The sequence below is a fragment of the Panthera tigris genome, chromosome E1, assembly GCF_018350195.1.
Source record: "Panthera tigris isolate Pti1 chromosome E1, P.tigris_Pti1_mat1.1, whole genome shotgun sequence".
In the NCBI taxonomy this organism is placed as follows: Eukaryota; Metazoa; Chordata; class Mammalia; order Carnivora; family Felidae; genus Panthera; species Panthera tigris.
In genome coordinates this window covers 13,076,181-13,146,497 of record NC_056673.1, presented here as the reverse complement: position 1 = coordinate 13,146,497, position 70,317 = coordinate 13,076,181, and the positions used below count along the sequence as shown (strand labels likewise).

Below are 70,317 nucleotides of genomic sequence, written 5' to 3'. Positions count from 1 at the left end.
GTCTCATACTATACACAAGTATCCTTTTTGCAGACTATTAAGTGTCATGTTTTTCATATTTTTGAGGCTTTTGTTGGTGATTTCACTGTTGAAAAGGGCTTCCAAGTGTAGTTCCAAAGCTGTCTAGTGTTTCTAAGCTCAAGAAAGCTGTGATATGCCTTATAGAGAAAATACGTGTTAAATAAGCTTTGTTCAAGCATGAGTTAAAGTGCTGTTGGCCGTGAGCCCAATGTTAATGAATCAATAATATGTATTAAATGTCTTTAAACAGAAACACACATCAGACAAGGTTATATATTGATCAGCTGATGGAAATGGTGTGACCAGAGTCTCTGAATGGTTTAGTATTCACTATATCAATTGTCACAGTGACTTTATAGCACATAACCACTGTGAACAATGAAAATGAATTCTAACTTCAAAGTTCATGAGAAGATGCTCACAAGTGGAGGACTATAAAATATATGTTCGTAGCGATTATATTTATTATGAAGAGACAAATAGGAAAAATGTAAAATTAAATCAGTTGTTATATTAGAGTGCTAGAATTATGGGCAATTTGCTTTTTAATTTCTTTAGTAATATATACATAAAGATTATAAAAATATCTTAGAGTAACTGAAATTAGAAGCCTATAACTGTGTAATAGAAAAGTATGTGCATTTTTAAGATGCAGATTTCAAATATACAATTTTGGATATACACATAAAATAAAAACGATAGACTTCACCTCTCCTTGTCCCTGTCACAATGATAAACATGTATGCATGTTATCCCATGTTTGTATGCTAACTTAGTTCTCAAAGCATGTAGAAGATTTCACATCTTTAGATTCAAAATAAAAACAAATCTTTATAAAACATAATGAAAATGGTTCTTCTATAATAAGCACCAAAGAAAGAAAGGAAGGAACAAACGAACAAACGAAATGAAACCCAGGTCATGATATCTCATTTAGCTGAGGCATTCGTGTGCATGAGCCAATAAGCATAAAACACCAGACACAGCAGCCTATTTTCATCATCAGACAAAATAAAATCAAGTCATCTGATAAATTTTTTTCATTCAGCTTTTGATATTAATAGAAAAATTAGATTCTTACAAAAAATTTTCACTTTTTCCTATGTCACATTTGGCCTTTTTTTGTTAGAACAGCTTTCATAAAATCATTTGACCTCTTTTGTATGGGCAATTTAAAATTAATTGTGACTTGACTTACTTTCCTATATGTTGGCAGAGGGTGAGGGCAAGGAAGAGAGGATGATAAAGTTTGGAACCTTAAAAGACTGTATTAAGAATAAGAATATGATTTCGGGAGCCAAACATGTGTCTACCCAAGAGCTGAGCAGGCAACTACCGGAATGTCGGTGTTTATAGGACGTCAAGCCAACGTCATCCCCAATCAGGGCTCTCTTCTTGATCACATCCCGCTGAATGCGACGGGAATGATACCTTCGCTTCCTGCAACGTTCCAAAATAAGCACATGATCAAAAACCAACAAGAAGGACTCTGAAATCCACTAACTGAATTCAACTATACACTGATGAAATGTTAGGTACTGAAACAGAGACATTTTACATGAAACTGTAACTCAGCCTTTCATACCATTTACCACAGTTAAGAATCCTGACTCCTTCTTGTCTTCCTTCAAGTCCACACATGGCACTGACACTGCACTGCAGAAGACCAACTGAAGGATTAAGGAAACCTTAAGTACTATTTAAACTACTGTATTTTAAAGTTTTGGACTCACCAAGAATTACTAAGAATTCCTTTCATGCCTCCGTAATTTGGATTCCCGTATTTCATGTAATACTGACTTCTTCTGGCTGCTCCAAGTTCCTTTTTGTCATCTAAAAATTAATTACAACAGTTACCCAGGATTTCCCACTGGTGTGAAGACAATGTTGAATGGTTTAAAAAAATGTCTGCCGGGGAGCCTGGGTGGCTCAGTTGGTTGAGCGTCTGACTTCGGCTCAGGTCATGATCTCACGGTTTGTGAGTTCGGGCTCCACGTCTGGCTCTATGCTAACAGCTCAGAGCCTGGAGCCTGCTTTGGATTCTGTGTCTCCCTCTTCCACCCCTTCCCCCGCTCGCTCGCACTTGCTCTCTCTCTCTCAAAAATAAATAAAGGTAAAAAAAATGTTTTCTGTAGCTGGGATCACATCAGCACAATTTGCCAATAAAAGGGAAAGATGCACTACAAACATTCACTCTCAGTGCCTATAAAAGCACTGCAGTGTTCAGGGGGTGGGGCAAAAAACAGAGATGAATGAGGTTAAGCTGTTGTTAAGGAGCTGAATGACCTCACAGAGAAAATACTATTAAAAACGACAACACAGCATACAAGGTTCCAAGAAGCATAGGAGAACTTCAGTCATTAGAGCTGTTCAAAAACTAAAAGGCTTTCTAGATGAGGTAGCTTTTTTACTGGTCCCCTGAAAGGTATTTGTTTCTGAATGACAACACCATAACACAGAATCTAAGTATTAAAGAAACAGATTATACATAATTCCATCTATTTGGTAAACCAGTTTTTCCAATTTATTGTTATGTTCCTCAAAATGGCTTAAAGAAAATAGCCTAGCACCATTTATCTAGAATGCACTCCAATAAGCCACTCAAATGAACACAGAAAAGATCACTTCTGTCAAGTTAAAATGCCAGTTAACAGAAAGAAAAAGTGGGCAGTGATCTTTCATAACATAAACATCTCTGATGGCTTTCATAACATAAACATCTCTGATGTTTTCATCATAAACATAACATAACATAACTTTCATAACATAAACATCTCTGATGGCTCCTAGGGCACTCACTGACTGCAAAGGATGAAAACCAGTGCGAATGTATCCATCCAGTACTACAAGTAAACAGTGGCACAAGCTAGTATGTACACCCTTCAGAAAGACATGCCCACCAGCTCCTTGGAGAAATGGCTGATTCCAGATCTGGGACAGGAAAAGTACAAGTTGAGTCTGGGAAAACAACATGTTTCACTGGGCCACAAAGTAAGAAATTGCTCAAAGAATCATGGAGGCATGTCAAAATAACGTAACTTGAAGGAACTCCTCTGGCCCAATTCAAGAACATTTGTAAATCAAACAAATGATACGAATGAATGATAAACCACTGAATAAGACTCATGAGTCTAAACTGATGTAAGTAAATAAACAAATGGGTACAAAAAGAAAGTTCTTCCTTGTAGCAGAATGCCAACTCATAAAGAAATGTAGAATTAAAAAGTCCTCAATGGGTGATAACTGGAAGTATGATGAGCAGAAAGCAGTTCACATAATCTCAAAGTACCTCCCTACAAATTTTAGATTTACAAATGGAAAAACAGGAGAAACCTGACAATCATTACTTTAACCAAGTGAGAAAAGTTAACACCTCCAGAAATGGGACAAATAAATATCATGTGCCTCCTGACACGATGCACTGAAAATGATAACAGCAGCACTTCTGTGGTACTCTTGCGAACACGCACAACCTGATTTAATCATGAGGAGGTAACAGACAAACCAACACTGAGGCAGAGTCGATAAAATAATGAGCCAATACTTTTTTTTTTAATTTTTTTGTTTTTACATTTATTTTTTTTTTCAGAGACAGACAGAGACAGCATGAGCAGGGGAGGGGCAGAGAGAGAGGGAGACACAGAATCAGAAGCAGGCTCCAGGCTCTGAGCTGTCAGCACAGAGCCCGATGCGGGGCTCAAACCCACAAACCGTGAGATCATGACCTGAGCCGAAGTCGGATGCTTAACCAACTGAGCCACCCAGGTGCCCCATTTTTTTTTTTTTTTTTAAACTAGGCTCCATGTCCAGTGCAGAGCCCAACATGGGGCTTGAACTCACGACCCTGAGATCAAGACCTGAGGTGAGATCAAGAGTCGGATTCTTAACTGACTGAGCCACCCAGGCACTCCAAGCCTATACTCTTAAAATATGTCTCAGTCAAGAAAAACAAACCAGAGTACTCCATATTCAAAATTCTTACATATTTTAATGTACACCAAAATCACTGTGCATAAAGAGACTTGCAAACTTAAAAGGCTTGGCGTGACTGAGTGGCTTAGTTGGTTAAGCACCTAACTTCGGCTGAGGTCATGATCTTGCAGTTCGTGAGTTTGAGTCCCACATCAGGTTCTCGGCTGTCCACGCAGAGCCCGCTTTGGATCCTCCATCTTCCTCTCTCTACCCCTCGCCCCCACATGCTCACATGCACACTCTCTTTCTCTCTCTCAAAAATAAATAAAAACATTAAAAAATTTAAGAGGCTTTTAATTGGACTCCTTAGAGAATTAGAGCTGAATGGCACTATTAGCAATGTCCAGGAGGACACTGCTGTGATAAATTTAAAAGTATAATTTAAAAATGTTTTCAGGGGGGCGCCTGGGTGGCTCAGTTGGTTAAACCTCCAACTCCATCTCAGGTCATGATCTCACAGTTCATGAGTTCCAGCCCCACATCGGGCTCTGTGCTGACAGCTCGGAGCCTGGAGCCGGCTTCAGATTCTGTGTCTCCCTCTCTCTCTGCCCCTCACTCACTCACGCCCTGTCTCTGTCTCTGAGAAATGAATAAACCTTAAAAAATAAATAGATAGATAGATAGATAGATAGATAGATAGATAGATAGATAGATAATGTTTTCAGGGACGCCTGGGTGGCTCAGTCAGTTAAGCATCCGACTCTTCATTTTGGCTCAGGTCATGCATGATCTCATGGTTCATGAGTTCAAGCCCTACATTGGGCTCTGCACTGACAGCATGGAGCCTGCTTGGGATTCTCTTTCCCTCTCTTTCTGCCTCTCCCCTGCTCACTCTCTTTCTCTCTCAAAAATAAATAGAAATTTAAAAAAAATGTTTTCATAGTTCAGATGATAATTTGGCTGAAAAACACAGAGGGCAAAGTAGCTTTAACAGAAAATAACTTCCTTTAGGCAAAAATCACAAAAGTATACAAATAGCTAACATTCACTTTCAAAGTCTGAAATTTAACTTAGGCAGCAAGCCATCATTTTACAAGTACAGAATATTATACAGTTTGAATGGACTTTGAGATTACTTGACCGAACTTCCTATTCAAAAGAGAAGGATGTCACTGAAAAATAAATGACTTTGATTAAAACTAAAAATCAATGCCAAGAATCACATTTACCTTTTGTAGCAAATCTCATGAATAACCTATTTCCTTTAGCAAGTTTGTTAGCTGGACGAAGATCGTTTCTTAGCAGAGACTCTTCTTCTACTTGAGACAATGTGTCCAACTTAAGAAAAAAGAGCATTTTCAATATAAACATTAAAGCTTCTTTAATATTTATTCAACAGCAAAGTCACCATTGATTGAGAAAGCATTCTTCAACAATTCTCAAAGCATGACAGCACTGTTCCTCTGAAGCATTGCTAAGTCAGATGTTCTCCCTGAACATTCTAAGAGTCTCCATCATTCTCTATCTGCTTACCCTTCTTTACTTTCCTCCATAGCACTCCTCACTTCCTGACATTATATTACATATCTGTGTATCTGTGCATTCTCTGTCTTCTCCACTAGAATGTATGTTCCAACAGGGGAAGGACTTTGGCTTGATCTATATCCATAGCACCTAGAATTTGGTATATAGCAGGTACTCAATAAATGTTCTTTAAATGAATACACTTTGATATTTCTAACAAAATACATGCTCCATCAGGAAGTAGTCCATCACTTGCTTCTTCTTAATTTTACGGATTAGACAAGTAACACTTCAAAGTATTTCTCAATAAAACCATTTTCTTTTATACAGAAGTATGAGTACAATTCTATGATCTCAAGAAGAATCACTCATTACAGCCACATGAACTGAAAGGCCAGGCACCTGGTGCACCCTCCAAAGGTCTAAAAGTGAAAGCCAGAGGAAGAATGCAACGCACTAAGTCTTTAAGACTTATATAAAAAGACAGCTTTTGCTGTCATATAAAAAGACAGCCTTTTGCACTCAAACCTTTAATATATCTTTGCCCTATTACTAACCTCTATATCACTGGAGTTCTCATCTTCAACTTCTCCTTCTTCGGCCTCATCATCATCTGAACTGTCTTCCTGCTTGTCTAAAACATAATGCAAGCGACAAGATGAACCTTAATAACTCCATCTCATGTAATTTAAAAGTTCAAGATTTTCTCCCTCTTTGGATTATCATAGCTTATTTTAGAAACAACTGACAATGAAATGCTATATAATGCTCTGCACAGAAACCCAAACTAACTGTGTAAATAACAGGACTTTTAGCCCAAAAGTCCCTCCTTTGTGTTACCTTTTTTACTTTTCTCAGATGACCTGTCCTCATTGGCATCCCTGCTTCTTATCTTATCCAGGGCTGGCAAAGAGCTCATATTGATAAGGGCTCGTGTGGCTGTCATTTCATCCAGCCAGACAACATTACCTGAAACAAAATGTAAAATAAAACCTGACATCGCATCTAAATGTAAGTTTTTTAAAAACAAAGACTGCAACATGTTCCTTGCTATGGCCTCATCTAGCTACAGATCAGCATCAGTAAATGTACAAACCAACTAATGAAAGAAGTACAGAAAGTGGTAGTAAAATCTCCTTGATAAAATCAGCCTAGAGCTGCATTCCCAAATGGGGTTCCACAAAATAACTGTCAAGTATTCGATGAAAATGGGTTCTGTGTATTAAACGTGCCTGGCTCAGCGAGTGTTACGTAGTGTTAGCAGTTCTGATGATGATGATGATGATGATGATGACGACGACGACGACAAGATGATAACATCAAAACAAATTTGGATTATCCTTCATACTACTGTCCCCTACAGGGAAGCCATCTGCTGTTCCTTATCACTCAAATGTGCTGAATGACTGTTTCCCACTGTAAAGTATGAGTGATGATGGCATCCACAGAATATACAATGGAGGCATGACAGTCACTTGGCTTTGTAGCAACTACTTTAATCTGCTTCTTTAAGCAAGAGAATTTAGCAAGAAAAAGGTGTTGAAAAGTCTTGTAGAAAAGAAATCTGTTTAATTTTGTTTAAAACAGCATTTCTCAAACTAAAGTTACCCTTACATCTTACTTACATCTCAGTTTGGGAAATGAAAGGCTACAGATTCTTTCTCACTTTTGTTATAAATATGCCATGTGGCCTTGGGTAAACAATTTCCCTTCTCTGTTTTTCAGTTCTGATGTACAACATGAGTTAGCAAAACTGTGTAAATCTAATAAGGGTCCCTCCAACTCTAATATCCCTTAGCTATAGTTTTAGTGACTTAGATCAGGAGTTAGCAAACTACAACCTGTAGGCCAAATCCAGTCCACCACCCGTTCATTTATTTATTTGTATTAGTACCAGCTTTATATAGGTATAATTAATGTAAAATAAAGTATACATCCCCCATGTTTTTGTAAAAAAAAATTTCTATGGAAAACAGCCAGGCTCGTTCAATAACATATTGTCTATGGCTGCTTTCATGCTACAATAGCAGAGCTGAACCAACACAACAAAACAAAGACTGTATGGCCTACAAAACCTAAAATATTTACTGTCTAGCCCTTTATAAAAAAAGGTGTGTCAACCTTTTATTTAGATGGTGTAAGTTAAGCAAACGGAAAAATGGAGAAAACTCTTCAATCATGTTTCTTCTTTCAATGAAAACACTGAATCAACATCTTTAAAAGCTTTTTTTTTTTTTTTTTTAATGTTTTATTTATTTTGGAGTGAGAGAGAGGGGCACAGAGGATCCGAAGCAGACTCTGTGCTGATAGCGGTGAGCTCAATGTGGGGTTTGATCCCAAAACTGGGAGACATGACCTGAGCCAAAGTCAGACACTCAACCAACTGAGCCACCCAGGTGCCCCTGAATCAACATCTTCTAAAGAAAGCAGCTGGGAAACCCAGGCAGCTATCCAGGGTACAACCTAGCAGATCAGCAAGCTGATAGTTAAGTAAAGCCAGACTAGAAGTGAGTTAAGACAAGAAGCTGGCAGAGTGGTTACCACAGGTCCTGCCAGGCTTGGAGTGGGCAAGCAAGTAAAAATTACAGCTAGTTCACAAGTTAGAGCAAGCAGGTGAAGTTCCAAAGCAAGTAGGGGTGAGAGGTCTGATACAGTGTCAGAAGGTTCTGGTTCAGTTCTAGCTCAGATACTAAGGCAGAACCAGACATGTGAGTAGCTACATGGGAAGGTGCACTGACAAAAGCTAAAGCCCTGAACACACAGCCCCAAGTCTATACAGTTGGATCCACCCTTTTATTGGGAAATTGTGGGAGTTAAGGAGGCCTCGGTCATGTACATATGACTTAGATGCCAGCATGTAGTCTGAACCATAATCATTCACCATCTGACATGGCAAGAACTCCTAAAATCATAAACAAAAGCATATTCAAAAAAAAACTTGCATGTACTTACAGGAGGTATCATCCAACCATTCAATGTGAGCTGGAGGATATTCTTTAAAATAGGAAAAGATATCCTGGGTACTCATCTCATCTACTCCGCAAATGTAGATTGTCTCCAATCTCACTTTGGGGATTGCTAGAAAAACAAGACACAAAAGAGATGATAGAATTTTCCCACCCACTATTGTACATCCCACAAGTAGTCATTTATGACAGTTCAGATAACATATATTTAGAAAAGAAATATGTTAAAAGAGATGACAATTATTTCAAAAGAAAGGAAATATGACAGAAAGGTAAACTATTTTAATTTTTATCACAAAGCAAGAGCATTAAACAAATGATCTAATTCAGAACAGGCATATTAGGCTGAAAAAGATGAAACAAATGGTGTTGGTAAAATACATGATACCGCTCCCCAGATTAACCTGTAATAATTAAAGCAATACCAAATTCAGCAGGATTACTCCTTGAACTTGACAAGCTGATTCTATAATTTTTAAATGCTTGTCAAAGAGAGATGTGCAATAATAAAGACAATTCCAAAGAGATGTTGCCTCTGAATATAAAGCAAAGTATCAAACTAGAGTAAAGAAATCTTACAAACAATAATAAAATGACAGCCCAAGATAAACATGGACATGAACAGACATTTCACACAAAAGGAAATATAAGTGGTCAATAAACATATAAAAAGGTTGATCTCACTAATGATCAGGAAAATGCACATTAAAACAATACACCAGCTTTCATGGCCCATCTATTGTTTGGTGTAGTCACCTTCATTAATTATCTTAGCTAGATCTTCTGGATTATCTGCTGCAGCTTCTACATGCTTGCTGCTTCACTTTGTGCTTTTACATTACAGAATTGGATGGCTTCTTTCCTTAAACCTCATGACCCAACCGCTGCTGCCTTCGAACTTTTCTTCTGCAGTTTCCTCACCTCTCTCAGCTTCACAGAATAGAAGAGAGTCAGGGCCTTCCTTGCTCTGGATTAGGCCTTGGCTTAAGGGAATAGGCTGGTTTGATCTTCTATGCAGACCACAAAACTCTCTCCATATCAGCAATAAGGCTGTTTCACTTATCATTTGTGTGTTCCCTGGAGTAGTACTTTTAATTTCTTTGAGAACTTTTCCTTTGCATTCACAACCTGGCTGTTTGGCACAAGAGCTCCAGTTTTGGCCTGTCTTGGCTTCGGACATGCCTTCCTCACTAAGCTTAATCACATCTAGCTTTTGACTGAAAGTGAGGGAAGTGGATCCTCCTTTCACTTAGACACTTAGAGGCCATTGTAAGGGTCATTAATTGGCCTAATTTCAATACTGTTGTGTCTCAGGGAATGGGGACTCAAGGACAGGGAGAGAAACAAGAGACCAGCCAGTTGGTGGAGCAGTCAGAATACACACAACACTTACCAAAGTTCTCCATCTTATAAGGGAGTGGTTCGTGGCATCCCCAAACAATTACGACAGTAACATCAAGATCACTGATCAGGGATCACCAAAACAAATACAATAATAATGAAAAAGTTTGAAATATTGCAAGAATTATCAAAATGTGACACAGAGATACAAAGTGAGAAAACACTATTGGAAAAATGGCACCAACAGACTTGCTCAACACAGGGTTGCTACAAACCTTTAATTTGTTTAAAAAAAAAAAAAAAAGAGCAACATCTGCAAAGTGCAATAAAGTGAAGTGCGATGAAACGAGGTGTGCCTTGCAATGTGACGACATGAAAAAATTAAAATATAAACACCATCATACACTTTCTAAGGGTATGTATTTGTGAACACAAAGACCTAGAAAAAGGCTGGTATAATTCACACTGATAACAGCTGTTACTGCTGGGGAAGAAGAAAGGCTGACTGCTATAGTCAAGAAGGAACCTAAAGACCTGTATTCTGAAAACTGTAAAACACTAAGGAAAGAAATTCAAGATGGCACAAAGAAATGGAAAGACATCCCATGCTCATGAGTTGGAAGAACAAATACTGTTAAAATGTCTATTAGCCAAAGCAATCTACAAATTTAAAGCAATTCCTATCAAAATAACAACATAATTTTTCACAGAACTAGAACAAACAATCCTAAAATTTGTATGGAACCACAAAAGACCTCAAATACCCAGAGCAATCTTGAAAAGCTAAAAAACAAGAAGTATCACAATTCCAGATTCATTTACATTACAAAGCAGTAGTAATTAAAACAGTATAGTACCAGGCACCTGGGTGGCTCAGGCTCTTGATTTCCACTCAGGTCATGATTTCATGGTCGTGAGATCGAGCCCCACGTTGGGCTCCATGCTCATTGGGGATTCTCTCTCTCCTTCTCTCTGCCCTTCCCCTGCTAGTGTGTGCACGCTCTCTCTCTCTCTCAAATAAACAAACATTTAAAAAAAAAAAAAAAAGAGGGGTGCCTGGGTGGCTCAGTTGGTTAAACATTCAACTCTTGATTTTAGCTCAGGTCATGATCTCACAGTTCATGAGTCTGAGCTCTGCATCCAGCTCTGCACAGGCAGGGCAGAGCCTGCTTGGGATTCTTTCTCTCTTTCCCTCTCTCTCTGCCCCTCCCCTGCTCATGCGCTCTCTCTTCTCTCTCTCAAAATAAATAAACATTATAAAAAAAAAAAAGAGTACACGTATCATGATGAGATAAAATAAAACAAAAGCCAGAACCCCCTCCCCCCCGCAAAAAGGAATCTCAGCTTTACCAGGATCATGTTAATTTTTTACTAAATACTTTAAACACTTAATCTTCATAGTTGTGAAATACACAAACATATCAGTAAAAATTTTTTTAAATACCTGTACATCTACCACCTAACCTTATGCTTAATTTCCTAAAAAGATGAGGCACATAAAACATTACATATAAAATTGGGGCCTGTGTAACTCCTCACCCTTCTCTCCCTCCCATCTTTGAAGTAATTCGTCAAGAATTCAATGTCCATTACTCCCAAGTACGTTTTCATGTCAATTTATTTATTTATTTTTTTTTTTGAGAAAGAGAGGATGCGAGGGAGAGTGGCAGCGAGTGGGGGAGAGAATCCCAAGCAGGCTCCATGCTGCCAGCACAGGGCTGGATCTCATGAATCATGAGATCATGACCTGAGCAGAAATCAAAAGTAGGATACTTAATTGACTGAGCCACCAAGACCCCCCCCATATGTCTGTTTAAAACAAATGAACTTAGGGGCACCTGGGTGGCTCAGTTGGTTAAGCGTCTGACTTCGGCTCAGGTCATGATCTCGCGGTCCGTGAGTTCAAGCCCCGCGTCGGGCTCTGTGCTGACAGCTCAGAGCCTGGAGCCTGTTTCAGATTCTGTGTCTCCCTCTCTCTCTGACCCTCCCCCGTTCATGCTCTGTCTCTCTCTGTCTCAAAAGTAAATAAACGTTAAAAAAACAAAACAAAAAAACAAAAACAAAAAACAAAAAAAAACCAAATGAACTTAAATACTTAGAAGTAGGTGAACACTTTCAGATTAAAAAATAAAATGTTTAAATACTTGTTGTTCTGTCATTTTGGTCTTGTTTGTTTTTTAAATGTTTATTGATTTTTGAGAAAGAGAGACAGACAGAACATAAGCATGGAAGGGGTAGAGAGAGGAGACACAGAATCCGAAGCAGGCTCCAGGCTCTAAGCTGTCAGCATAGTGTCCGACGTGGGGCTCAAACTCACGAACCATGAGATCACGACCTGAGCGGAAGTCAGACACTTAACCGACTGAGCCACCCAGGCGCTCCTATTGTTCTGTCCATTTGAAGAGTACAAGCCAGGTTTAACTAGAAATCATGTAGATATGGCCAAACTAAATCAGGTGAGTGCTTTGCTGCCAGCCAGATTCAGGAAGACAGAGATATCAAGACTTATAAACTCTGGCAAGTCCTTATTAGTGACCAGCAGTTCAATAGTAAACAGAGGCGCCAGGATTACCTTGATTCCAAAACCAAAGACCCCACAAAAAGGAGAATTACAGACCAATCTCCCTGATGAACATGGATGCAAAAATTCTCAACAAGATACCAGCAAACCAAATCCAACAATACATTAAAAGAATTATTCACCATGATCAAGTGGAATTTATTCCTGGGCTGCAGGGCTGGTTCAACATCCGCAAATCAATCAATGTGATATATCACATTAATAAAAGAAAGGGTAAGAACCACATGATCCTCTCAGTAGATGACAGAAAAAGCATTTGACAAAATACAGCATCCTTTCTTGATAAAAACCCTCAATAATGTAGGAACAGAAGGAACATACCTCAGGATCATAAACGTCATATACGAAAGATCCACAGCTAATATCCTCAATGGGGAATAACTGAGAGCTTTCTCCCTAAGGTCAGGAACATGACAGGGATGTCTACACTCTCACCACTGTTGTTCAATGCTGTGTTGAAGTCCTAGCCTCCGCAATCAGACAACAAAAAGAAATAAAAGGTATCCAAATCGCCAAGGAAGAAGTCAAACTTTCACTCTTCACAGACCACATGATAGTCTATGAGGAATACCTAAAATACTACACCAAAAAACTGCTAAAACTGATATATGAATTCGCCAGAGTTGCAGGATATAAAATCAATGTACAGAAATCATTTCATTTCTATACACCAATAATGAAGTAGCAGAAGGAGAAATCAAGGAATCAATCCCATTTATAACTGCATCAAAAACCATAAAATACCTAGGAATAAATTTTAGCAAAGAGGCCAAAGATCTGTATGCTGAAAACTACAGAAAGTTTATGAAAGAAATTGAAGAAGATACAAAGAAATGGAAAAACGTTCCATGCTCATGGATTGGAAAAACAAATATTGACTTTTTTTTTAAGTTTACTTATTTTGAGAGAGAGAAAATGCATGAGCAGGGGAGGGGCAGAGAGAGAGAGAGAGAGAGAGACAGAATCCGGAGCAGGTTCCGCACTGTCAGCACAGAGTCCGATGCAGGGCTCTAACTCACAAAACACGAGATCATGACCTGAGCTGAAGTCAGACGCTTACCTGACTAAGCCACCCAGGCACCCCAGAACAAATACTGTTCAGTGTTGATACGACTCAAAGCAATCTATACATTCAATGTCAATCCCTATCAAAATAACACCAGCATTCTTCACAGAGCTAAACAACTCTAAAATGTGTATGAATCCAGAAAAGACCCTGAACAGCCAAAGCAATCCTGAAAAAGAAAACCAAAGCTGGAGGCATTACAATTCCAGACTTCAAGCTGCATTACAAAGCTGTAATCATCAAAACAGTACTGGCACAAAAACAGACCCACAGATCAATGGAACAGAATAAAGGACCCAGAAATGGACCCACAAACATATGGCCAACTAATCTTTGACAAAGCAGGAAAGAATATCCAATGGAAAAACGACAGTCTCCTTAACAAATGGTGTTGGGAAAACTGGACAGCAACATGCAGAAGAATGGAACAAGTCCACTTTCTTACACCATACACAAAAATAAATTCAAAATGGATGAAAGACCTAAACATAAGACAGAAAACCATCAAAATCCTACAGAAGAAAACAGGCAGCAACCTCTTTGACCTTGGCCAGAGCAACTTCTTACTAAACAAGTCTCCAGAGACAAGGAAAATAAAAACAAAAATGAACTATTGGGACCTCATCAAGATAAAAAGCTTCTGCACAGCAAAGGAAACAAACCCCAAACTAAAAGGCAACTGACAGGATGGGAGAAGATATTTGCAAATGATATATCAAATAAAGGGTTATATCCAAAATCTGTAAAGAACTTATCAAACTCAACATCCAAAACACAAATAATCCAGTGAAGAAATGGGCAACAGACATGAAAAAACGCTTTTACAAAGAAGACATCCACATGACTAACAGACATGAAAAGATGCTCAACATCACTCACCATCAGGGAAATACAAATCAAAACCACAACGAGATACCACTTCACACCTGTCAGAATGGCTAAAATGAACAACTTGGAAAACAACAGATGTTGCCGAGGATGCAGAGATAGGGGAACACTTTTGCACTGCTGGTGGGAAGGCAAACTGGTGCAGCCACTCTGGAAAACAGTATGGAGGTTCCTCAAAAAGTTAAAAATGCCCTACGACCCAGAATTGCACTACTAGATATTTATCCAAAGGATACAAAAATGCTGATTTTAAGGGGCACATGCACCCCAGTGTTTATAGTGGCTCTAGCAACAATAGCCAAATTATGGAAAAAGCCCAAATGTCCATTGACTGATGAATGGAGTAAGAACATGTGGTATATATACACAATGGAATACTATTCAGTGACCAAAAAGAATGAAATCTTGCCATTTGCAATATGGATGGAACTAGAATGTATTAGGATAAGAGAAATAAGTCATTCAGAGAAAGATAAATACCTTATGATTTCACTCCTATGTGGAATTTAAGAAACAAAACAGATGAACATAGGGAAAGGGAAAAAAATATGATAAAGACAGAGAGGGAGACAAATCATAAGAGACTCAATACAAAGAACAAATACGGTTGCTGGAGGGGTGTTGTGTAGGGGGATGGGCTAAATGGATGATGGGTATTAAGGAGGGCACTTGTTGGGATGAGCACTGGTTTTATATGTAAGTGATGAATCACTAAATTCTACTTCTGAAACCATTATTACACTATATGTTAACTTTGATTTAAATAAAACATTTTTTTAATTAAAAAAATTAGTGAACAGCAGCCAAATGCAAATGAGATGGATGTGCACATTGGACAGGAGCCTTCTCAGTTCTTTAAGCTAAATCATGACTTTGAAGAAACAATCCTGAGAAACACAGACATGGTTCTGAAGAAGGTAATGAACAACCAGGAGAGCTCCTGGTGATGACAGAGGGAAAAGAATTAAGATCAGGGAGAAAATACCTTGTAGGAGACTTGTTGATCTGGTAATAAGGATTTAATCACAAATGAGACAATCGGAAAAAATAAAGACCAAAAAAATGACAAAAATAAACATCAAGAGTATCACAGCACTGTTCTATCAAAACCTTAACATTAAAAAAAAAACAAAAAACCCTACATGTGAGGAGAAAATAGCTTAAAAATGAAAGGAAAAGAACGTAAAGAACAAAGCTTCTAGCCTCAGATGTTTGTATTTTAAAAAAATTTTTTAACACTTTTTATTTATTATTTTTGAGAGACAGAGAGACAGAGCATGAGTGGGGGAGGGGCAGAGAGAGAAGGAGACACAGTATCTGAGGCAGGCTCCAGTATCTGAAGCACGCTCCAGGCTCTGAGCCGTCCGCACAGATGCTACATGGGGCTCAAACCCACCAACTGTGAGATCATGACCTCAGCCAAAGTTGGACACTTAACCGAATGAACCCCCCAGGCACCCCCAGATATTTTAAAATAGAGAGAATGATATACAAATCTAGAAATGGATAGTGGACAATCTTGCTCAAAAGAAGCAGGTAAAGATGCAAAAAAAAAAAAAAAGATGCAAAGTCGTATCATTGCAGAGAAAAACTACTCTTAGTCATCTGGAGGATAAGAAAGGTTCATTCTCAAAAGAGAACCAAACTGACTGACAGTGGGAAGACCCACTGGAAATGGAAACCTTAAGCTCAAGAGTTGACGGAAGACTGCCAAAGGAGAATGCTCAATATTCCCTCACCTTGCTGACAAGGTCACTGCTTAAAATAAAACAACAAAAAGGCGCCTAGATTTATGCCCAACCTATGAGAAAGGGCTAACTGCTGAAGTGGCAGTGAACAGATGCACTGGGGAATGAGGACTGGACACGTGAGTGCTAACTATAAGCAAGGTGGCGAGGGGCATCACCTTGGATTTTCTAACAGGAAATAAGACAATGAATGACAGACAGTAGGACACAAAACTCAAGGAAAATCCAGAGAAAAAGTATCCAATTCTAAGACCTCAGATAAAAATGATTAAAAACTCTGGAAGACACTAAATACAGTAACTTGGGAGTATGAGAGAGGCAATCTCCAAAAAACAAAAGGCAGTGGAGCTTAGGTGAGCACAAGTTGCCAAACAACAAACATGGAAAACAGATAAAGAGTAAATTACTAATGATTAATGTAAGAGAATGAACATCAAAAATATAAAAATCTAGAAGACTAATATCAGGCATGGAAAATGTTGATGACCAGCTATCAAGCAAAAAGGAAAAAATCAATATGACTACAAAGGGAATAACAAAAATAAAGTCCCTACCCAGAAAGGATTAGAAGAAAATATACAAAATGTCAAAAATGACTGAGTTTAGGTGGTAGACTGTGGGCAACCTCTTTTCTTACTCTACTTTGCTAATTTTCTTTGGTGAATATAAATTGTATAAAATCTAATGAAGGAAAGGTTAAAGTCCAGAGTAAACGGGCTTATCAAAAATGCTAATGGCTTTGTTTTTAAGTGTTTGGAGCAACACTGCTTTGGGAAGAGAAGCAAGAAAAAGGACAGAACTGTTGCTCCTTTGTGCTATTCTAATAACTGACAGTAGAGCAGCTATTATTACATAAGAACTAAAACCCAAGAGGGCACCTGGGTGGCTCAGTCAGTTGACAGCTCAGAGCCTGGAGCCTGATTCAGATTCTGTGTCTCCCTGGCTCCCTGCCCCTCCCCCACTCACACTGTCTCTCTCAGTCTCTCAAAAATAAATACACATTAAAAAAAATTAAAAAAAACAAAAACAAAAACCTAAAACCTAAAACCCAAGATAGATGACAACAGCGAGAATCAGTTTTAATAGACTTAAATCTTCTAGTCCAAAATTACACCTGGTTGCACTGGACTCATACTCAGCTATGAGTTCACACTTAAACAATAATCTCTAAATCAGGTAAGCTCTAGAAAATTGCAGGGGAGTAAAGTTCCTTAAAGTCTTGAGAGGGACTAATCCTGTGCTGATTTTATAAGAGGAAAAGAGAATTTCCAAACCACAGATTAAAAAGATCAATATTGGGGTGCCTGGGTGGTTCAGTCGTTAAGTGTCCAACTCTCGATTTCAGCTCAGGTCATGATCTCACAGTTCAATTCGTGAGATTGAGCCCTGCATCAGGCTCTGCACTGACAGCACAGAGCCTGCTTGGGATTCTCTCTCTCCTGCTCTCTCTGCCTCTTCCCAGCTTGCATGCACATGCTCTTTCTCTCTCTCTCAAAATATAAATAAACTAAAAAAAAAAAAAAAAAAAAAAAAGGAAAGAAAGAGGAAAAGATGATCAATGTCATTCTCTGAAATTAAAAACAAAAACCAAAAAACTTCTCAGAATCTATGATCTTTTAAGAAACTAAGTCTTTCCCATAAGAAATGACAAGAGCTTACACTAATCTCTTTTTTAATAGGGTCACCAGACCAAGAAATTCAAAGAATACCACAGACGGTGTTCTACCTCAAGTTTATTTATTAAAGCATATAATCTAGTTTCTCATGACAACAAAATTAAATGTGGACCTGAAAACAGAATAAGACTAATAATTCATGGATTTTAAGATTTACCAACAAGATAAGGATGCAGAAGCCATGCATACCGAAGTGAGGAGTATAGCTAAAATGTTTAAAGGCAGAGTTAAGATAAAATCTACTCAACAGGCTGAAATAGTCTTGAAACCAACAGGATGTAAACTGATAGGGACAAATAAAAAGGTAACTTCTTTAAAGTGCCTCAAGTACAAGATGAGAAAGATTGTTTTGACGGGTGCAGTTCGTAGGAAAAAGCCCCGGATGGTTAGGTTGACTAGAAGAGTAATACAATACTATGAAATAGCTAGAACAGAGACTAGAGTAACAGTCCTGCCATACTCTCCATCTGGAATCTACACCTCACCTTATGTAGGGCATTTTGAGACTGGAAAGAATCTAGAGGACGAAGACCAGAAAGTCATGACACATAAAGAAAGTGGGCATAGGCTGCCCATCCCTTCACCAGAAGGTTCACTGTGTGAATAAGGAAAGGACTTAATGTTGTTCTAAGAGGTACACAGTAACCAACAGAAATTACTAGAAAGCACTTTCTGCTCAACATGAGGAAATATTCAAACACAAGACCGACCACTTCATAAATAGTTCTTGTGCCATCACTAGGAAATGTTCAGGCAGAGCCAAATGACCATTGGAAACTTTGCCAAAAGGCCTGCAGCACTGGGCAGGAGGTTGGTCTAGATAACCTCTAAGGTCCTCCTTCCAACCACAAGAGCTTTGAACTTGGGAATAAGGAGACTGAAGCTGCTTACGCTGAATCACTCAAGAATAGCAAGAATTCTTACTGAAGAATGGTCTAGTACAGCATATCCCAAACTATGTTCTTGAATGCTGGCAGAGGGATTAGGAACACAGGCCTCAGTTAGACTGGCCTTCAAATCCCAGCCTTGCTGCTTACCTAGCTGTGGGACCCTGGGCAAGCTTCTCAACCTCTCAGCACCTTAGTTTCCTCATCAGTAAAACAAACGATGAATATTCTTCCCTCACAGCATTGTTCAAAGGGTAAACTGACTACCTAACAGAATGACCAGCACATAATAAGCATTTATCAAGTGATATCTTTTATTACTGTTGGTATTAAGAAGAAATAACTTGACACCTGGTATAGCTCCAGGAGTTAAGATGCTTATTACGATGTGCCCATTCTCCCAAGAGGCTAGGCCACTTAGATGACTACCTGGAATATGGAGAACACCAGATAATGATAACAACACATTTATTGGGCACTTAACTATATGTCAGTCACACCACTCTAAGAACTGTAACATTTTAATAAAGCTTCTCAATAACCCTATAAGAAGTACTGTTATATGCCTTTCCAGAAGACGAAACGGAGGGTTAGAGGCTAAATAACTTGCCCAAGGTCACGCTTCAGAAAGTAACAGGTCAGGCTTCAGAACCCATGCTCTTAACCATGACTATAACAGCTCTCAATCCTGACTGTACATGTTTAGAATTACCTGCAGAGACACAAAAGAAAGAATGATCTCTGGGACCTTTATAACCCCCCCTCCCATTCCGACTTCAATTGATCTGGGATAGGCAGCAGGGTTCTCCAGAGTTCAGCAACACTATCCTAGGGCATGCCACCTCCTAGAGGAAAAACAAGTTGTAATGAACAACTTGCTCCGGCTGACAGCCCAAGCAGATCGACTGCATTTTAGAAATATCTTTAGAACCAAGAGATCAGGACTGCTTTTCCAAAAACAAACAAACAAACAAACAAACAAACAAGACAAACAAAAAACAAAAAACAAAAACCACCCACGGGGCACCTGGGTGGCTTAGTCAGTTAAGTGTCCGACTTCAGCTCAGGTCATGATTTCACGTTCATGGTTCGAGCCCCACATCAGGCTCCGTGCTGACAGCTCAGAGCCTGGAGCCTGCTTCAGGCTCTCTCTCTCTCTCTCTCTGCTCCTCCCTCTCTCTCTGCTCCTCCCCCACTCATGTTCTGTCCCCCTCTCTCTCTCTCTCTCTCTCTCAAAAATAAACATTAAAAAAATTAAAAAAAAAAAAAAAACTACCTACAACTTTTTATTTATTTATTTAAAACTTAACCCTGAAAGTGATCCTTTTCAGGTAGGTGTCATTTTCCTACTTTATAGACAAGGAGACAGACATAAAAAGATTCAGTAACTTGACCACATTCACAAGGAAATGAATACTGAATTCTAGGAGGGCTTAGGACCCTAAAGAGCTCCAACAGAGTTGGGAGAGAAATTTGAGTGGATGATTAGGGCTGCTTTACAGAGGAAGTGACATCTGAGCTGGACAAAGCATGGCATAAGAAAGGGTTAATCAGCAGAGTGAAAAGCATGAATAAGAGACAAGATATCACAAGAAATGTTCACAGGACTATAAGTAAACAGGTGGTGAAACTATGGTGCTTAAAGGTGGAATTGTGAGAGCAGCCGCAGGGCTCTACTTCAGCCCAGACTGTACATGCACATGAATTCCAGGCTGCACAGCTGTCCTTGGCCTTCAAAGGAGTTTTCCTAAAACAGAAATCCACTCAAGCGGATGCCTGGAAACCCAGTCGACAAGGGAAGCAAGGTCATATTTCCAACTTGAACTCATGATGCAGAAAAAGAGTAAAGCAGTATCCAAAGTTGAGCTCTGCATCCAAGCTACGGTGTCCACTGGGATGGACTCAGGAGGTTTGAGTTTATGGCATCATACATATTATAAGGCAACAGAGCAGAGTAATTAAGAGCAAGGCTTTAGAGTCAGAGAAACCTGGGTTCATACCCTGATTCCACTTATCACTAGCTGCGTAAGCCTGGGAATTTATTAAATTTCTTTGAGCCTGTTACCTTCTTTGTAAAATAGGGATAAAAATATATTCCTTAGAAGGTTGTTGTGAGAAACAAGTAAGAAAGGAGTATGTAATATGCTAATTAACATAGTGCCTGGTAAGAGAGCAAGCTCCCAAAAAATAGTAGCTATTCTTTCATTCATTCAACATGCTTTTATTAACCAAGTAAGCCTAGAGAAACTCTCAGCAAAGTCGTGAACTTTAAAATGCATCCAGAGGGATGTCTATTAAGCCCTTCACAAATACCCAAATTTGCAAATACAAGAGAGGGAAACTTTCTGCATTGAGTGGAATAATACAGGTTGCGAACTAAAAAAGTAGTACTTTTTCCTGTTATTCATAAATTGCTTTGGAAGACTGGGGCAGATTACTATATATAATTCATGGTGAGTTTTAGGAAGCAAAATATTTACCCTAACAAAACATAAAAATAGAATTACAAGCCTGTATCAACAGATGTATTAATGGCTTTCCCTACCAATCCCAGTATCCTTCTGACTCCCCTAAAAAAAAAGTGGCACTGTGATACACTTCCACTACATTTACAGGCAAGGAGAAGTTAACACTTCCAGGATAAAAGCAGAAAATCAGTAAGAGTCTGTAGAAGTGTAGGTTCTAATCTCAGCTCTGCCATTAACTGGGTGACCTTCACTGGGCTTTCTCAAACAAGATCATCTTTTTTTTCCAGCTACAACATCTGAGACATAGCTAACAGCAACTCAACTTTAAACAGGTCACTTCAGACACGGAGCTTTCACAAGTCCCTTCCTTTGGGAGTGTTTGGATGAGGACTGGGCATGCAAGGCAAGGCCAGAAGCACAAGGCCATGACAGGGAAAGGTCATTCTCTGGGGAAATGCAGAAAAATGCCCCCCAAACACCGTGTACCTTTCTTCATCATGTCTCGGTCCAAGGCTACATTTCTTTGGGCAAGATTTACTTCTGATCGAAAATGGAAGCGCTTGGCTCGCTGTTCTTTCTTTTCAATTGCTTCCTACAAGGTACAGAAAAGGCCAAAGAAGTGACACGTGGAGAAGGAAAGTTAAATCACAAATGCAACATAACGATTCAGTGACAACCCTGAAGTAAATCAGAAGAAATAAGCAACATCATGCCTTTAATAATTTTTGCAGAGAACTGGCTATTGACAATGACTGGGAGAGTGTACGCTACCACTGCTATAATTTGCAATCACCTCCATGATTCAGTGCCTATCACTATGTCTGGGGCATAGTAGGAATTCAGTGAATATTTGACTCAATGAGTAATGAATGTTTTAGTTCTCTGACATTTTATTTATTATTTGGAATCATGCAAACAAATTACAACTGAACAATCTCCCTCCAATCTTCCAGGTGCAGAAACTGAGGTATAAAAAAGTCAAAAGGTTTGTTGGAGATACTTTGGCTAGTGGGGGGAATAGATCTGATGTTGGTTCTATTTCTAGAGGCCCCACAACCACCACCCCCATTTCACATCATCTGTGAGCATGGTAATCACACCTATCACATTATGTCTGCCTGAGCAGTGCACTCCCTAAAGCATTTTCCCTGTTTAAAAATAACACCAAAGCAAAGAAACTCTCTCCTCTATTCTAGGCTTGTGTCCATGGAATTGCCAGTTTTCATCTGTAAGTGACAAGCAGCACTGATACTTCACTGAAAAGCAAAATAATCAGCTTCATAAATTTTTCTCCAAGAGCTAAAATAAATCCAGATCCAGGAACTCTTCACTCATTGTATATTGACTTTGCCACCCTGGCTGAAGGTCTGACTACAAGAAAGCTTGTGGGGATTGGTGAAGCAGCAACACTTTGTTACTCCCCAATAGTTATGCTAATTTTCTTCAAGGGCTGCAAACAACTAACCTATCTTCCCTTAGTAACCTTAAGTACCAATTCTGGGGCTACCATCTTTTCCCCCACACGTTTCACATAATGGCAAACTGTACAGGAGCAAGAAGAGCACAGTCTACCGCTTTTTCAATTACAGTAAGAAAACACTTTAGTCTATTTTCTTGCCTGTCTAAAAGATGATCAGTTCCTTCTTTTGGCCTTTAAGCAATCTGAAACAGATTGAGACCCAGATAAAATATAAAAAGGTGAGCATGACATATTTATTTTTATTTTTTGTTTTTATACAGCAAATACAGGTAAATAGTACTATGATTTAGAATTACAATTCAAAATTCTATTCTAAACTTAATTGCACACATTAAAATCAGAAAGAATGTCTAAGTTGGACGTCACTAATTAAAGTGACAGATGTGTACTGTTTATAATAAGGAAAATAATAGGTTTGGCTCGGTGAGGAGTTATAGGAAAGCTGGTAATCTAGTAATAGTAATCACCAGATAAAAGGCAATACTCCCAGGTACTGAGTAATTCGGCTGACTTGGCCTTCAAAATTTAGACAGCCACATAATCAGGAAATCCTATTTTTCTAAGCCTGCAACCAGTGAAAGAATAAAGACATTTACTAATGGCCTACTATATGCCAGGTACTTTTCATGTTTGTTTCATATAAAGTGGAATCAGTATACACATTTTTAAAGAGTGGACAAAACACAAAAAAAGCATTCCCAGAGCAGAACTTTTTCCAGACATGGTTAAGCATGGGCAACTAGGTACATGGATTTTATCTTGTCATAAATGCCAGAACACAAATGCTACCTGGATGTTTTCAGGAGGCATGAAGGCATCATTGTGCAACACAAAATTTAAGTTAAAGAAATGTTTTAATCCACCAACAAAAGAAAAAAGGAGGTAAAGAATAACTGCTATTCTACAAGTCCTGGGGACCAAGCTCATGGAGTTCACTTGCTTAGCAAAATGAATAAATTATGGTCTGTCTTACCTTGGAGGTGACATCAATTCCAGTGATGAAGCTGCCAGCCTTGTTTTCGTATCTTCTGCTTGTGTCCTAACACGAGGGGGAAGGGTGAGAAATGCTAACAGCAATTGAGGAAAAACTCATGATAAAAGATAGTTCCGTGGGGTGCCTGGGTGGCTCAGTTGGTTGAATGTCTGACTTCGGCTCAGGTCACGATCTCGCGGTTCGTGAGTTCGAGCCCCACGTCAGGCTCTGTGCTGACAGCTCAGAGCCTGGAACCTGCTTCGGATTCTGTGTCTCCCTCTCTCTCTGCTCCTCCCCAGCTCACACTCTCTCTCAAAAATAAATAAAGATTTAAAAAAAATTTTTTTTAATTAAAAATTTTTTAAAAACACCAGTTCCGCAACAGATTCCTTTGGGATAGTCATTCCTTTCAGCAATCCTTCCTCACCCTGACAACCCTTTATTATGAGGAAGCCTGTCTCAGCGACTCTGGGTAGTAAGCAATCAACCCCTCTAACAAGAAGTCTTTTCTAGACCAGATCCTGTCCCAAACCTTAACTAAGTCTATCAGCTGAAGGTATTTAGGTTAAAAAAAAAAAAAAAAATCTACAGGCTTCCATGAAAAATGTCCAAGATAAGTTAAGGCATACTCATTCATCTCCCCAACCCACACAGAACAAATTCATCATGTCATGCCACCAGGTGGAGCACAACTCCTCACCAAAATGCAGAAAGTCCAGACTCCCCTAGATCTCCTGGGAAAACAGTACAGTGCAATGAAAAGAGGATGGGACATCAAAGCCAAAGACTCAAGTCACAGCTCTGACATTCACTGATTACATGACACTGTACAACTCCTTTGGTCTCTCTGGGCTGGGTTTCCTCCATGGTATCTGCCAACCTTCCTGAACTCTTTAACTGCTCTCCCATTTGCTCTACAGAACTTAACGTTTCTCCAACAAAACAATCTTGTTCCCATCTCAGAGCCTTTGCACCTACTGTTGCCCCTGCTGGGAACACTTTCTTCCAAATCTGCACACGGTTGGTTCCTTTTTTGTCATTTAGGCTTCAGCTTAAATATCACTATCTCAGAGGAATTCCCTGACCATCCTATCCCGTTGGCTTCCCACACTGCACACCCTCCCTGTCTTCTGTATACTCTGTCCCATTAATATGTTTTACTCTCTTCATAGCACTTACCACTGCTAGAAATTCTTTGTGTCCTCCAACTGAAACATAAACTCCAGTAGAGAGTTTAATAGGGACACAAGAATTTCATGTTGCACTGAATGAGTAAAGGGATGATACCTACTTCACAACTGCAGTAATATTTAAACAATACGATATAGTAAATGGTAAAATGCCACTACGTTGTTACTAGAGTCATTATCATTTGCTGTCTTTAGTGATTTCTATCTTCACCTTTTTCCATAATTTCAGTTTAAAAGCCAGACTTGCTGACATGTGGTAAAAAGTAGTTCATGTTAGATGAGAAATTAAGTACAAGAGCCATGCAGGACTGAGACCAGCCCTAAGAACCAGACCCACCAAATCAAAAGCAAAACGCCTCTCACCAACCCCTTTGTGATAAAAGACGGACCACTGCTGGTTCGTTTACGTTTTGGTCTCACTAAGGGTCACTTGCTGGGGCCACGGTGAAGGTGTTATACAGAGCAGATGGAATGAGGACAAGATGCCTCTGAAGTCACAAAAGAAACACTGAGTTTCTGCTGCTGACAAGTCCAACCCTCCAAGAGAAACCGCGAGTGCTATGTTTAACAAATATCAGCTCCACCGGAGCTGAACTCAAGGGAGACCTGGACACCGGCGTCACTCGACAGTTCCTTCTGTTCCCGCCTGCCCCCCCCTCCTTTATCTCAAGCCCTCAGACAACCCCAGCCCCTCCTCACTCACCCCTTTGCACAGCCTGCCTCAGAGAAGCAGCAAAGGGGGTGTCCTCAACTACCCCCCTCCGCTCCCCCATCTTCTCCAGCCCCCTCAACACCCATTTCCGGGCGCCCTGGGGTCCCTTCTCCCGCTGCCCGTCTCTCCTCGAGCTTGGCGCCTCCGTCCCCTGAGCGCTCGCTCCCGGTGACTCCCCCAGCCCAGGCGCCGGCCGCCTCCCCCGCGGGACACTAGCTTGGCGACCTCCTCCTCACCCCCGCCCCCCGCCCGTACCGGGATCAGTTCTTTCAGTGAGCGCCGCACCGGCACAATCTCCAGCTCGCCCTCTTCCACCTCCATGGGCTCCGGCTCGCCACGCTCCAAACTAGAGTCCGTCTCAGGCGACGGGAGGCCCAGGGCCGGCCCCGCTGGGGCCTCTGCTTTCACCGACACTCGCAGGCCCCGTACGGCCGCCATAGCCGCCCGCCGGCCGCACCACCGAGAGCCCGCCTCGCACACCCGCCGGCTAGAGCGCCGCCGCCACTGGCCATAGAGCAGCCGCCGCTGCTCCCTAGAGTGTCACCTGCTTCGGCTAGAAGCCCCCCCACTCAGCGCTGCCGCCCCCTGGTGGCGGGAGAAACCCAGGACAGATGGAGCGGGACCTGGTGAAGAGAAGGCGGGCTCGAGTGAAGACGTGGGCGGGGCCTGCTGGAGGGGGCGGGGCCTGAAGGAGATTGGTGTAGTCCGCTCTGAGAGAATAGCTATGCCTTGAGCAGTAAACCTGTTAGAAAAGGCAATTTTACCGAGAGAGCATTACATGTCAGTGTTCCAAGTGCTTGAAATCATACAACTCTGTTGAATAGGTGCTATTATTACCATTTCACATATGAGGAAAGTGAGGCATAGAAATTTACCCAAGGGTTTATTTAAGGAATAAAACCTGAACCTGAGCCTACCGAGTCTGGGTCCAGAGCCCAGAGTGAGCCTTGGTCTATCACTTCTGGGCAATATGTAGGTTTACAACATACTTGTCTTGAGAACTTTTGTCTCTTTCAAGTCTCCCAATAATTGGTCCATTTTACATGCATAAAAATTGAGACTCCAAGAGGGCAGTGAACTGCCCAAAGCCCAGAGCTTGACCCCCAATTTCTTGACTCCCCAGGGCTCAGTCCACTGTAAATTCCTGAGCATGGTTTCTTGCAACATTTCTAACAGCCTGGTCGGGAGACAGGGAGAGTCCTCTAGGCTTCCAGAGGGCACCACTGGTCAGTTTTTGCTTTGAGTCCTGATTTTTCACCTTTCTCCCTGTGTTACCTTGGTCTAGTTCTGGCCCCTAACTGGGCCCTATCTTCCCATCTGAAGAGGGCGTAGGTGGACTCCTACGTCTCCCAGGCCCTACCAGTTCTGACGGTGGAGGAACAAATAATTATAAACCAAGGGAGAATATGATCAGCATCAGACACACCTGGGTTCCAAACTGACTGGCTCTGCCCCTTGCACCATGTGTGACTTTGGCCAAGCCACTTAACCCTTCAAAAATCTTCAGTAAAATGGGACAATATTTCTTACCTCCCCTCAAAGGAGATTGTGAGGGTTAAATGATGTATGTAGATGCAGGACCCAACGGAAGGGGTACACACATCAAAGTTTTTCTTAAATGTGGGCTGTATCGCAGCACGAACACAAGGTGGGGCTCTTTAGAGGGCTAGTTTTGCTTGGTGACAATAGTTACAACATTGGATTGAATGCATGGAATGCATATGCATGCATTTTTAAGAACATTTCAAAGACATTTTTTGCTTGGAGTGGCCAGCTTTGGATGACAGTTACAGACCCCACCGTTACACTTATTTTTAGGCCTGAAGGGGAGAGGGATGGGGAGAGGAGAAAGCAATCCTTCCTCAACTTTGGCCTCAGGAGGCCAGCACATAAAGCTGGGTAGGCCCTCCCCCCTCAGCATAGGAGTCTTCTTGCTTGAGGATCCAGGCATTGCAGTTCAGCACAGTTCAGAGGAAAACCAGTCCCCTGGCGGAGCTCTAGCTGGCAGGAGAATTAGGAATCCAGAGCAAGCCAGGACATCAGGTAAACATCAAGTTCCTAGACTCCTACCAGGAAAGCCCTTTGTGCCTATCCTTTTTGGGTTCACATAATTTATCCCCACCTCACCACCTTCACTTCTGTCTTCAGTGTTAGCCTGCTGTGGTGGAGCCACAGAATTAGGAGGGGTAAAGAATAATTTTCAAAAAAGTCAAAAAACATGACTTACGTATAAAATGAACACATGTCAAAGTTTTTATTCACTGGTTAATGAATGAGGACATCAATAAGATATTAAAACTAGTTCAAAAGAGAATTTGAGAATGAATACAGAGTTGGTCAAAGGAATACTGAAATGAACTTAACAAGACAGGTTAATGCCCCACAAGGCAAGAAAGTGCAACCTTTGGGGTTCCATTTTCTACCAGGCAGAAAATATCTACATTGCTATTGGACAAGAATTATTTACTCATTATAAGTCTCCTATAAATTAGCCTCTACACTTACAGAGTTGTAAAATACCCTAATCAAAAGTAAGTCAGAAGTCAAGCAAAGATACACATCCCTAGAAAATCAGATGCTCGCCAGCTGGAACTGGCAGGTTGGACAACACCTGACACTACACTGAGAGGACATCAGTGTAGTTCTTTTTCCTATTCCTTTTTCCTATGTCCAAGTCTGGATGATTTTTTATTGACAGAGGAAACCAGGGAAGTGGGACATTGGGACAGACAGGATAGGGAGTTCCACGAAGGAAGTGATCAAGTGGCAAATGTGGTGGAACTTGGCTTGGGTCTAGAGGTTTGTTGACTGTTGGTGACCTTGAGGAGACCAATGTCCATGAAGGGGAAGGTAGATTAATGGCGCAATGTGAGAAGTTATGGACGACTCTTTTGAAAAGTTTGTGAAGATGGAGGCTAGGAGACAAGGGAGGATATTAACAGGGTCTTCTATGGAATTCACTTTCTTTTTTTTCTTTGACTGAAGTTGGCCACACCCTTTCCTTTCTTTCTCTCCCATTCAGGGATGAGGGGAATAAAAATAATAGAAGCATACCTCTCCTAGGGTAACAAAAGGAAGAGCCATTAAAAGGCAATATAAGCTTCTAAGGTGAAATCAAATGCTACCCGAGAACTGGTAACATGGCCCACTGACCTGATGTGATGCCTATTCAGAGATGTTCTTTAATGCTGTTTTAAATTGGGCAAACATAACCTCATGCTCCACACCCCCAAGTTCATGTCTATCCTTGGAACATGTACAGGTCATTAGTTAAGGAAAAATTTCCACGGTTAAAAGAAAGGTCATGAGGCAGCTGACCCTGGTGATGGGGTTGTATCCATGTCCCCCAACCTGCTACACAGCTAAAGTCTTGAAAGGACTATCATCCCTCATTTTCTCCATCTGACTTGACCATTCAGCCTCATGGACACTGATGGCAACTCCCTAGTTCTTGAAACTGCACACACTCTTCCATTATAAAGCCACACTTGGTTTTTCTTTTTCACCTTCCCTGCCCCTCCTGCTCCAATGCCTTTTTGGGTTCTTCCTCTGTATCCAGTTCTCCATGGGTCAATCCTAGACCCTCTTTCTTCTCACCCCATGCTCACACTCTAGGCCATCTTATCACATCCATGGCTTCCAATTCCACTGCCAACCATACTCCAAGGACACCCACATCTCCATCTCTGGTTCTCCCCTCTCCTCCAAGCTCCAGATCCACATGTCTAACTACCTACCGCACATCTTCCCTTGAATATCTTAAGGCACCTCTGCTTCCTACGTCTCCCTCGTGTCCGTCTGCTTCTTTGCATCCTCTTGGCTACTGCTCCTCAGCTTATTTCCATCTCAGCTATCATTGTATCCTATCTTGTCTGGACACTGCAGTGGCCTTCCCCCCTCCTCCCCCCTCGATTTCTCCGTTTTTCTGATTTCTTCACCCTCATGCCTCCTCTACACTGTAGCCAGACTGATCCTTTCAATACACATTATCTAGGTCTGCCTCCCCTCCAGCTTCACTTTGCACTGTTCTCCTCACTCCTAACATCTCCGCTTCAGTTGGTAAGCACCATGCTCCCTCTTACCACAGGATTCTTGCACAACCGGATCTCTGTTTGGAGCTTTCTTTCCTCCCCCTTGGCCTAGTTAGTTCTTCCTCAACTTCAGATCTCAGCTGGAACCTCCTTTTCTCTTGGAAACCTCCCTAACTACTCTTAGAAAGCCACCACCACAAGCCTTTCCTATACAGCACTCATGTCAGTTCAAAATCATCCACACACATGCGTGGCAACTTGATTAATGTCTGTTGCCTGCAACAGACTGTGAGAGCCATGAGAGCAGGAATAGTGTTGATTTAGCTGAGTGTCTAAGTCAGTGTCTAGTTATAGAAGGCCCTGGACATATACTGAAACGATGGATGGATTGATGGATGGATGGATGGGTGAATGGATGGACATACCTAAAGAAAATGAGACTTTTGTCCACATTATATTTAGAAGCATGGAGCAACAGATCTACTACCCATCTTTACCAAATTCTAGACCAGGGCTATCCATGTGAACCATCACTGTTTGTTAAAATCACCTAGGTAAGGATAGATACTTGCAACTGGTAGATAAATAAGTTTTGGAGATGTAATACACGGTACAGTGATTATAGAAAACAAAACTATTATAAATATTAAACTTTCAAAGAGACTAGATCTTAATTGTTCCCACCACTAGAAGAAATGATAAGTATGTGAAGAGACAGAGGTGTCAGCTAATGCTACAATGGCAATCGTATTGTAGTACAAATGTATCAAATCAATACGTTGTACACCTTAAACATACTATATTAAATGGCAATTACATCTCAATTAAAACTGATGAAGAAACTTAAAAATCAACTGAAAAGATTGGAAGCTAGGAAGCTGAAAAGATTACATACTGTATGATTCCAACTCTCTGACATTCTGGAAAAAGCAAAAGTATGGATACAGTAAAAAGACAGTGGTTGCCAGGGGTTGGGGATTTGTAAGGGGTGAGGGTGGGGGGAGGGAGGGATAGACAGGTGGAACATGGGGGATTCTTAGGGCAGTGAAACTATTCTGTACCAAACTGTAAGGATGGAGACATGATATTATATATTTGTCAAAACTCATACAATGTACAACACAAAGAGTAAACTCTCAACTGTGGTCTTTAGTTAATGATGATGTGTCCGTACTGCCTCACCATTTGTAACAAATGTACCACACTAAAGCAAGATGTTACTAACAGGGGAAACTGGGAGGCCAGAGAGGAGGTTGAGAGGGTATAACAGGGTACTCTGTACTTTCCTTTCAAAGTTTCTGTAAGCCTAAAACTGTTCCAAAAAATAGTCTATTCATTAAAAAAAAAAAAATCGTGACTCCCAGACCAGTTAAATCAGATCTCTGAGGGTTGAGCCCAGGCATCAGGGTGTTTTCAAAGCTCCCTAGGAGATCCTGGCATGTAGGCATGTTGATAACTACTATCTAGACTGAATTGGGAATGGGAGGGGGAGACGGCAGCTGGGAGCCCTCTCTCAGCTCTGAGGCAGGTTTCCCAGGAAGGTGGGTGGATATTGGCACGCCTTGCCTAAAAGGAGATGGGAGCGGGGAGGGGATCCTCTTTTGTGAAGGCCCCAGAGCCTTAGGGATGGTCCCTGGACTCTGGGGGAGACCAAGTGTACAGGTTTAACCAGCTTCTTCCTGTGTTGCAGCTCCCCATTGTTCCCTTTCTGTTCCTTCAGCATAGAGCCCTGTCCAGGCCATGGGGGGTGGGGGGGGGGGTGGGGGTGGCTCTTGAGGAGACCAAAGGTCTGCGGGCGGGGGGGGGGGGGCAGGGAGGGGAATGTCACAAGATCCTCAATGCAGACAGCAGCAGCCAATTGCAAGGACCACGGCTAGGAAAGTGACTGATCTTGCAGGGGATGGGGCAGAGTGAGCCAGTCAGTAACAGGAAAGAAAGAGCCACAGCAGAGGGCATCTGAGAGAGAAAGCAGGAGGGGCTTCCTCCCACATGTCCTGGAGAGTGGGGCAGTAGCCTTTGGAAAGCCAAAGGGGTGGAAATCTGGGTTATAGCTACAGGGGAGTCCTGAGCTAGTTTGCTAGGCTGAGGAGCAGGAACAGGGAACTGGAAAAAGCCAGAGATACACAGGCCAGAGAAAGGCCTCATTACAGATCAGGTGGAGAGAATGGGGCTCCCAGAGGGAAGGCCCCATCTTGTGATTCAGCTGAGAGATGCTTTTTGAACGATCTTCATCATGGTGAAACAGTCAATGGGCAGATATAAGTTGAGAAAGTGACTCAGCCAGTGGGTGAGGTTGCAATTCCTGGGCCCCGATTCCAGTCTTGTGGGAGAAGGACTGGACACCAGACCACATACCAAGGGTGTCTCAGGGGCTATGGACCAGGGATGGATTCCTAGAGGAGGTGACTTGGAGATGGTGGGGGCCCAGGCAGTGGGGAGGGCAGGGAGGCTGACCACAAAGCTGGGATGGGCTAATGACAAACTGGTCAGCTTAACCTGGGAGGGGATTGGCAGCTGCCCTGGAGAATGAGAGGATACGGACTTTGTTGCCTGGGTTGTCCTAGCTGGAGAAATAAATGGGTCTGAGATCCCAGAGGGCAAAGCCAGGTCTGTGTATGTATGGGGGAGGGGACCTGGGAAGAAGATGGTCATTTAAGCCATGGCCACCCAGTCCACCAGGGGGCTGGAGTGGTGCAGGGAGTCCTTGCAGACCAGGGCTCTGTACTGCCGGTGAGATGGAGAACAAGCCTTTCTCCAGACCCTTCTGGGCCTCAGTTGATCCCCAGAGTCCAGTGCCACCCACTGCATGGCTCCCCTGGCCACTCTCGGCAGGGTCCCAATGGCCCAGGAAGCAGGCCTGCTTGTTTGCCCAAGGGGTGTGCAGGCATGTGTGTGTTTGTGTGTAAGAGACTCCATTATCTGTGGGGTGTTTATATGGGTCCCAGTATATGTCTGGGTGTCCCCCTGGGAAAATTGGAACCCGCAGTAGCCTTGAGCACCCCTCCCTCTTCTACCTTAGACTGAGACCACTTAGGATAATAAGTATTGGGGAGATCAGATACCAAACAAAGTGCCCATGGGTTCCAGAGCCCAAAGAGATTCTCTGCAAGTAATCAGGGCACTCCAAGGGCAAACCCCAGACTGGCCCCGAGCCTTCAGTTGGACACCACTGGCCTCAGCTCAGCTCCCCTGTGTTTAGGCTTGGAAGTACAGCCTCTGTCTCTGGTTTTCCTAGATGTCCTTACCCTGTGCAGCGTTCTCCATTTTCCTGGCAGCTGATGTGGGAAGACCTGGGTGGGGTAGGTGGGCTGGGGACCTGGGCTCTAGTCTGGCTCTTCCCTAGCTTGCCATGTGACGGAGCGAGACACTATTTCCTGAGCCTCAGTTTCCCTACCACGGTGTGCCTCCTAGAGTGGTTGTCCTTGTGGGGAAATGGTGTCATGCAACCTGTGGTCCTATTCAAAGCTCTTATGCATGATTTGGCCTGTCATACCCAGGCCCAGGGCTCGGTGACCAATGCCAGGGATGAACCAACCCCTTGAAGGTGGGACTGACTTTGACAAGCAAAGGCAGGGATGAGGGAAGGCAGTGTTCTAGAGGAGTGGGTGGGTCTGGAGAGCTGTGGGGAGTAAGGACTCAATGGAGTGTGGGGCATGGTTAGGAAACCATCCAGAGAGGGTAGCAGGGTTGATGGCAGGGGCCTCAAACTGGAGGAGCATGGTAGGGTTCTGAGAGGGAGGAGTATGGCCAGGTTGGGGCCTGAAGATTGCTCTGGCAGGCAGCGAGAGGATGGATTGGAGTCCTAAGGACCAAGGCCAGATCAGTGAGGAAGTGAGAGATGGTGGGGAAGAACTGGGAACAGATCTACTTACTGGTCTCGGCATTTGGGAAACTTCTGCCTGGCTACCAGTGTCCCTCTTGTAGAGGGCTTGGTACAGTCAGTCCCTCATGGGACCTTCACAGGATGACCAGGAAACATGCAGGAGAAACTTTGGTATCCATTTCTCAGACGGAAAAACTGATCCCCAGGCTGGGTAGCCTTTGGCTTGGTCTCCTGGTGGGGCTCCAGTTTCACCCAGCTGGGAACTCCACAGACGGGTAAATACCAATCATGCAGGATATGCTGAGCCCATAGTCATTAAGGCTGGTTCTGGGCAGCTCCAGAGACAGAAAGTTCTTTTTAAGACCCTCCCTTGCTGAGTCCTTACTAGATACACAGCACTGTATCAGATGCTTGGCACCAGGACTTCATTTAATGTCACAAGAACCCCCCGAGGAGGTGCAGCTGTTATCCACATTCTACCAATAAGACAACCGAGACTCCTCTCCTCCGATGGCTTGCCAAAGGTCACACAGAGCTATTAAAACAAAAGCTTGGATTCAAGCTCAAGGCTGTCTGGCCTCAATGATGACTGTTCATGATGGCCATGGGGGGCCTACTATGAGCAGGGGGCTGCAGGGTCCAGAGAGCCCATAGCAGTGCTCAAGGCCAAGGGGCCACAGTAAAGACACTAGGCTCATGTCACAGAGACTCCGTGATGCTCCACTGGGACTTTTGCCCTATGAGGAGTGGGATGGCTCCCAAGGACCCGACCTTGGGCTCCCTGGGCCCCTGTGAAACATGGGCAGCCCATTGGCTCCTAAACATCGTGTTCTTCCCAAGGAGGGGCCGCAGAACCTGCTCCAGAGCCTGAGCCACATCCTGGACTGTAGCTCCTCACCCTCCAGAGCCAGTCTTTCTCCCTCCCTCTCCCTCCTTTCCTCTTTCTCGCCTCCCTCCAGAGCTCCTCTCACCACTGTCCTGTTCAGACCCTTGCAGAAAAACTAGAAAGCCAGCGATCCAGCTGGTGAGAAAGAGCACACATCCCGATGTTGAAAATGTACACACAGTTTGTTGTTGTTGTTGTTGTTTAACTCAAGAAAGGGCTTTTATTGTTTTTAACTCACTTCCTGGGAAGTTAATTTTTTAAACACTCTTATGGAGTTTGTTCATCATTTGTGCTACATTCAAAAGCAGTAATGCCAACCCAAACCTTCAGTGATGCGGTAAGCACCCCATCCAGGCTCACGTGGGCAATGAAGCCAGGCCCACCTTTGAGGTCTGCGAGGGCAGGTCCAATCGATGTAGGCCCCTGAAACTCCCACCCTCCGGGCCCCAGTGTAGAGATGCTCAAGGAAACTTGTGGATCTGTGATTAGCCTCCCATGAACTCTGAAAAAGTGTTCTTAAAAACAGTATCGAATTATTGTTTAAGCCCTGGGTTACAATGCCTTAGTGCAGAGGGGCCAGGGAGAAATGTGGGCCCATTGACAATGGGCCACATTCTGCTCATAGCCTTAAAGACACATAGAAACTATATTACAGATGCACGTGCCAGTGCAAGACATGCAGGTGTGCTGTGTGCAGCAGATGGGCACGCACATGCGTGTGTGCGTGGAGGCGCGACACATACCCACAGGCACAAAGATGAACAGGACACAGACACTCCTCCAGCCCAGCCTCCCTTTCCTTCTCAGTGCCCGCCTTCCTGCAGTAGGAACCCCACAGAGGCAACTGAAATCCCGTGTTTAGCCCATGTTTTCAGGGGAGGTATCTGAGTCCTGCTTTATTTTCCTTTGGGGTCAATCTCTTGAGCCATTTGGTCAGTAAGTGCCAAGCCAACCAGGCACAGATCCCAGGGAGAAGATAAAGTCTGCCCCAGCATGGCCAGGTCCACACACATGCTCCAGCGCACCAGCTCTGAGCAGGCCGAATGTCAACCGTCTTTGGGGTGAGGCAGTGGCAGGAGGCCCACCTCTCTGTGGCCACTTGCCAGCATGCACACCCCACCAGGGTCCCGCTTCCAGTGCTGCCTCCAACCTGGGCAGTTTGTCCTTCATTGTAGGAACGTGAGGGCAGCTTCTGGGGCCAGATGGGTAGGCCAGTGTAGGGTCGGAGATTGGATTCCAGTTACATCAGCATCTGCAAGGCCACAGCCCTGTGAGTCCAGGGCCTTTGGTCGGCCAGCCCCTGGTGTCTCTCCTACAGGGGAGCCACACGGGGAGGGAGTAAAGTGGGCAGGGAAGGTGGGTGCTCCTGGCTCAGGCCCCTGCCGGAAGCTTTCATTTAACCCATTCTCCCGGTGGCGCTGAGTGTGACAAAATCAAGGAAGGTCAGTCCATCCCACCTGGCTGCCAAATAATGAGGAGTGTGCCGGGAACCACCCAAAGCTGTAGGAGAGCTTTCTAGGTGTTCCCAAGCAGGCCTTTACACCACTCCACTCCTGACATTAAAAACAAAAGTAAAAGACAGCAAAAAAGGAATCTGAATTCTCCAATGCTGGCCCCTGCCTCCCTGAGGCCTAGGAATACCCACTGAGGGCTCAGAGCCTCCATGTCAGCATTCTCAGTAGACAAGAGCTCCGGCAGGACCCCCTCTGAGGTGGGCAAGGTACAGCTCTCCATGCGCATGAGGCAGTGAGCCAGGCCCGCCTGGCTCCCCGTGGGCGGTCTCTGCTATGGTGGTAAGCCAGGACTCCACCTGCTACCTTGGTTTCCTACCTCCTGCCTTGCCAAGCAGCCAGGTGGCGTTTCTAAGGCACCATGGGTACCTCTCTTTCCCATAGGATGGATCCCATCAGGGAGAGCCAGGACAAGGAGAAAGGCCTTATGGGAGCCCTGCCCCCCAAACCCCAGATGACAAACATTCCAGTCCTGTCCCTGGACTTGCGCGCTGAGGTCATGCAGCATGATAGAAGGAGGAGGGCCGGAAGAGGGGCCACAGTCCTCAGCCCCCTGCCCGCAGGGGCGACTGTCGGCATGAGGGCAGTGGGCCTTTGGAGGCGTGGGATGAGCGTGCTGCCGGCGGCCCTGGGCGCATGCAGGGGCTCAGGATGCAGCCTCATCTTCTTGAACGCCGGGGAGCTCCAGGCTCTTGCCCCCTTCGCCACACCTGTCTTTCCTGTTCAGGGGACACCACGGGCAGAGGGACCTCAGGGGTCAGAACACGCACTCAGGAAGACACTCTCACACATACTCACACAGCCATTCCTTTTCACAATTTCTCAGCCACGTCCCCCTACCCATTTCCCCAAGCTCACCTCAGCCTCACCCCCCCCCCCCCGCCACCGCACTGTGGCCCCTTGCTAGTCTCCCTACCCCTAGCGTCGGCCCACAACCTTCCACCATTCCTTGTCGCCTGGAGATGAAGTCCACACTTCCCAGCCCGGCTTTCAGAGCTTCTCACAACCTGACCCGGCTGGCTCACAACCTGACCCAGGTCACAGGCTCTCCATGTTGACCTAGCTCAGCCCCCATGGTCCTGGGTAGAGGAGCTTTGGTTTTGAATTTCCTTTGCTTTGTTCACAGGGAAGAGTCTACCTACCAGTTTTGGAATTTTGTCATGTAGCGAATAGGTTCCTGTATCTGATTATTCCCCTAAGATCTTTCTTTTTAAACCACCAATGAATAGGTTCTGATATTAAAAAACAAAAAACAAAAAAAAACAATCCCATTTAACTCTACTATGGAGTTTCACCAGTTATCCCAAAGCATAAAAAACAGAGTCTGTCGGGGTGCCTGGGTGGTTCAGTTAGTTAAGCGTCTGACTTTGGCTCAGGTCATGATCTCACGGTTCAAGGTAAATTTAAGTCCTGCGTCGGGCTCTATGCTGACAGCTCAGAGCCTGGAGCCTGCTTTGGATTCTATATCTGCCTCTCTCTCTTAAAAATAAAAATAAAATAGGGGCACCTGGGTGGCTCAGTTGGTTGAGCGTCCAACTTCAGCTCAGGTCATGATCTCACAGTCCGTGGGTTAGAGCCCCGCATTGGGCTCTGTGCTGACAGCTCAGAGCCTGGAGCCTGCTTTGGATTCTGTGTCTCTATCTCTCTCTGCCCCTGCCCCGCTCATACTCGTGTCTCTCTCTCTGCCTCTCAAAAGGAATAAATGTTAAAAACATTTTTTTACATAAAATAAAACATTAAAAACAAAAACAAAAAAAACACAGAGTCGGGGCACCTGGGTGGCTCAGTCGGTTAAGCGTGCAACTCTTGATTTCGGCTCAGGTCATGATCTCACTCACAATTAATGAGTTCGAGCCCCACATTGGGCTCTGCACTGACAGAGCCTGCTTGGGATTCAATCTCTCCCCTCTCTCTGACCCTACCCCACTTGCTCTCTCTCAAGATAAACTTAAAAATAAAAAAATAATAAACTTAAAAATTAAAAAAAAAACAAAAACCAGAGTCTGTCAAGGATAAATGTTGGGACTCTATGATGAAGTAAAACCTACTTTTCAAAATTCAACTTGGGTCACAGAATTATAGAATTTTATAGCTGAAAAGGATTAAGCCCAATCCTCTCACAGTCCAGATGAGGAAACGGGCCTTTCTCCCCATTAACGTGTCCATAAAAGGACAATGATTAGTACAACGTTGCTCGGTTGTATTCCTGGGTCCCAGTTCTGTGCCAGATATAGACTAGATGTCTTTAGCCTGTGACTGCCTTTTCACACCCCTAGGGGGCACTGAATCACAGGCACTGAGCTAGAGTTACCAGACGTCCAGGTTTGTTCATTATGGTCGTACTTATGCCTTTTGTCCTGCCATAATTAGTAACAGATTCCTCTTTCACTCTCAAAAGTGGCTCCATTTAGATGTTAAATATGTGATCCCCTACACTAAACCCAATTCCAGCCTCGAGGCCTGCAGACTTAGAGGAACCCAGGGAACCCCTTCTTCCAGTCCTGCCCACCTCACTGAAGAGACAGGGAACTGAAAATAAGCTCAGTACCGTCAAGTCCTCTCCAAAGCCCCCCCAACCTCAACTTCCATTGGCCAGGAAATTTGTCAGCTGGAGGGCAGGAAGTTGGTATATGGACATTACTGAGTGCAAGCAACCCCTGGCTGGAGCAGACCCCAGCTCACCCACTGTGATGGGACTTGACACTTCTGAAGAGCCCACTTACAAAAGGGTGGCCTCACACGAAGCCAGGGTGTGGGCCCCTGCACAGCACAAGTGGTGCTACTCTTTCCGGACAGGCTGAGGTACGTAGACAACATCTGGCACTCACCTCTCTAGGGAGCACGCCTTTTCCACACAGCAGGTGGAAGGGGCGGAAGATGGGGGTGGGGGTGCACAACGTCTCCTCCCTGCAGCATCCTTCATGGGCCAGAGGAAAGCAACCAATGTCCCAGGACCACCTTCTGGTCTAGGACCCCTCAGGGTTTTCTCTGTGCAGGTCTGCGCACAAACTCCAGCAGGCCTTGTTGGCATCCCAAACTGACTTTTATTTTAATGGAAGAAGGCGGAAAAGCTGAGGACGAGGCTCACAGAGGTTTGGGGAATTGCTTCTCTGACCTCTCCTAGGAGGTGGTGAATGCACATGCCTGGGTCACAGTAGGGAGCCTTCAACAAACGGGAATCTCTTCCCTGGCCCTATCAGCCAACCCATCCATACTTGCGGGACAAGCATTTACAAAGTGATGACTGAGCACATGGCCTCAGCAATGGCTGGAGGTAGCATGAGCCACTCAGGAAGGCAGCTAACAATCCCCCCGGGCCAGGAAGAGTCAGCAGAAGTGCCCCTCCTTCCACAGACAGGCAACCTTCTACAAGGAGCAGATACGAGGCCTATCCGCAAACCTCTACCAGGCTGCCATGGGCTGAGGACAGAGGTGTAAACAGGGCCTTCCTCTGGGACCTGGCGAGTCCCCAGGCTCCAGGCTCAGCCTGCACAGCCCAGTGACAGTGAGAGTCTCGGGGATATAACACAGCCCCCACCCTACCCCAGGGAGCACCCTGCAGGCCTCAGCCCACAGATACTTACGACAGTAAGTTTCCTGGAGCAGACATAGATCGCTCTTCCCTCCGAGCTTGGGGCTCAAATGGGTTCCCAAAGGAACGCTTTCTCAGCATGGACTTAACCAGGATCTGGGGAGGACACACATGTCAGAGTGAGGAACACAGAAACCCAGGCTCCCAGACACATTGGCAGCCTCTACTCTGATTCCCTAAGGGCACAGCTTCCAGGTGGCCCTGCCGAGGCTCCCTTTCAGTCAGCAGAGAAAGGAAGAGAATTCCAAGCAGAGGAAATGGCAAGAGCATGAGCGGTGATGTTGAAAGGTGAATTCTGGGAATGGTGAGGAGCTTGGCACAACTGGTGGGGGTGCCCAGAGGCCAGGAACAGACTACGAAGGGTCTGGAATGCCAGGCTGAAAGGGGGCTTTATCTTGAAGACATGGGGCGTGCAATCAGGAAATGCTTTACAGCTAAGGTGGGGAGCATGGAGTGAAGGAGAGGTTGTGCCAGGCAGAGCAGAGAGGAGGCGCACAGCAGCCTGGGGGAGATGCCTGGACAGGTAGAGGCTGCTGCACCCCAGCTCTCTGACTTTGTCCCTCCTCCTGCAGCAAGGACAGTTCTAGGCTGCTGCCTACACACACACACACACACACACACACACACACACACACTCACAAACACATGCCTGGCATGGGGGTGCATTCGTTTACTTCATTCATTCATTCATTCATTCATTCAATCAACAACTATTTATCAAGTGCCTAGCATATTCCAGACACTATTCTAGGTGCAGGGGCCACACTGAGGCAAAAATTCTTGCCCTTTATGGAGCTTATGTTCTAGTTAGGGGGACAAGTAGTAAATAAGACAAATCAGTAAAATACGTGAGTTAGTGATACGGGCTAAGGAGAAAACGGTAAAACAAGGCAGGAGGATATGGAAGGACAAAGAGGAGATGGGAACTTTTGATAAGGGGCCAGGGAAGGCCCACTTCTCACTGAGGTGACTTTGGAGTAAAGGTCTGAAGGGAGTGAGGAAGCGAGCCCTGCAGATTTCTGGGCAGGAGCACCCCCCAGGAGGAAAGGGAAGTGCAAAGGTTCTGGAGCAGCAGCTTATGCAGCACATGGTTGGAGCTGAGCAAATGGAGAGAGGAGAGGAGAGACGAGGTCCACAGGGAGATGGGGGCGGAAGGTACGCGGACTGTGCAGGCAGTCAAGGTTGTGGCTCCTACTCCGAGTGACATGGGAGCCTACGTGAGCAGGGTAGACATGAAAAGTGACATGAACAGTCACTGGGACCCACCCTGGCTGCTGAGCTGAGCACTAACTGTCATGCGGGTGACGGTGGAAGCAGGGGACAACTTGGGAGGCTATTCCAGTGGTTAATGGTGGCTAAGACAAAGGAAGAAGCAGAGACCCTATGGGAGCTGACTGGTTCCAGAGACCACAGAGCCCTGGAGCTCTATGGAGCACAGGAATAAGCAGGACTCTGGCCACCTGTCCCTAGCCGGGCCTGGACCAAGCAGGGAGGGCTAATGCACACAGGCCTGATGTACCCACAGCACAGGTACCAGCTCTCTCTTTGCCTCGTGCTTACTCTGACTCGCTGTGATATCTCAGTGCAGGGAAGGTCATGGTTCTCAGTGTCCTCCACAAAACCCCATGTGGCCACGAGGGGCTACATGAATAACTTCCAACAGTTAACATGGAAGATGTCCAGAGAAAGATGAGAAAAAGTAAAATGTGAGAGGAGAGTGGAGGGAGCACATGGGTGCGGTCCAAAGAGCTCAGGGCCACCTCTCCAATTCAAACGCTTCCTATGCCTTCTTAGCGTCATGTCCTTGACACAAAGTACAGTGCTTGGAAGCAAGGAGGGAGGGAGGGAGGGAGGGAGGGAGAGAGAGAGGGAGGAAAGGAAGGAAGGAAGGAAGGAAGGAAGGAAGGAAGGAAGGAAGGAAGGAAGGAAGAGGGAAGGAAGAAAATATTTCTTCTAGTCATGGTGAAAGATACTTGGTGAGGGCAGTATATTTCTTTAAATCAGTCACTCTCCTCACCAAGTCTCCTGTTCTCCCTACTGCGAGGCTGAATAACATGGCCTCTTTCCCCACTGCCTTCCAGCAGCGCCCCAGTAGATCAGCATTGGGGATGACTGACCAGATGGCCCTCTGTCCCCTGACAGGGCCCGCATAGAGCAAGTCTCAGGCAATGACCATGCCCTCCTCAGGCCCTCCCAGGATAAGGGAGTCTTTGGCCCATCACCCTCTTACCACCGTGGTCCAGCTGGGGATGAGCTTGACCGAGTTCTTCACTTCCTCCTCGGTCACCTCCACCACACTGCAGTGTTCCTCCTCTGAGGGAAGGGGCTCCTCCCCACTCTTGGTCACCCAGGGGTGCAACTGTGGAGTGGGAGGACAGAGAGAGTTCAGACAGACACCCAGTCAGCAAAGAATACCACGGGCATTCTATCAGCGATCGCCTTGAGGGGACCCAACGCCCATAAACCCCCAATCCAAACCCAATATATATATGACTTGGTGTAGGGCTCTCTAGAAGGAGATACTGAGGCCTGTTTGCTGTGTCCAAGGCCAGCCCAGCTCAAGACCTCTGGTTCCCCAACCTTGATGTCTGGCACCCCAATCCTTGTTTCAGGATTCTTGTCTAGCATCTTCAGAATTAGGTCCTTGAGCTCCTCACTGATGTTTGGCCTAAAAGTGGGGAAGGAAGGAGATGAGGGAGAGACAGTCAGTGAGGATTCTTTCTTGCCCACCTCTCCATCCCCACCTGCTCTGGGATTCCCTGAATACTACATGCCAGGTCAGAGACACACCCAACCCTCACTTCTCAGAGAGCAGGAAGGTATTGAGGCAGAAGGAAGGAGTTTCAGAACAAGTAGATGGATATCCTTCTTTCCTGAATAGGAAGTAAAGCCATCTCCTCCAGAGGCAGGGGCCACAAATACAAATGCGGTCCAGGGGTCCACTGAGACCCTCTCAGTGCAGAGATGGTGAGGATAGTGAGAAAAGTCATTTTATGGGACACCAGGGGCCTTCACCCCGCTCACCATCTTATCCTCTCCTCTGCCTGGGAGGTAGCCAGGAAATACTCTCATTTGACAGAGGAGGAAACTTAGGCCCAGAGAGGTTACCGGGTTGGCACATTGCTACCCACAAGAGTGAGGGCAGGGATGAGAGATTCAGGGGAAGGGGGAGCAGGACACTCAGCCCCACATTAGCCTGACTGTTTCTGCCCAAACTCCAGGCTTCTTTGCTACCAACATTTTTGGGGAGCCCATCCATCCAAGCCTGCAGAGAAGGAACTCACTCTTGGGACTGTTGACCTTGGTTCCCTCTGCTGTCCTAGATATTTAATCCCATTTACAACTCTTGGGATGGGAAGAAAGAGACCTCCGGCAGGGGGTACAGCAGGAGGAAAGGTACAGAGACAGACAAAAAGGGGTGGAGTCTAGTTGGCTAGTGCTGTGGGGGAACAGGTGGCGGAACCCAGATGTCCTTGAATGCCAGGGTCAGGGAATGGCCTCTTCATGCAGGCTTTTGGGAAGCCTTGGAAAAACTTTAAGCAGGAGATATGGTGAGATTTGTTGTGCTTCATCAGGGTCACCCTGGCCTGACTGGCGGCTGGACTGGAGGGAGGCTGGCAGCAGGGAGACCAAAGAGAAGGTAGCTAGATAAATCCAAGGACAGAACCAGTCAGGGGCGCAGGTGGCAATGGAGTCAAGAGATACAGAAGAGGTGGACTCAACAGGGCTCGGGGACCAGACAGGGAGTGGGAACGAGGGAGCAGGAATCATTGAGGACGATGCCCAGTTTGGTTTCTGACCTTCCCAGGGCACTTTGATCAGATGGCAGAAGGGCCTGATAAATAAGGAGCCATGGTAGCCAATATCATAACCAGAAGAACCACAGATGAGCAGGGAGACCTCTCCAAATAGTCCCTCTCGGCTCAGAGACCCTAGTTACAAATGAATGGATGGGGAGGAGGGAGTGGCTTCAAATCCCAGACCCACTGATAACTCTCCTCTGGAGCCTCCACTTTTCCATCTATGAAATGGGGAAGCAAACTGGGATCTTGAAGGCCTCCTACCCCATGTGGGGAAGATAGGGGTTCCCCATGATTCCAGGGTCCGTGTAAAGTTGATGCCCATTGACCCCACACAGGCTTTTAGTGAAGGAGTAGTGTGAATGTGTGACCTGGGGTCATTCTTGCCCAATTCCCAGCCTCAGAGTTCCATTTGTACAGTGGAATCCGATTAGATGTCTCTGAGACCTTGCTCTACAGTCCCACCCCTCCATCTGCTCAGGAGCCCCTCCCAGGGAACAGCACCCCCAGAAAGTTGGGGTGGGGCCTTCAAAAGGCAAATGCTCTGCTACAATTCAGACATGCCTCCCTGGGGGGTGGGCAGGAGCCCCCTTTCATGGGCAACTCACTCCTCGGGAAACACCACGGCCTCATTCTTGATCTTCCTATGCAGGGCCAGGATGTAATCATCGATGAACGGGCACTGTGGGGTGTAAAAACAGACAAAGGATGCAGGCCCAGGGCCTCAACTTGCCTTGGGGGACTGACCCCATTTCTTGGTGTGGCCAGAAGTGGGGGGCAGCTCTGGGCTCCTTAGTAGAAGGGAAGAACCCTGTCTAACTTGTTCAGGGCTCAGCATACAGTAGGTGCTCAAGAAACACTAACTGAACAAATGAGTCATTGAGGGAACTATGAGGCTGGGTGTACCCACTGGCCATAGAGCCACCTGCAGAAAGGCTTCCACCCCCAGGGCTTGGAGTTTGCGAACATGTTCACTGAGATTCCCTCCTGGCTCTCAGTGCAGTCACTAGAGTAGGAGCACCTGTGGACAGGGATTTTGGCTAAGTCAATGTTGAGTGTTCCCAAGGCCCATCCTGACCCAGAGCAAGAGTCAAGGACAATTTGCAGAATGAATGAATGAATGAATGAATGAGTGAACATGTGAATGAACAAAAGAATGAATGGCATCAGGACCAGAAGGACAGGGAGCACTCTGGTGGGAAGATGGCAATACCGCCATCTACACCTCCCATTGGGACGTCTGCTGTCCGGGACTCCTTCATATGGATCTCCTTCCAAGGGTCAGGAGAAAAAAGAAAAAAGGCCTCTATTCCCTCAGTCTTCTCTGGGTCAGGTGGCTCCTTTCAAAAGTCACTTTACTTTAGGACACAAAGGAAATGACAGCCTGCAGCTATCATTCATCCTGGTTCAGCTTGGCCCCGCCCATGGCGCCAAGGGGCTGGGCCCACCCAGCTCTGCCAGCCCACCCAACACTCACCTTGCCATAGACAAAGCAGTATAATGTGACCCCAGTGGCCCACACGTCCAAGGCCTAGGAAGAAACAGCTCGCATCAGTTCCCCAAAAGGAACCAACACCCCTTGCTCACCTAGCTCCCATGGGCTATGGGAGAGGGCATGCTGGGAACCTCCTTCCTCAGTCATACATTCACTCAACAAACACTCCCAGGCACTCGTTCCATGCCTGACCTGTGCTGAGCACTAGGGACACAGGGCTGACAAGAACAAGGTCCCAGCCTCTCAGGGTTTCCATGTCCCCTTGTCACAGACCCAAACCAGATACAGTTCCAACTCAATAGGTGCAAAACTTCCTTCACCTACAGGGTCACATTGCTATACCTGTGACACAGATGCACCCCAGAAACCATGCTATGTATTGACCTTATACTCACTAAATTAGCTCGTCATCCCTTTTCCCGATATTCCATTGGAGAAGCCACCATCCACCTTCCTTCTGACACCAGAAACAGCCCCTGCCCACCCCAAGGCCCTGGCCCTTGGCCACCTCCACAGCTCCTCACGGCTCCCCCATATCCTGGGTTCTAACATGTGCTCTCTCTACATCTTCCCCCTCTGGAACCCCACCTCCTCTCCTGGTTTCCACTTTCTCTCCTATGTGAATGATTCTCAAATGTCTACCTACATATTCCTGCCACAGATGATTCAATCTGAATCCAACCAGGGAACGCCAGACGAATGCAAACTGATATCATTCTGCAAAGTAACAGGACTGTTCTCTTCAAAAATGTCAAGGTCAGAATAGACAAAGAAAGGCTGAGGAACTCTTCCAGATGAAGGGACCCCAAAGAGATGTGACAAGTGAACGCAGTGACTAACTTTGAATCAGATCTTAGACCAGAAAAAAAAAAAAAAGGCATTAAAGAACAGTATCCAGACAACTGATGAAATCTGAATAAGGTCGATTAGATAACAGTCTTTTATCAATGATTAGTTTCCTAATTTTAATAATTGTACTGAGGTTATGTAAGAGAATGTCCTTGTTCTTAGAAAATACCTGCCAAACTATACTGTGATAAAGGAGGGTAAGGTCTCCAACTTAACTCTCGTGCAGTTCAGAAAAATGCAATACGTGTATAACAAATATAGGGAGAGACGGTGAAAAGGTAAATGGGATAAAATGTCAATAATTGGTGACATAGGTAAAAAGATACATGGGAGGGTTTTTTTTTTGTATTATTGTTGTAATTTTTTGTAAATTTGGAATTACATCAAAATTAGAAATTCTTGAAAACAATCTCTATCTACATCCCTGACCTCTCTTGAGCTCCACACCCACACACATGTCCAAATGCCTCCTGACCATCGGCTCCCTGGCAGAGGCACAGTGAGGCAGCCAGCACTCCACAGGTGGGAACAGGCATGTGGCCAGGGGAACAGACGGAACCGCAGCCCTCTGCTCAGAAAGCTTTGCCCACCGCCTCTGTCAGTTAGGAGGAAGCACAAACTTCAAGGCCTTCTAAACTCTGCCCAAGACCCATCATGCCCCCTTCCCAATGCTCCTCAGTGCTCTTGTACATTCTGTGGTCTCCATCTCATGCTCAAATCCTCCCCATTCTTCAAGGCCTAGTTCAAACCCTGCCGTCTCCAAAAAGTCTGAGAGGAAGCTCCAACTTCTTCCCAAACATGAGCTCTCCTGTTCTTTTCACCATCTCCAGAAGGACAGAGAACTGGGCCATCTGGGCTCTGTCTGTTCCACAGCCCAGCCCGGTGCTCCGTACAGAGAAGCTGGCAGGAAATATCTGCAGTGGAGACCCGGGGCCATCCTGCTGGAAAATGACAGGAAGCCAAAGATGGGGAGTTTCTCAGACTTCAGGAGGCAAACAGGAAGGAGAGGACTGTGTTCAGTGTTCGCGCCTGAGACATAAGGACTCTGATACCCTCAGGTTGGAAATGAGGCTCCACTGCAAACCATTCCACCCCTCCACCTGAATGCCAACTCAGCCTAGGTCCTAGAAGCCACCTTCCCACTGAAGCTCTGGCCGGAATCAGAAATGGCTTCGGGGGCCATGAACGCTGGAGTCCCAGCAGTGCTGGACAGCTGAGCGTCGTTCCCCTCAAACTGGTTGCTGACGCCAAAGTCGGCAATTTTCACATGCCCATCATCGCCCAGGAGCAGGTTGGACGGCTTGATGTCCCGGTGGATGATCTTCTGGCAGTGCACTGCAGAAAGAGGCAGCTTGAGTGCTGGCCTGGGGGGCCACTGCCTGGAACCCCCCCCCCCCACCTGCCCTCGCCTGGCCAGGGAAGCCCATCTTAAGCTCTAGGTGAGAAGGAGCGGGGCTATCCTAGCCCATGCACACACTCATCTCGTGAGGACCTCAAAAGAATTCAGGGCCCTCTGCTCCACTATGCAGTAGTGACATCACAGCCAGTCCAGGCTGTCAGAAGCAGAGCTAGGACTGGAGTCTTTGGACTCCAAGTGCAGTGCTCCCTGTGGCAATCAAGACACCTTGTTGCTGAAGGGGCTGTCAGAGGAAATTGGGAAGGGAGCCTCTCCAGAGGCCATCTCTGGCCCTCCCCATGTTGTCTGCAGTCCCAAAGCCTGTCAAAACCTTTTCTCAGTCTCTTCTCTCACCCAGCCAGGTCGGAAATGTTCCTCCTCCTCGGACTTAGGGTGGAATAGTGGGGTATCCTGCAGAAGTACTGCCTCGGCTTAGGGATTCTGGGCTGAAGAGCATCAGGGGGAGAGGGCATCCCAAGCCTTGGGACTGCTGGGATGAACATGGCTGGGGTAAGGGTCAGCCTTCTCCAGTGGACTGAGAGCTCACCTTGCTTCCTGGGTTCAGCAGTGCCAAGAAAAGATGGCAAGCTCAGGCTGAGATGGCCAGAGACATCCCAGCTTAGAGAAGGCACTGACTCTACCCCACAGTCACCCACTTATGGGCTCTACCTCAGCAAATACTTTCCTCTGGATCAGCAGTCCCCAAGATGTTGGAGAGGAGGGAAGATGGAAAGGGCAGGAGGAAAGAAGAGAGGAGAGGCGGAGATGAAGGGCAAAGGGAGTGAGTGTCACACAACAATAACTACGAAACCAATGATCCTCTAGTGACTGCCTCTTATGTGCCTGATGCACTCAAGAGATTTGACACATACCCATCAGAGTGCAGAGGCTCAAGAGACTGTGTATTTGACCACGGAAAGTGGTCTCAAATTCTTATCTCAAACCCTGGCCTCTCCCCTGAACTCCGGGATATTTATCCACATGGATATCCGGCAGACATCTAATATATTTCTCAAAATTTCTCAACAACACATCTAATTCAGAACTTGATTGCACTGTCTGCAACCCCCTCCCCATCCCTCACCAGACAAACAAAACAGAAGACCTCTGCTTCTCCTCTAGTCTTTCCTATCGGGTTAATGGCACATTACCAGTTGCTCAGGCCAAAAACCTCAGGATCATCTCCAACTCCTCTCTCTTTCAGACACCACATCCTATTCAATCAACAAGTCCTATGGGCTCAACTTCTAAGATATATTCCAGATGTGACTGCTTCTCATACCTGCATTGCTATACTTGCCCCATCTACAAGAATCAGGTCTGGGCCCCCTGACCATGGAGCCTTCCCCAGGCAGCCTTCATCTTCCCTTCTGAGGACCAGAATGACAAGGAAGGTCTTCAGCACCTGATGCCTCCATTCATCTGCCTGTCCAACCTGTGGTTCTGACCAGTGGGCTCTGGGAAGCCCTTCACTGTGATTAGCTGGGTCTTGACAAGACTTTACTCCAAAGCCAGATGGGATTAGCTTGTTTTGGGATGGGGGAAACAGAGGATGGGAAACAAAAGGCACTGAGCTGAAGAGAAGGGCCCAGGACAGGAAGGGGTGGAAGCCAACCTGGTACAGGGTTGTGCCCACCACTCATCACACCCAGGGTGAAATGCCCCCTTCCCATAACTCTAAACCCTTGATAGAGAGTTTCTGCAAAGCCCTCCTCTCTGTGTGCCTCAGTTTCCCCATATGTGCAAAGAGAGTATTAGAGGGCAGTGGAGTGGCTCAAATGAGATAAAGACAATCCTGGTATCTGATACCTCAGATAGGTCCTCACCCTGTTCCCCTAGGAAGAGAATATGCTCCTGATAAATCCAGCTAAGATTTGAGAGAGATGGGCACCACTCCTGTTCCCCAAACCAGGCCAGAACCCTCAATGTCTGAGGAACCTCCCCTCCCCATGACCAGCCAGTCATCCAGTGCTGCCCCCCCTCACCTCCTTCATGTCTCCTCCCCACTGCCACTGCCCTAATCCAGGCCTCACCATCTGTCGTTTGGGCTGTAGAAAAAGCCTCCTTCCTCACCTCTTGCCCTTCATTCAGCCACTACACAGCTGCCGAGCTTTCTGAGATGCAAATCCTATCATGCCCCTCCCTTCTCAAAGCCCTCAGCGGTTTACAATGCTGACAGAATGAAGTCATGAAAGTCCTCTGTGGAGGTATTCCCAGCCCTCCTGGTATGGCCTGAGTAGCTTTCCAGCTTTGTGTTTCACCACTCTCCACCCCATGCTTCAACCAGATTTTACGTCTCCCCATTCTTAAATAGAACATGTCCACTCCCCTCTGTGCCCCTGCTATGCAGTTCTCTCTGCTTGACATACTCTCTCCCATCCATCCCTCAAGCCTGGCCGATGAACTCCTACTTATCCTTAAGGATCCTGGTCACAAATAGTCTCCTCTGGGAAGCCTCCCTTCAGTATCTGACAGCCCTGTGCCACCCCAGCCTTAGCCAGCACTGCACTGTATCTGCCTGCTTAGGTTTCTGTTCCTTCTGCTACACTGAGATTCTCGAGGTCACATTTGGGTCTTTGTCAATCTCCTGGCGTCTAGCTGGCGCTTAGTAGGTACTCATATATGAAAGAAGCAAGTGAAAAAAAAAGAAGTAAATGAATGAGTAAATAAGTGAATTCCAGGGACAGAGGCTAAGCTAACATCCTCCCTCCTGAGCTCTCATCACCTTTGAGCCCTCACAGTAAACCCACCCTTCCTCATCTACAGGACGCATGACATGACAGACTATTCTTTAGGCAGCTGGACATAAATCTCTTCCTTCCTATATCTCTTGAGGCCCTGCGGAAAGGTTAAGCTTGACTAATAACTCAGCAGAAGAGATACAGAGAACACCCAAGGCGCAGCTCCACTTGAACAACCTGGTGCAAACCCAGCGAAACCCGCCACCACTCCCTTCCCTTTTCCAATCCGGGAGGTTCTGGCCCCTCCCACAGTCCACACCACGCCCCCAAACGAAGCTGATTGGTAGATCAGCGCTGACTGATAGGACTGCTAAGAGCTAGTTCAGCCCGGGCTCTACCCTTCCGGTGCCCGCCACACCCCCCCCCCCCCCCGCCCCCAACCCCGTCCCCCGTTCCAAGGGGCAAGCAGACCCTCGCTCACAGTACTCAAGGCCCAAGATGACGTCCCGCAAGTAGAGGCGAGCTTGCTCTTCGGGGAAGGGCTTGTCGCTGGGCACCTCCATGACCGGCCTACAGAAAGGGAGGGGAGGAGGAGGGGTGTTCAGCTGAATCATAACGAGTAAAAGCAGACAGCTGGTAGGGAGACAGGGGCTGGGCCATTTAGGCCCCTCAGGACTTCCCGGGAGCCCTCTATGCTCAAACACCTCCCCAGAACTCAAGACATTAGCTTTTTCTCCCATATGATGAAACATTGAAAACACATAGACACAAATATCCCCTTACAATCATTATAATTTCAAATTAGCTTTATCTTAATTTCTGATTGGCTTGGTATTCCTTCTACTAAGTACTTCTCTATAACCAAACTGTTGCAAAGATGCCATTTACCGCAGTGTTTTTCAAACTGTAGGTCCAGACCTAACAGAGGGTCATGAAATTAATTTAGTGGTTGACTAATGCTTTTTTAAAAATTTCTAATGAAGTAGAATTTATCAGAGTACATCATATGTGATAAAGACATGTAATGTTTTGTAAAACTTTGGTTTCAATTACAGAGATGGATGACAATGTGAAACTTATATTTCTTACTTCGATGAAGGTCAAAAACGTTTGAAAAGCTCTGAGTCTTAAAGGGATACTACTCCCAGCCCCCTCCTCCCCACAGAGAGGCAATCACAAGCCATACCCTGTATTTAAGGTCTTGACAGTTAGGGCCTATGGTCCACCCAGGCCTATGCCCACTACCCCAAGTCTGCTGCTTTGCTAATACTGTGAGAAGGCCAAATAGAGCAGACATGAATTAGACTCAGTGTGTGACCTTGGACAAGCCACTTACCCCCTCTGAACCTCAGCTTCCCCTCTTGTAAATGGGAGCAAATGGAGTCCCACCCACCCAACTCATAAACTTGTAAAGCTGAAAGAACTCTTTGTGATTTGAATCCAGGTGAGAGCCCCATCTCTACATATTTGCTTGAGAAACACTCCTTTCTTCTCCCACTCCTCCCTCAAAATCTTTCCAGTTCTTCAAGGCCTGGCTCAAAACCCACCCCCTCTTCCAGAGAACTCTGAATATTCCAGCCTCACTGACCCTCAGCAGACTTCAAAGAATTGCCCTATTTGTCTCTCATTTCCCCCCAGATCAGAGCTCCCCAAGGGCAGGGCCTGGGTCTCCGCTTTCTCCTAGAGTAGCTGACCCTGGGACTAAGGGCACAGGGAGGGAAAAGAAGGCCTGGATTAGACTTGACCTGCCTGATTGGGATGGGGAACTCACCCCTTTCTCAGGAGGTCAAACACTGAAAGAAAAGAAAAGAAAAGTAAAGTAAGTAAGATGCAGCCAGGCTTGCAAAGCAGGTGATGCCAAGGTCCCTCCCTGTTCTGGAAAGTAGGAGAGGGTCAGGCATCCAGGCATACTTGCAGGATGGATGGGACAAGGGTCCCAGGGTATCAGAGGAAATAAATGGGTGAAAGTATGGTCTACTTTGGTCTACTATGGATCTGCCTCATCCTGATTCACCATGGATTCCTTTCTTGGGAAGGAGGTGGGTAACTGAGGCTTGCAGAAGGGGCAGGAATTTCCCTGAGGGTCACAGCAGATAGGCAAGTAGGACAGGGAGTGAAGACTAAAGCCTTGACCTTAATTTCTAAGCCCAGTGTTTTTTCTGTCCCGTTTCTGGAGGGCCTCTAAACTCATGAATCAGGCACCATGAACTTAAATAACAACATTAATAACAATCTTGTATATAATGACTCATTTACTCCTCATATCAACCCTATGAGTTAGATATATTATCCCCCATTTTACAGGTGAGGAAACTGAGGCACAGAGCTATCATACAGGGTCTGGGAACCCATATCACATAGCCTGCTTCCTGCACGTACTTGATCCACTGTCTCTCTGATCAGTGGAGTGGGAGCTTGGGAATATTTATTGAATCTATGTGGGTATTCTAAGTTTGGATTGGCAGGGCTGGGCAAGGGAATCCAGGGCTTGAGAACATGCTCATACAGCCCATTTGAAGGTCACATGTGTCCCTGGGGAGCCCTTGGACTGACCCTAGGTAAGCTGCTTTGGGAAGAGCTGGGTCACTCACCTAAATAGAGATTGTCCTCAGCTGGGTCGTCCAAAACCTAGTCAGAGGGAACAGACATGGTGGTAGGGCTTGAGGACCCCCAGTATGCTGTGCAGCCTCCCTGGACAATGGAGCAGGAACTATGTAGGCCCCAGACAGATGAGGCCTCGAAAATCACTGACCCCCAACCCTGGCCCACCAAGTGACATCCAGCTGTTCTCTCCTCCTGCCATGACTGGGGGCTCACTTCTTGCTTCTGGGCAGCCCCTTATCCTCACTGAGACCTTGAGAATATTGCAGACCAGCCTGAACTGAACCCTAAAGCCTCCCTATAGCTGCCACCCCAAGTCTAGCTCTGTCTTTGGAGGCCTTAGCCACAGATACTTTGGGAGGAGTATCTGGTGGGAACCCTAGGTCTGTGCTGAGTGTTCCCAAGCACCACAGGTTTCTTCACAGGACTTGAGTTCCCACCCACTCACCACTGCCTCCTACCTCAATCAGCTTGACCACATTCACATGGTCCAGCTTCTTCAAGATGGCAATCTCCTGGTACACTCGCTCCAGTGGCAGCAGCTGCTTGGCTGGTCCTCCTTGGGTAGCTTGGGACCCCCTTGGGGGAGGGCGACCTGTGACCAAGAAGGGGAGTCGAGCCCCTATTGCAGGAGGCTGGGCCTCACCTTGGCCCCACAACCAGCCTCAAGCAAGAATCTTGCAATGGTCTTGTCCCCAACCCACCAAACACATCCCCACTACCAAGCCTTTGCTCATGCTTTCCCCACCTCTACCCCCAGTCCTAACAAAAATAGTGAGGGACTGAGGTGTCCTCCTCTTCTGCCCCCAAGCAGGGAGCTCCCAAGCATAGGACCCAATAGATACATACGTGGAAAGCCATACTGCTTCAGTAACTTCTTTTTGGAAAGAACTTTCATTGCCTGAGGAGGGAGGGGTAGAAATGTCATTTGTGTGCAGCCACCAGGAGCTAGAACAGGCTGGTTACATGTGGATGGAGGTCCAATCACTAGTGGGTGACTGCCACCAGAACTGAAAGTATGGCCTAGGTGTGGTTAAGCTGGGTTAGGAGGTGGCCATATCTGAATCTAAGCCTTACCCTATTTCCCCAACAAGCCTTTCTGGAGCTCTCCTCTCAGAAGGTCCAGCCTCTGCTTGCATATTCTCAAGAAGCTTACTCCGTTTTCATTCCCTTAGGGACAGGAGCCCACTCCCTCTAGAGGCAGCCTTGTCCTCTGTCTTCCCAGCACAGCCACTGCCCACCTCCCAGGCTTCTGGGGCCTGGCTGGGGCAACACCTCCCTCCCCTCCCCAGACTCACATAGTGCCTGTCTTCACTTTCGTTGTAGGCCAGTCTCACCACGCCGTAGGCACCCTGGAAATAGGCACCGGTCAGCCCTGCCTGGACAGGGCAACCTCCTCCAGGACTAGCTCAGGGAATGGGGAGCCTGAACAGCTCCGGCTCCCTCCCCCCTCATCCCATCTCCACCCCCACCAGCTGGCCACCAGCAGGCATACATTTCAGGCAGACAGAAAGAGGGCTGCTGTTCCTGGTAATTGCCTCTGCTTGGCTCAATGCAGCTCTATGCTGCCTCAGACCCTCTTTGTCTTCCATCAAAAACTAAGGAATCAGGAATGGAGAATCATTTCCCACCCCACCTTAGGTATTTCCTAGAGGACAAAACTTTCTTCATTTCTAAGCTGGGGCCTTCCCAGCTCTGCCTTACATTCCCAGGGGAGAAAGAACTGCCAAGCAGAGGATCCTGATAGGCTGCCTACCCAAAGCCTCAAGAGAACAGTCCCCACTGCCTGTCCCAGTCCTACCTTGCCAATCTCACTCTGTAGCTTGTATTGGTTCAGCTGCACACAGTCCTGGGGGGGAGGGCAGGGAGGGGAAAGGGAAGCATCAGGTAAAGCTTAATCCAGAGGCAGTATTGATCCCACCTCAGCAGCCTGTTCAGGGTCCAATCCTGGCTCTGGGCCCCTCAATCTCAGACCCCCCCCCCCATCTCATCAAGCTCTCATGTTTGGATGGGGAAACTTGGTGGTCTCTATGCCACGAAAAAGGACAAGAGGCCTTGCACACTCATGTCTGCAAACATGAATGGTGAGCCATGGCTGTACTTTACTCCCTAGGAAGTGGTGAAGGAAAAATACACTGATTCCTGCCTGGATGCTGGGGTCTGGGAGACCTAAATCTGTGAGAAATGCATAAGCAAGTATTTATAGAAGTAGCTGAATGCAAGGTCTTGGCTGCATGGACAAGAAAGATGAAGAGAGCCTTGGGGACAGGAGACCACAGCCCTGGCTCAGGCATAAGAAGCTCAGCCTGTGCAATCAGTAGATTGCTCGGTACTAGGGTTCACTGTCAGATCTAAGTGGAAAACAGAGCCAGTGGGATAGAGGCGCAGAAGTAAGAACAGAGACTGGAAGCGTGCTGGCAGCTTCTGAGTCAGAGGAGACTCTAAGAAGCAGGATTAGAAGTGGGGGCTAAAGCTAGGTTTGACTTGTTATGGGGAGGGTGGACATACTATCGATCTTCAAATTTCTAAGAGAACTTCTTGGGGGACAAGGGGAGGGCCTATTTCTGAGGCCTGGCCTAGGGACAGGAATGGAACTTAACAGTGATTGGCTCAGAAGGAGCTCCCTGGTGGGAAGAGCCATATTGTGAGGTAGCAGGCTCCTCAACTCTGGGGGTATGCAAAGCAAAGCCTAAACAGCTGTGCAGCAGGGGCACAGAAAGAAAAACATCTTCATTTAGGACTATTAAAAGCTTGTGAGCACCCCCTAGCTCTGCCCCACCAACCTCTGTATCTGAGATAGCCACATGGTGGGACTCAATGGTGGGCCTCCTCCAGACCCGTGGGGAGATGTGGCTGGCAGGCCCTGTGGCATAAGGCCCAGCCTGGGCCTCCAGGCAGCTTCCTGCTGGCCGCTCTTGCAGGGAGAACTTCCTGGCTGAAAGGCTGGGCCGGGCTAGTGGGGGTCTTGAAGCACCACCAGGGATCACAGAGGCAGCTCTGGTCCTTGGCGGAGGGTCCACGCCATTCCTGGCAGGCTCTGGACCACCACCTGCCTCCTCCAAGTGGGCCACATCAATGGCTGCCACTCGTTCCACCAACTCTGCCCGAGGGTCCTGGCAGCAGACTGCTGGGCCCCCTTCCATTGCCACAGTTAAGGGGGTCCTCTGTGCAGCCTTACTGGGAACCTGAAAAAAGAGGACAGAGAAGGCTTCAATCCTGAGCATGGACTAAGGAGGTCAGATTTCCAGGCCCTTTGGTCCCACCTTCATGACTTTGCCCTCCCTGTTTCCCCTGCCTGAGTTGCCAGCATCCGAAGTCAGGTCTGCCCCTGCTAACTGAAGGAGTTCCAGGAACTCATCTGGCTCTGCTGCACAGCAGCCCTCTAGACCTCAGTATCCCCATTGGTGAAATGGGCATAGTCACATCTGCCTTGCTGGCTTCACAGGGAAGCAGGGAGAATCCGAGATTCTGGAGTCAGGACAGACTGACATGGGCAGAATACTGGAGGCCCAGCAGCAATGGGAGAAACAGAGTCCAGGGTCAGCTCAGGCCCCTTCCAGCAGACAGTCCAGTGAGTCACCAGCCCCACCCTGGACTGCAGAGCATTCCAGTGCTGCTGCCTGGAAGCTGAGCTGGGCACTGGTAATGCACAGGCCTCCCTGATACTCCAAACCAGTCACTTACCCTCCAGGAAGGCCTCTCCAGGACCACAGAGCGAGTTTCCCATCCCCCATTACTCCCTTCCCTGCCTCAGCAGAGCCTGAAGCCTAGGAGAGGGTCCTTTAGGGGAGGGGCTGCTGCTTTGGTGGCTGTCAAGAGAGAATTCACTAAACTAAAAGGTCACTCCCGGGGTGCCTGGGTGGCTCAGTTGATTAAGTGTCCAACTTTGGCTCAGGTCATAATCTCACAGTTTGTGAGTCCGAGCCCCACTTGGGGCTCTGTGCTAACAGTGAGGAGCCTACTTGGGATTCTCTCTCTCTGCCCCTTCCTTGCTCATGTGCACACACTCTCTTTTTCTCTCTCTCTCAAAAATAAATATTTAAAAGGTCACTCCTTATTTTTCCTGGTTTTTCCTTCCAGTTTATTTGTGTGCCCCAAATATTTGTCACAGCTACTCAGACTGAGATGTTCTCCATGGCCTGACCTTACACCCACCCTGACCCCACTACATTCTGAGCCCCAAACCAGGCTCGGGGCCAAAGGCTGACCCCAGCTTGAACCCCAAATTGACCTCTAACCCAGCCCTCACCTTCTACCACAACCCTGGGCTGAACCCTGACCCCAGGCTAAACCCTGACCCTCAGACTGGGCCTCCATCTCTGATCTGCTCTAGGCTGAGCAGTGGCCCCACTCCAGCCCAGTGCCCTTCCCCCTTCCTGGGCCAGACTCAGCATCTTCTCAGGAAAAGGAAGTGAGTGGACTCCTGACCCTCTGCCCTTCCTGTTTGGTGGTAACCTCCTCTCTACCCACACAGTGACTTTAAGAACATAAGTCACCCCTTGTGCCCCCATCATCTTGCTTTGAGAGATGTCAAGCAGGTAGGGCTCACTGGAGCCCACTGGCCACAGAGGAGCCTGGGCTGGGTTCTAATCCTGCCTGTCAGCCTACTGTGGCATCCTGGGTGGGCTCCTTCCTGAGTCTGAGCCTCAGCCTCTCCATCTGTACCATGGACGCAGGATCTTCCCAGATTCCCTAGGGCCAATGCAAGGCTTAGAGATGGACTGTGGGCAAGGGTGTCATCCAGAAGCCCTGTGCTTGGTACGGTGCGCTGAATGAGTGGAAACCCAGAGGTGGTATCGCTGATGCTGACATGCAGAAAGGAAGGGGGAAGGGAATCCAGACTGGCAATAGGAAAAGACATGAAGGTTGGACCTAGAGGAATGAGGAAGCAGTTGGTGAGCCCAGAGAATCAAGGATGCCTCCCTGGAAGAAGTGAGAGAATGAGTAGGACTGGAACATCAGGGAGACTTCCCTGGAGGAGGTGAGGGAGGCAGGTAGCACTGGAACATCAGGAAGGCCTCTCTGAAGGAGGTGAGGAAGGTGAGTAGGGATGAAGCGTTAAGGGGTCCTCCCTGGAAAAGATGAGAGGGACAGTGTATGCAATTGAAGGAAGTATCAGGGAGGCTTCAGGAACCAGGCCACTTGTGGGAAGGAGGAAGCCAAGGATGAAAGGAGCCCTCCAAGCTTGGCTGGCCTAGCCCACTCCGTGTAGATGGCCCACTCTGTTGCCCGTCACCCTCACCCTGTAGGCCTCTTTCCTCCTACTAGAATATAAAGTCCATAGATGAGGGCTCTTGTCTGCCTCGTCTCCATGAGATCATCGGGATCTGCAGCAGTGCCTGGCACATGGTAGAAGCTCAATAAATGTGTGTTGAATGAACGAGGGGTAGCCATAGGGATCATTAGAGCGCTGTCCCCAGTCGACACGGGAAAGCAGCGTCAGAAACGGGACCCCAACAAGCCCGGGGCCCCAGTCTGTCGTAGGGAATGAATCAATGTCAGGAGCTCAGGCTCTAGGTCTGCAGCCCCCTGAAGAGCAGCGGCCACAGGTGGCCCGGGCCCATAAAATTTGCATATGATTTCCCTGAGGCTGTTATCCCAGCAGGAAGCCAGCTTCCTCTAATGCCCTTCCTTTTCTTTTCTCGAGGGGAAAGTGAGGTCCAGCAAGGGCCAGGGAAGGGCTCACACAGAAAGCCAAGGCAGAAGTCTTTCTGCTCCACCCTGGGGCCCTATTACCTGGTTAAGGGTCCAGGCTCTGATGCCAGGCTGCTGGCCCCATCTCTTCCTGGTCTGGGTCCACAGGCAGGTGACTTCACCTCTGTGCCCCAGTTTTCCTCATCTACAGAATGGGGCTAATAGCAGTCTCACCTCCCTGGGTAGTTGTGAGGCATAAATGTGTGAATCCTGTCCGTACCGGTCTCAGAACTGAGCCTGTCACTGCGGAAGCTCCGTAAAAGTGAGTTGTTGTGCTGCTGTTGTTGTGATTGCCTAGGACACGCTGTGGCCCAGATGGATGTGCAGGCGGCACAAGGCGGCTATGAGGGCTGACGTCAGGCCCTCCACCCTCCCTCCTCCCTGGATCAAATTCAGGTGACTAAGCATGTCTGCGCAGGAGGCACTGGGGAGGCCCCAGGTTCCAGCCTCATGTCCGGGCAACGGCGCCTGGCACCTGAGGCTATGCATCTGACGGCATGTGTCCACACGTGAGAGAATGTGCGGCCACATGTGAGAGAACTTGTACGGGCAGGGATGTGGGCCGGGGTCATGTGTATGTCTGGGGTGGGTGGGGAGGGAGTCCACACATAGAAGCCCATCTGGATGGAGATAGAACTCTACACAGGTGGATAAATGTGTTAATGTGCACTGGGTGCCTTTAGGTCCTCGTGTACGCGTGCTCCAGAATTGGGGTGGGGGGCGGTGGCTGCATGGGGACCATGGGAACCTGATCTTAGAAGGTCAAGTCTGAACTTCCCACACGGTCACCTGTCCACCAGGCTGGGCTGTGTGTCCTGGGCAGGCACCACCCCTCTCTGAGGGGCCACCGAGAAGGTCTCTCAAGGCCCTCCCCAAGCTGAGGCCTCAGTAGTCACTTTATTGCAACTGACTGTGGAGGCAAATGGGGGCTATGTGGGCAAATAGAAGGACAGACATGGGCGCCTGGGTGTCTCAGTTGTTAAGTGTCTGACTTGGGCTCAGGTCATGATCTCCCAGTTCGTGAGTTTGAGCCCCATGTCGGTCTCTGTGCTGACAGTACAGAGCCTGCTTGGGATTCTCTCTCTCCCCCTCTTGCTCTCTGCCCCTCCCCCACTTCTGTGTGAGCACAAGCACACCCATGCTCGCTTGTCTCTCTGTCAAAATAAACTTAAAACAAAACAAAACAAAAGGACAGACAGGCTAGGACTGAGGTCCAAGGCCCAGCAAGGACTCTATGGGCACGGAGAGTCCCCCAGGAACCAGCTTAGTCTGGTAGCCAAGAGTGACTAAACTCAGGCCCTCTCTCACTGGGAAAAGCTACTGTAATCCTGTCCTCCCAGACTTGGGTCATGTTGCCTTGGAAAAGTCATTGAGACTCTTGGAGCCTCAGTTTCCTCATATGTGAATCAGACAAGAGGCTGCCATCCTGCCAACTCCCAGGGCTATAGAAATAGATGAGATTGTGGCTAGAGAAGCAATTTGTGCCTGAAGATGTATCTACATGTAGAAGCCGCTGAGAGAGAGCCTTGATGTACAATGTACAACCCCATATCTGCCCCCTGGCTCCAGGAGGGCCTGGCACATAAACCCCTCAGGGAATCCCCCCACCCCCAGGCATCTGGCTACTTCCAACATGCAGACCCTGGCCCCAGATGCCTACTTGGCCTGGCTTCCTCCTCAGGATGTTCCCCGTCCACCTGGGTCTCTCAGACGAGACCCAGAGTACCAGAGAGCAGGCAGATCCCGCCTTTGTCCAAATGTTCGAGCAGCCCCTCTTGGGATGACTTCAGGCACCACTCAGACCTCACTGTGAGTTCTGGAAGGCTGCTGAGAATCTCAGGGCTAGGTTGAGCAGCCACCACGCAGGCAGAGAAGACACGGCCCTGGCCATCCAAACACTGCCCAGAAAGGAAAGCTGCAAGGAGGTGGTCAGGCCACCCAGGCCAGACTCAGAAGGTGGCCCTGACATCGCCAGGCTGCCTCACAGGAGCCGTGTTTATGCTCCTGACAAGTGTCTGGATGGCCCTGGCAACGGGTGCCCTCTGCAGTTCCTGCCTCCGCCCGGGATGACTCAGTCCTCCTTGAGGGAGGCCCAGGCATCTAGTGCCAAGTCATGCTTGAGGATGCCTACCGTGAGGATGCCCCCTCCCATCATCCCCGGAGAAGCCCCAAGCACTGAGGTGGGACCTGCACCCAATTTCGCACGGCAACCCTCAGTGCTTCCTCAGCACATCTTGGCTGATGGTCTCCAGGCATCACCTTCTATCTCTGCCCCTCCTCATCTTCCACACCAGGTCTGCACCTCCAGCCCCATTCTTTCCAGCCAGCTGCCTCCTTCCTGCAATGTTCCTGGGCGTTTCAGACCCACAGAGTCCCCATTGCACTTGGCACTTCCCCCAAGTCTGCTCTTCCTCTGTGCCTGTCGCAGAGGTGGATGCCATCATCCTCCCAATTCTCCAGAAACCCGGGAGCCCTCCGTATCACCCATCTTCTCCCTTTTGCTCATCCTTGCTCCCTTAGCCCCACACTTACTCTCTCCTCTGGCTTCACCACACCACTCGCGGCTTCCCAAACTGCAGACTCTGTTCCGCTGCCAGGGCTTTGTACAAGTTGTGCCTTCTGCCAGGAACACACCTCCCTCTATTTTGCTGCTGGAGGATAGCTCAGATATCTCCTCCTCCAGGAGCCCTCCTTCGTCTCCCCACTGCTGGGTGAGGTTACTAAGTCGGACCCCTTACAAAATCAGGATTTAGATCTCTGCTTTTCTTTCCCACTGCTTCTGCCACACAGTCTCCCCACCTCCAGGCTCATACCCTGAACCCACCCCAAGCCCTCCTCCACATCAGTCGCTAGAGGGAAGATTTCTAACATGCAAATATGGTCACAGTTCTCCCACACCTGGCCTTCCAGGAACTTGGAATCTGGAGGACAGAAGAGGAGGAGACCTAGCCTCATACTGGGGGCTCAAAGGCTAGGGAACAGCCAGAGACACAGACTTCTGGGATCCAAATCCAGAGTCACTCATTCATGCAACAAATATTCAATAAGTACCTGCTATATATGTGTCCAGGGACTGTGCTAGGTGTTGGGAGATAAAGCAGTGAACCATAAAGTCCATGCTTTCATGCAGTTTAATTTCTAGTTAGGACAAGAAGCAACAAACCAGAAAGGCAATAATTAACAGATGATATGTCAAGTGGTATGTGCAATGGAGAAAAATACAGTCATGTAAGGGGGATCAAGAGTGAGGGGCTGGGGGGGGTACTATTTACAGTGTGGTCAGAAAGGCCTTTCTGCAGGATTTGAGTAGAATCTGAAGAAAGTGAGGGAGCAAGCAGTGTGCACATCTGGGAAGGGCATTTCTGGCAGAGAAACCGGCCACTGCAAAGGCTGTGAGGTGGGATGGTGCTCGCACTGTCTGAGGAACAGCAAGAAGGCTAATGTTGCTGGACCGGGATTCTGCATGTGAGAGGTACCCAGGCGAGCAGAGTTACACCCAGAGGAGAGGGCCCAGCCATTTGCCGTGCCTGGTCCCAGGGATGGCTTCCTGGAGGAGGTGGTATGTAAGCTCTTTCATGACCACTGAGTAAGGATTTCAGAGGGGGAGTGGATGGAAGTTCTCACTATGCATGACAGAAAGCCATTTTCTGGCTGAGACTCAGGGCTTGGCCTTGGAGGGGTTCGTGGACAGAGACCAGGAGGCCTCAAAAACCGGAAGATGCTTTTGAGCAGGGGAATGACTCAGTTGGATGAGGTTTAAAATGATCCCCCTGCCTGCTGTGGGTACTGAGAGAGAGAGGCGAAGGAGGAGGTAGAGGTCCCCAGAGTCTGTGGGCCTAGGACACAGTCTGACACACAGTGGGTGTTCAATCTGTATCTGCCGAATGAGGAGTGAGGGCCGTGTGGGGGCCAGTGCATCCTCAAGGACACAAGCTGCGTGCTCCTCCCAACTCCCCAGCCCATTTGGCAGATACACAGCCGCATATGCACCCACCAAGACATAGTCCTGTGACCTGGGACACAACCTTTTCTACACACCTCTGTACCCTCAAGGCACACACAGACGCCTCCCCAGATAGGCGCACGCCGACGTCCACGTCCATGTGATCGGCCCTCACACACCACTCCATCCAGTCATGCACTCCCCTCACACACACAGGCACACTCGTGTCCACGTGACACACACACCCACCTCCAAACACCACACACAGGTCCCTGCGCACGTGTGCACCCTTCCAGCCACCAGTTCTGTGCCTATCAGGCCCCTGAGGCCGCAGCGCCCGCTTTCGCCGCTCCCCTCCACCCCGCTCCATCCAGGGGAGGACTGCGCAGCTAAAGCCACCCGCCACATCTGTCCCATTCATCCACCCCCTCTCCGCCTCTCCCCAGCTCTTGCAGGAAGACTCGGCGGAGGGCCGTGTAGGAGGAGCACTCAGCGCAGATCCACACGTGGGTGCACAGATCTGGGCCCACTCCGCATAGATACGGCCTCCCACCCACAGCTGGGGCGGGGGTGGGTAGTGCGCCGGGTTATGAACGCACTCCCGCAGACTAGAGCTGGGGAAGGGACGCAGACGGCGGGGCGCCCGCATAGATGCGGTCCCGGCTGCCGGCGCCGACAGAAGCAGGCTCCGGAAAGCACCCAGTAGATCCGGCCCCCCAAAAGGGGGAAGGATCCCCGCACCGATGCGGTCCCAGCTGCCCTCGTTAGACGCGGCCTCATAGACCGTCCCTCTTCCCTGCAGGCTCCGCCGAGCAGACGTTCAGGTGTTCGTCCCCTCCCGCTCCCTGCCCCTGGTCCCCTCCCCACCGACCCCTACCTCGGCGCCCGGCGACAGTCTCCGCGGCCCGGCGGGCGACCAGGCTCGCTCCCGCGGCTCGCGCCCCGCCCCACCCGCCTCGCCAGGGCTGGGATCGCGGAGCTCAGACTGCCGGCGCCGCTCCTCCAGACAGCGCTCCCTCCCTCGCTCGCCGCCGCGCCCGGCCCTCGCTCATTGGTCCGGCTCCGCCGCCCGCGGCGCCGCCCAATCAGTGCCGGGGACTCCTGCCCGGCTCCTGGAGGGGAGGGGCCACGGCGGGCAAGGGCTCCGGAGGGGCCCCTCCCCCTGCGGCGGGGCTGGACCTCCTCACGCCCCCGTCGCCCCAATTAAGGCCGCCTGGGCTCCCCCCAAATCCCTCCAAGCCGCGGTCTGGGCCTCTCAGCCGGGCCTGCGAGGTCCGAGTGCTTACCTCCCCAAACCTTTTGTCTCCTCCCGTCTCGGCCTGGCTGGGGCATGGGCGCTTCGCGGGTGGGGAGTTGGGGGTGGAGATGCGCGGTGCTTACTAGGTGAGGGGCAAAGTGAGATCCGCGACTGAGGGATGCGGCAGAGGTTGGGCGCCAGGGAAAAAGGCCAAGAATGGGAGACTCAGGACTTGAGCCTTCTGCTGGGTGGGGGGTAGGGGAAACGCGAAGTGGTTTATCACAGAGTGTTGGGGTCATAGTTGGATTCATGTTTGGGGAAGGGCTCTATGAACAGGCGGCAGGAATGGCCTAGTTGAAGCGGATGGGATGGAAAGAACTCAACAGGACGTCCTGACCTTCACAGGGGCAATTCCTGGGGATTCCGCCCACCCCCATACCTCTCCTCGGGATTGCTCAACAATTCTTGGTTCAATTATGCAAAGTTCCCTTGTGAATCCTCTGGCACCTCACCCCACCACCTGCCCAAAACAGAGCCCCATGTCACTCCCCCAAACCTGGCCTCTTGTGTCCCTGTCTCAGTCGGGAGCCAGAAAGCTGGGAGTCCCCCTAGCCTACCCCTCCCGGCAACCAGTCCTGTTGAGGATACCTCTTAAACGTGGCTGGAAACCATCCACTTCTCACCGGCTCTCTGCCTCTATGTTAGCTCAGGCCACCATCTTGCTGCACCTGGATTGCTGCAGCAGCCTCTTCTTTGGCCTCCGGTCTCACTCCTCCTACTAGCCTTTCTCCATTCAGCTCCTGCTTAGGAATCTTCTGTGGCTCACCGGTATTTTAAGAATAGGTCTCAACAAGACCTCCATGACCTCAGTCCTAACCACCTGCCTGTCTAACTCCTTTCAGGGCTTGGTTCAATGTCCCTTCTGCCAGGAACTCTTCCCTATGACCTCCTCACTGCCCAGCATGGCTTAGCAGCCCCTCCTAGGGACTTCCCTGTACTCAGCATTCGTTTACCTGCCTATTCCCCCTCTGGACAGGGTCTGTGTCTGATTCACCCAGCATACAGTCTGACACATCGTGAGCATGTAGGTGCTCAAAAGATGTTTGTCTAATGAATAATTAGATATGGCACTTGGGTTGGATATGTGAGAGTAGCGTTTAGGAAAGAGGGCTGGACCAGAAAGACACTTTTGGAAGTTGTCAGAAAAGACCCCTCATGGTAAGTAGAGCCATGGAAAAGGGTGAGATAACTCAGAGCAAATAAAGCAGAGGCCAAGGATGGAACAGTTGCTTTTAAGGGGGAAAGATTTCTGTACCAAGTAGGATCAGTTTTGACTTAGGTAACAAAAATTCTCATATAAGCCTCAGAGAAGATAGTCCAAGGCTAGTATGTCAGCTCTGTTCCACAAAGACCTTCCAGATGTGGCTCTTTCCACGCCCTTTTCACTCCAGCAACCCCTTGGTATGACTCTCGTCCTCATGGTTCAGGATAATGGCTAGAGCTCCAGTTGTCACATATGCATCCCTTGCAGTGGATGAAGAGAAGGATGAAGAAGAGGGCAAAGGATCTGCACTAGCTCTCTTTTAAGGAAAGGTCCCAAAAGGTGTCACATGCTACTTCCACTTTTATCCCATTAGCTAAAACAGTCACATGGCCAGAGCCAGGTGCAAGAGTAGTCTGGGAAATGCAGTTTCCATTCTAGGCAGCCACATACCCAACTAAGAACCAAGGGTAGCATCACTGTAGACTAGATATCCAGGGACAACTAGTTGACCCCACTATTGAAAGAGAGGCTAGATGGAGAGGCAGAGCACTACTGGTGTGTGAGGCTCTGTGCTAGGCACCTTACATATCTTATCTTACCCCAACCTGAGTAGAGGCTATTATTATCCCTGCCTTGTAGAGGAGCTTGGAGAGTGAAGCAACTTGCCTAAGGACATACAGTGACCCTTGGCAAAGCTGCAATTGAAAACTGTCTTTTCTTTGTGTACTGGTCTGGCTGGAAATTCAGGAGAGGGTGGGTCCTAGGAGCTGTTGGAAGGAAATCTTTTAACAAAGGAGGGCTTGGTCAACAGTGTCAGAGGCTGACAGGCCAAGCAGGATACGGGCTGAAGTGTCTGCTTGGATTTGGCAGCAAGGACGCTGTTGGTAACTTTGCCAAGGGCATTTAGGAGAAGTGGGGGTGGCCGCTGGAGACCAGCTGCACAGGGTGGGATGCAGAAGGAAGTGTAGAAATGTGGGTCTTTCTGGAACAGTGGCAGTGAAGGGAGAGCACGCAGAGCTGCAGAAGAACAAGGGTCCAGAGGAGGCAGAAAGGAGGAGTAAATGCAGGTATTGGCAGAAAGGAGAGGCAGCCTCTACCGGGAGGCCTTTGGGCTAGATAGAAGGGTTGGATACAAAGGAGGAATCCTCTGCTCATTCAGGAGGGAAGAGGGCAGGAGTTGCAAAAGCAGGTAGGACTGGAGAAGGAATGAAGGGAAGAAGAAGGAGTTCCTGTCTTGTAAAATCTGAGGGATGGTTCTTGGCTGGGGAAGAGGGTAGAAAGCCAAGGGCCTGAAGGACAGGGAAGGGGCTAGCCTGTGCCATCCAATATCATTTCTTACTGCCGCTAGCCACGTGTGGTGATTTAAAGTAATTAAAAGTGAATAAAATGAGAGGCTCCTGGGTCGCTCAGTCGGTTAAGTGTCCAAATCCTGATTTCGTCTCAGGTCATGACCTTATGGTTCGTGAGATCAAGCCCACGTCTGGCTTGCGCTGACAGTGCAGAGCCTGCTTGGGATGTTCTCTCTCCCTCTCTCTCTCTGCGCCTCCCCCTGCTTGCATGCTCACACGCACACTCTCTCAAAATAAATAAGTAAACTTAAAAAATAGTGAATACAATTAAAAATTAAGTTCCTTGGTTGTACTAGCCACGTTTTAAGTATCCCGTGGCCACGTGTGGTTAGCGAATACTATTTTGGGCTGCACGATAATGTTTCCATCATTGCTATTGGACAGCATGGGTCTAGATAGAGCACGGTGATGGGGGGGGGGGCGGTTCCCAGAGATGCTGCCTGGCCATAAGTCTAGCGTGCAGGTCTTGCCACAGCAGAGCTCCTGGAGGATCCCTCCACACTACCTCCATTCAAGACCTTCCTCCTCTCTTTGGGATTCTCTCAGACCTCCCTCCTGGGACAGCCAGCCCCATTCTTATCCTTGCTGTCATGAGGCCACTTCTGAGGGTATCTGCTTGTCTGAGTGCCAGGCCTCTCAAAGCTGTGGGAGGGGCATACGGAGGACCAGGAAGAGCTCCAATGTTCGGGTACAGTGGCCCATGGACAGAGGTGAGCCGACCTCCAGTACTGCCCCTGCTGGACTGAAGACGTAAATATTGGCTCACCACTGTCTACCAAGAGATGCAGAGGACCTCAGAGATCTCTCAACTCGGCCCCCCACATTTCACAGATGGGGACACCTAGTTTCAGAGAGGGAAAAGTGGGGAAAAGTACAGAAGGCAGAGGTTTGTCCTCATTCCTTTTATTGTACTCCGCCCCTCACTTTCCCCAGACCTTGTGTTCAAACAGAACTGGGCAGGCCTTAGGCGCTGAGGCTGGGACAGGAGTAGGAAGCCCAGGATTTGGCCAGGTCTCCACCCCAACCCGAGGTAGCTGAGTAAGGATTCATGGCTAGAAGGGACAGTCTCAGCCTGACACACTTGGGGAGAAGCATATCCCCATGGAGGTGCTGTGGCATGGACCATGTGTCTGTACTCGAGGGCATAGGTACGTTTAGATGGTTGTGTTTGCAGGGCTCTAGCTGTTCAAAAACAGAGTGTGGATGGGAAGGGGGTGTGCATGTGGATGAGTGTGTGTACGGGGGTGTGTACGTGAGACGCCACGTGGCTTATAAACACACCGCACACCTGCTCAGTACCTGCATCTGCGAGGCCATGCAGGCCCAGGCTGAATCTGATACCTAATCAGAGGCAGTTCTTGAACTTATATCCTAAAAATGGTCTGGAGTTTGCCATCCTTACAGATCTGTGGCCAGCCCTACAGATTCTGGTTGAGGAGGTCTGAGGTGGGCCCAGGTGCCTGCACTGTCGATAAGGTCCCTAGGCAAATCTGGGGCCAGTAAGAAATGGGGCTTACGCAGAGCTGTCCAATGGAACTTTCTGCAGTATTCTATGTGGTTCAATATGGCAGCCGCTAGACACATGTCTATTTAGCAGTTGTGATGTGGCTAGTTTTAGGAACTGAATTTTGTATTTTATTCAATTTAAGTTAATATAAATTTAAATTGTCATCATGGCTAGTGTCTGCCATATGGGAAAGCATGGATCTAGAGACGTGAGGCAGTGTGGTAGCGTGAGGGCCCAGAGAGAGAAGCACACTTCTCTGACACAGGAGTGTGAGAGGAGCCTTGCCCAGCCCCAGTTGCTCTAGACCAGGAGTGGCTGAGGCTGGGTGAAGCTCCCTTGGAGGTTGTGGAGTTGGGGCCAGAGCCCAGAATTGCACAGGTCTCTCCCAGTGTCCACGCTGAGCCGCAGGCAACCTAGTGTCTGCCTGGCTAAGAGGTTGGAGAGCTCCTGAGGAGACCTCTGTGTCCTGGCTGGGACCCCACCAGGGCCCCCGCCTGAAGCGTCATGCTGTGTCCGGTTAGGAGTCAGGGGCCGAGGGTCAGGATGTCTTCATGTTGTCCTGCAGGCCCAGGGTGGAGCTGGTGGCCGCGGGGTCATGCTCCCCCTGTGTAAGCATTGGAGGAGATAAAAAGTCAGCTCCAGGGAAGCAGCTGGCCCCCCCCAACACAGACACGTGGGCCTAAGACCTCAGAAAGGCCCAACTCAGGGATTCTCTTACCGCCCCCGGCCCCATGTCCTCCGCATACTTGAACTTCTTCTGCTTGTAGTAGTGCCTCTTGGGCAGGATGTGGAGCAGCAGCAGGTCACAGAGAACCGTGGCCTGAGGGCAGCGAGATGGTGGATATAACATGGTGGCGAGGACCGAGCCCTCCACAGCCCACATCGGTCCCTACTGGCTGTGGGGGCCTGGCTCAGTCCTGCCCTATCCACACCTTAGGTTTTGAAGGGGGCGGGGGGGATGATGCTCTGTTGTTCCCTCAGGGCATCAAGATCACCCCAGCCCACCTCTGTCCTGCCCCAGCTCTGGGCCTCAGTTTCTGCAGACATACTGTGGGTCTGAGGCAGTGGGGTAGGCACAGTAGGGGTGAGAGACTTGGCTGCCACCGAGATGTGGAGGAGGGACTAACCCCTGGCACAGTGGCCCCGTGATTCTAACACTTACCACTCCAAAGATGCCAATCCCAGAGCCGATGGTCGTCATCGTGGGGATGATGTCAAACTTCCCAGCCTGGTGGCAGGGCCCAGGGAGAGAAGAATTAACAGTCAGAAGGAGCCAGGTAGACGCGGCCTTTCTCAGAAACCCTAAGGCCAGACCTGGGGCAAGGGGCTCCCCATCTGCCCCCACCCCCGCCATCAGCTGGCCCCACAGACTGCTCCCCACAGCTCTAGCTCTACATGGGGACCCAGCTGCTGGTTAGAAGCACTGGGTTTTGACCTTGGCTCTGCCTCCCTGGATACAGGGAGGTAGTGGAGGAGGTGAGGTCACAGACTGGAAAGACCTGCCCTCAGCAGGTATCCGGGTCCATCTGTTATTAGAAGTAAAAGTACCGAATGAAGCCCAGTCAACTTCCCATTGTCCATAACCGTGGACACCTAACAAGCACTCACGGGAACTGAGACTGTGTCTCTGGCTGTCCCTCGCACCGGACACTCACCTTGCCATCCACGAGAATGTCAAAGCGAATCCCAAACACCTTGAAGAGGTGCCGGTGGTTGGTCCCGTTTTCCACGAAGTGCCTGGCAAACCTTGGGGAAAGGGTGAGGTTGCAGAAATGAGTGATGGAGAACAGTTTCAGGTCCAGTGTTCTCAGAGCTCAGCAGGAGCCCTCAGAGGTTTGTGAGGACAGTCCCATGCCCCCCAACATTCATTCCGGGAATGCTGTGTTCCACCTTCACCCTAACTCCTGAGGTCGGCAATTTCCCCTGCCAGCCCTGGCCAGGCAGGCCTCAAAGGGCGGAGCTCAGGCTGCCAAGGTCCTGTTCCCTGTGGGCTCCCTGCTTGGCCAGTCCCAGGAGAATGGGAGCTGCCCGGCTTCCTCTGCTTCCTTCCTGGGCACACTTGCTTGGCCTCAAGGGGTTCTGGGACCCCAAGGAAGGGTGCACCGGTGGGGTCCTGCACCTGAAATTGTGTGCACCTGTTCAGGGGGACAGGCACCTGAAATTGAAGCCTGGAGACAGGTTTTTCTCCTCATACAGTCCGTGGAACTCGTAGATGGGCTTGCAGTGCTGTACCTGCCAGTCCAGGTCACAGTTCCAGTCAATGGTGATGCCTACCACGCCGCCCTGCAGGGACACGGGTGTTTAAGATCCAGGATTTCGGGATCAAGAAACTCCTGTCTTATGCCGATGCCAGCAATCTCTTGAGTGGGGCGGGGGGTGGGGGGAGCATTTTTTGTTTGTTCAGGAAGAGACTTTGAGAAGCTGCTTCAGGGTGAAGGTCCTGTCAGTTTCGCTGGCCCCACCTCCCATCCATCACACTTCAACTTTCCGATGGTTTCTAGAACACACCAAGTTCTTTCTACCTCAGGGCCTTTGCACATAAAGTTCCCTTAGTTCCAAAAGGCTGGCTCTTTCTTATCCTGTGGTCACCTTCTCTGAGGGGTCTTCCCTAACCACACCTTCCAGTCTCAAGTGTGTGCCTGTTATTCCCTCTGTGTTTTCTCCTGGAACATTTGCCAGTTTGAAATCATATATTTATTTCGTGTGATTATTAGCCCATCTCCTCTAAGACTGTATGCTCCATGAAGGTGGGGCTGGCTGTCTCATTTGTCACTGACTCCTGAGTTCCTAGTGAAAGTCACAGCATGGAAGGCAATCGTGTTGAATAGTGAGTCTGTCAAGACCTGGGCTAGGAAGAGAAAACTTGAACAAGTAAAGCTCCTCTGGGCAAGGCAAGAATCAGGGACACGCAGGGTTAGGCTGAGCAACAGGAGTGCTGGGAAGGGGTCAGAGTGAGAGGAGAGCTGGGCAACTAAGCAGGAGACAGGTACGCAGGCATCTGTAGATGATGGGGAAGGGTAAGAAGTGCAGGTGACGGGGAGATTTTAGGGACAGGGAGGTCCAACATTCAGCTTTCGGGTGGCATGTGTTGCTCCAGTGTAACCCCCTCCAGGGTTTGGCAAGCTGAGGCCAGAGGGCCGAGTCTGTCTGCGTATCATCCGTGGCTGCTTTTGCCCTACAGCAGCTGACTTGAGTGATTGCAACACGGTCCATACAGCCTGTGAC

General features: G+C 47.8%; 3 protein-coding genes across 8 annotated transcripts in view; all 3 read right to left on the bottom strand.

Moving 5' to 3' along the window:
* The window catches only part of NCBP3 (nuclear cap binding subunit 3), a 32,133-nt gene extending 6,253 nt beyond the window's left edge, over positions 1–25,880 (bottom strand). For all 3 annotated transcript variants that reach the window (XM_042965553.1, XM_042965554.1, XM_042965555.1), the window contains exons 1-9: positions 25,689–25,880; positions 23,532–23,597; positions 21,565–21,670; positions 8,410–8,535; positions 6,298–6,426; positions 6,015–6,091; positions 5,163–5,271; positions 1,755–1,854; positions 1,358–1,461 (exon numbers count right to left, since the gene is read on the bottom strand). In XM_042965553.1, the coding sequence (XP_042821487.1) occupies positions 1,358–1,461; positions 1,755–1,854; positions 5,163–5,271; positions 6,015–6,091; positions 6,298–6,426; positions 8,410–8,535; positions 21,565–21,670; positions 23,532–23,597; positions 25,689–25,871 (1,000 nt within the window). In that variant the 5' untranslated portion in view covers positions 25,872–25,880. The remainder of the gene's footprint in view (positions 1–1,357; positions 1,462–1,754; positions 1,855–5,162; positions 5,272–6,014; positions 6,092–6,297; positions 6,427–8,409; positions 8,536–21,564; positions 21,671–23,531; positions 23,598–25,688) is intronic.
* An 8,393-nt stretch (positions 25,881–34,273) lies between these two features.
* Positions 34,274–62,713, bottom strand: CAMKK1 (calcium/calmodulin dependent protein kinase kinase 1). 3 transcript variants are annotated; one of them, XM_042966401.1, is made up of 17 exons: positions 62,613–62,713; positions 54,882–55,283; positions 53,900–53,947; positions 53,397–53,450; positions 52,948–52,999; positions 52,560–52,693; positions 52,089–52,125; positions 51,269–51,290; positions 49,979–50,067; positions 46,556–46,755; positions 44,554–44,607; positions 43,685–43,758; positions 41,857–41,944; positions 41,507–41,635; positions 39,269–39,372; positions 38,513–38,601; positions 36,347–36,403 (listed from the first exon to the last, which is right to left on the bottom strand). In XM_042966401.1, the coding sequence occupies exons 2-16, from the start codon at positions 55,239–55,241 to the stop codon at positions 38,517–38,519; spliced, it is 1,530 nt and encodes a 509-aa protein (XP_042822335.1). In that variant the 5' UTR covers positions 55,242–55,283; positions 62,613–62,713; the 3' UTR covers positions 36,347–36,403; positions 38,513–38,516. The 3 variants fall into 3 exon arrangements, with proteins under 3 accessions (XP_042822336.1, XP_042822335.1, XP_042822334.1); XM_042966402.1 differs by lacking the exon at positions 38,513–38,601 and having other exon boundaries at positions 34,274–36,403; XM_042966400.1 differs by lacking the exons at positions 46,556–46,755; positions 51,269–51,290 and having other exon boundaries at positions 62,613–62,693.
* A 3,740-nt stretch (positions 62,714–66,453) lies between these two features.
* Positions 66,454–70,317, bottom strand: part of P2RX1 (purinergic receptor P2X 1) — a 16,417-nt gene continuing 12,553 nt past the window's right edge. For both annotated transcript variants that reach the window (XM_042966849.1, XM_007076169.3), the window contains 5 exons: positions 69,248–69,375; positions 68,748–68,838; positions 68,255–68,320; positions 67,811–67,912; positions 66,454–67,696 (listed from right to left, as the gene is read on the bottom strand). In XM_042966849.1, coding sequence (XP_042822783.1) covers positions 67,631–67,696; positions 67,811–67,912; positions 68,255–68,320; positions 68,748–68,838; positions 69,248–69,375 — 453 coding nt within the window. In that variant the 3' untranslated portion in view covers positions 66,454–67,630. The remainder of the gene's footprint in view (positions 67,697–67,810; positions 67,913–68,254; positions 68,321–68,747; positions 68,839–69,247; positions 69,376–70,317) is intronic.

What these genes read in the sequence shown, in the direction of transcription:
- CAMKK1 (XM_042966401.1), bottom strand. Translation starts at nt 55,241, where the DNA reads ATGGAAGGGGGCCCAGCAGTCTGCTGCCAGGACCCTCGGGCAGAGTTG. An exon ending in TGAGGACAATCTCTATTTAG is followed by an intron (nt 51,291 to 52,088) that starts GTGAGTGACCCA and finishes CTTTTCTTTCAG; the next exon opens with TGTTTGACCTCCTGAGAAAG. An exon ending in GCTCCAGGAAACTTACTGTC is followed by an intron (nt 38,602 to 39,268) that starts GTAAGTATCTGT and finishes TGGCCCATGAAG; the next exon opens with GATGCTGCAGGGAGGAGACG.